General features: G+C 45.2%; 1 long non-coding RNA gene across 1 annotated transcript; it reads left to right on the top strand.

Moving 5' to 3' along the window:
- The first annotated feature begins 51448 nt into the window (after positions 1–51448).
- On the top strand, positions 51449–55122 carry LOC127299545 (uncharacterized). Its single transcript, XR_011744872.1, has 3 exons — positions 51449–51647; positions 53679–53725; positions 53828–55122. It is a non-coding gene; the product is annotated as an uncharacterized lncRNA (long non-coding RNA).
- The last annotated feature ends 16967 nt before the right edge of the window (positions 55123–72089 follow it).

Raw genomic sequence — 72089 nt, 5'->3', positions numbered from 1 at the left:
GATAATTAAAACAAGTTTTATAAAACATGAAAATGAAAAGGGAAGCATGTATCCTTCTTAGGCACTCTAAATTGAAGCTTTTGGGAGGTTTTTGAAATTTCCATGTTTGAAACCCAAAACCACATCTGTTCACATGCTTGACTTCATAAGACAGAGTTTAGGGGTTAGGGGTATAGATACATGATTTGTCTGGTTTGAATATGTCTAGACATTGTTTATCAACTTTAATGCTTACTATATGACATAAGAAAAATAATGTCATGTAAATGAGTTAACTTGGATTTCCTACCCTTGAATCCATAGGAAACTTTGTTCTAATGCACTATAATAATCAACCGAGTTTTTACACCAACAGGTCTGTCACTTACGTGTGGTGCCCACGCGTGAGGTCCCACACTTCAGTGAGCACAAGTCACGTGCAATAGGTACGCAAACTCCCAGCCATCTTCTTTGTCAAGAGAAGACGCATCAGGATGCGTATTGGAAGTCTGTGGGTCCTTCTGGATCCTTCGGTTGTCCCTCTCACAAAAAAACAAATCTCTCTCATTCTCGGCCTCGCTCGACTCGCTCGCTCGCACCTCCTGCTCACTGACAAACCCTGCACAAAAGTCAACATCATCACCCGAAAAAGGGGAGACACCATAATTCTCTCCCTTCTTCTCTCCTTCCTCCGAGTGATCCCTCTTCCTCCGAGTTTCACTCGACGGGCAAACACACTTGTGCTGCATAGTAATAATAAAAAGGTATAGAAAAATCAACCTACGAATCTATAATTAAATAGGTTAGTAATAATAAAAAGGTAGAAAAATCAACCTACGAATCTATAATTAAATAGGTTAAACTAGGGTTTTGCCCACTACTACAGATCAAGGTTCAAACCTTGTTTATCAACTTGAATATGCTTACTATATGACATAAGAAGACTATGTACTTTGGTTTTCATTTTTCTGATTTTTTAAATTTTCTGCGCATTTGAATCTTGGTCAAATCCTAGGTTTGACCAAGATTAGACAAGTTTAACACGTGAAAACGAATAAGTAAGCCTGGATCCTTCTTAGTCACTCTAAAATGAAGCATTTTGGGATGTTCTTGAAATTTCCATGTTTGAAACCCAAAACGACCTCTCTTCATGCTACACTTCATAAGATCGACCGAGTTTAGGGTTAGGGGTAGATACATGATTTGTATGGTTTGAATATGTCCAAACCTTGTTAATTTATCAACTTGAATGCTTACTATATGACATAAGAAGACTATATGCTTTTGTTTTTCATTTTTCTGATTTTTTTTTGAATTTTATGCCCATATATTTGAATCTTGGTCAAATCATAGGTTTGACAAAGATTTAAACAAGTTTAAATTGTGAAAATGAAAAGGTAAGCATGGATCCTTATTAGTCACTCTAAATTAAATCTTTTGGGAGGTTCTTGAAATTTCCATGTTTGAAACCCAAAACCACTTCTCTTCATGATTGACTTCATAAGAAAGAGTTTAGGGTTTTAGGGGTAGATATATACATGATTTTTCTGGTTTGAATATGTCTAGACCTGGTTTATCAACTTGAATGCTTACTATACATATGACATATATAAGAATGCTATGTGCTTTGGTTTTTCATTCTCTTTTGATTTTTTTTCTAAATTTTTATGCCCATTTGAATCTTGGTCAAAATCTTTGGTTTGACAAGGATTTAAACAAGTTTAAAACATGAAAATGAAAAAGGGAAGTCTGTATATCCTTCTTTTAGTAACTCTAAAATGGAAGCTTTTGGGATGTTCTTGAAATTTCCATGTTTGAAACCGAAAACGACTTCCCTTCATGCTAGACTTCATAAGATCGACAGGGGGTAGATACATGATTTGTCTGGTTTGGATATATCTAGACCTTGTTTATCAACTTGAATGCTTACGATATGACATAAGAAGACAATGTGATTTGGTTTTTCAATTTTCTGATTTTTTTGAATATTGTGCCCACCCATTTGTATCTTCATGAAATCCTAGGTTTTACCAAGATAATTTAAACAAGTTTAAAACATGAAAACGAAAAGGGAAACATGTAACCTTCTCAGTCACTCTAAAATGAAGTTTTTGGGAGGTTTTTGAAATTTCCATGTTTGAAACCCAAAACCACTTCTCTTCATGATGCTTGACTTCATAAGACAAAGTTTAGGGTTAGGGGGTATAGATACATGATTTGTATGGTTTGAATATGTCCAAACCTTGTTTATCAACTTGAATATGCTTACTATATGACATAAGAAGACTATGTACTTTGGTTTTTCATTTTTCTGATTTTTTTTAATTTTCTGCACATTTGAATCATATCTTGGTCAAATCCTAGGTTTGACCAAGATTTAGACAAGTTTAACACGTGAAAACGAATAAGTAAGCCTGGATCCTTCTTAGTCACTCTAAAATGAAGCTTTTGGGAGGTTCTTGAAATTTCCATGTTTGAAACCCAAAACCACTTCTCTTCATGATTGACTGAGTTTAATTAGGGTTTTAGGGGTAGATATATACATGATTTTTCTGGTTTGAATATATATGTCTAGACCTTGTTTATCAACTTGAATGCTTACTATACAGATGACATATCTAAGAATGCTATGTGCTTTGGTTTTTCATTCTTTTGATTTTTTTTCTGAATTTTTAGGGCCATTTGAATCTTGGTCAAATCATTGGTTTGGACAAGATTTAAACAAGTTTAAAACATGAAAATGAAAAGGGAAGTCTGTATCCTTCTTAGTCACTCTAAAATGAAGCTTTTGGGATGTTCTTGAAATTTCAATGTTTGAAACCCAAAACGACTTCCCTTCATGCTAGACTTCATAAGATCGAAAGGGGGTAGATACATGATTTGTCTGGTTTGGATATATCTAGACCTTGTTTATCAACTTGATTGCTTACGATATGACATAAGAAGACTATGTGATTTGGTTTTCCATTTTTCTGATTTTTTTGAACATTGTGCCCACCCATTTGTATCTTCATGAAATCCTAGGTTTGACCAAGCTAATTTAAACAAGTTTAAAACATGAAAATGAAAAGGGAAGCATGTAACCTTCTCAGTCACTCTAAAATGAAGTTTTTGGGAGGTTTTTGAAATTTCCATGTTTGAAACCCAAAACCACTTCTCTTCATGCTTGACTTCATAAGACAAAGTTTAGGGTTAGGGGGTATATATAGATACATGATTTGTATGGTTTGAATATGTCCAAACCTTGTTTATCAACTTGAATATGCTTACTATATGACATAAGAAGACTATGTACTTTGGTTTTTCATTTTTCTGATTTTTTTTAATTTTCTGCGCATTTGAATCATATCTTGGTCAAATCCTAGGTTTGACCAAGATTTAGACAAGTTTAACACGTGAAAACGAATAAGTAAGCCTGGATCCTTCTTAGTCACTCTAAAATGAAGCTTTTGGGAGGTTCTTGAAATTTCCATGTTTGAAACCCAAAACCACTTCTCTTCATGATTGACTGAGTTTAATTAGGGTTTTAGGGGTAGATATATACATGATTTTTCTGGTTTGAATATATATGTCTAGACCTTGTTTATCAACTTGAATGCTTACTATACATATGACATAAGAATGCTATGTGCTTTGGTTTTTCATTCTTTCGATTTTTTCTGAATTTTTAGGGCCATTTGAATCTTGGTCAAATCCTTGGTTTGACCAAGATTTAAACAAGTTTAAAACATGAAAATGAAAAGGGAAGTCTGTATCCTTCTTAGTCACTCTAAAATGAAGCTTTTGGGATGTTCTTGAAATTTCAATGTTTGAAACCCAAAACGACTTCCCTTCATGCTAGACTTCATAAGATCGAAAGGGGGTAGATACACGATTTGTCTGGTTTGGATATATCTAGACCTTGTTTATCAACTTGATTGCTTACGATATGACATAAGAAGACTATGTGATTTGGTTTTCCATTTTTCTGATTTTTTTAATTTTTTGCCCACCCATTTGTATCTTCGTCAAATCCTAGGTTTGACCAAGATAATTAAAACAAGTTTTATAAAACATGAAAATGAAAAGGGAAGCATGTATCCTTCTTAGGCACTCTAAAATGAAGCTTTTGGGAGGTTTTTGAAATTTCCATGTTTGAAACCCAAAACCACATCTCTTCACATGCTTGACTTCATAAGACAGAGTTTAGGGGTTAGGGGTATAGATACATGATTTGTCTGGTTTGAATATGTCTAGACATTGTTTATCAACTTTAATGCTTACTATATGACATAAGAAAAATAATGTCATGTAAATGAGTTAACTTGGATTTCCTACCCTTGAATCCATAGGAAACTTTGTTCTAATGCACTATAATAATCAACCGAGTTTTTACACCAACAGGTCTGTCACTTACGTGTGGTGCCCACGCGTGAGGTCCCACACTTCAGTGAGCACAAGTCACGTGCAATAGGTACGCAAACTCCCAGCCATTTTCTTTGTCAAGAGAAGACGCATCAGGATGCGTATTGGAAGTCTGTGGGTCCTTTTGGTTCCTTCGGTCGTCCCTCTCACAAAAAAAACAAATCTCTCTCATTCTCGGCCTCGCTCGACTCGCTCGCTCGCTCGCTCGCACCTCCTGCTCACTGACAAACCCTGCACAAAAGTCAACATCATCACCCGAAAAAGGGGAGACACCATAATTCTCTCCCTTCTTCTCTCCTTCCGAGTGATCCCTCTTCCTCCGAGTTTCACTCGACGGGCAAACACACTTTTTTTAATTTTCTGCCCATTTGAATCTTGGTCAAATCCTAGGTTTGACCAAGATTTAAACAAGTTTAAAACATGAAAATAAAATGGTAAGCATAGATCCTTCTTAGTCTCCCGAAAATGAAGCCTTTTTTTTTTGAAATTTCCATGTTTGAAACCAAAAACCACTTCTCTTCATGCTTGACTTCATAAGACATAGTTTAGGGTTAGGGGTAGATATATACATGATTTTTCTGGTTTGAATATGTCTAGACCTTGTTTATCAACTTGAATGCTAGCTTACTATATATGACATAAGAATGCTATGTGCTTTGGTTTTTCATTCTTTTGATTTTTTTCTGAATTTTTATGCCCATTTGAATCTTGGTCGAATCCTAGGTTTGACCAAGATTTAAACAAGTTTAAAACATGAAAATGAGAAGGGAAGCATGTATCCTTCTTAGTCACTCTAATTAAAATAAAGATTTTGGGAGGTTTTTGAAATTTCCATGTTTGAAACCAAAAACCACGTCTCTTCATGCTTGACTTCATAAGTTATATAGAGTTTAATTAGGGGTTAGGGGTATAGATACATGATTTGTTTGGTTTGAATATGTCTAGACCTTGTTTAACAACTTGAATGCTTACTATATGCCATAAGAAGACTATGTACTTTGGTTTTTAATTTTTTTTGATTTTTTAAAATTTTCTGCCAATTTGAATCTTGGTCAAATCCTAGGTTTGACCAAGATTTAAACAAGTTTAAGACGTGAAAAAAAAATGGTAAGCATGGATCCTTCTTAGTCTCCCTAAAATGAAGCTTTTGGTTTTTTTTTTTTGAAATTTCCAGGTTTGAAACCCAAAACCACTTCTCTTCATGCTTGACTTCATAAGACAGAGTTTAGGGATAGGGGTAGATATATATATACATGATTTTTCTGGTTTGAATATGTCTAGACCCTGTTTATCAACTTGAATGCTTACTATATGACATAAGAATGCTATGTGCTTTGGTTTTTCATTCTTTTGATTTTTTCTGAATTTTTATGCCCATTTGAATCTTGGTAGAATCCTAGGTTTGACCAAGATTTAAACAAGTTTAAAACATGAAAATGAGAAGGGAAGCCTGTATCCTTCTTTGTCACTCTAATTAAAATGAAGCTTTTGGGTGGTTTTTGAAATTTCCATGTTTGAAACCCAAAACCACATCTCTTCGTGCTTGACTTCATAAGACAGAGTTTAGGGGTTAGGGGGTACATAGATACATGATTTGCATAGTTTGAATATGTCTAGCTAGAGACCTTGTTTCTCAATTTTAATGCTTACTATATGACATAAGAAGACTATGTGCTTTGGTTTTTCATTTTTCTGTTTTATTTTAATTTTATGCCCATCTGAATCTTGGTCAAATCCTAGGTTTGACCAAGATTTAAACAAGTTTAAATTATGAAAATGAAGGTAAGCATGGATCCTTATTAGTCACTCTAACATAAATCTTTTGGGAGGTTCTTGAAATTTCCATGTTTCAAACCCAAAACCACTTCTCTTCATGATTGACTTCATAAGACAGAGTTTAGGGTTTTAGGGGTAGATATATACATGATTTTTCTGGTTTGAATATGTCTAGCCCTTGTTTATCAAAACTTGAATGCTTACTATACATATGACATAAGAATGCTATGTGCTTTGGTTTTTCATTTTTCTGATTTTTTTGAATATTGTACGTGCCCACCCATTTGTATCTTCATCAAATCCTAGGTTTGACCAGGATTTAAACAAGTTTAAAACATGAAATGAAAAGATAAGCCTGGATCCTTCTTAGTAACTCTAAAATGGAAGCTTTTGGGATGTTCTTGAAATTTCCATGTTTGAAACCGAAAACGACTTCCCTTCATGCTAGACTTCATAAGATCGACAGGGGGTAGATACATGATTTGTCTGGTTTGGATATATCTAGACCTTGTTTATCAACTTGAATGCTTACGATATGACATAAGAAGACAATGTGATTTGGTTTTTCAATTTTCTGATTTTTTTGAATATTGTGCCCACCCATTTGTATCTTCATGAAATCCTAGGTTTTACCAAGATAATTTAAACAAGTTTAAAACATGAAAACGAAAAGGGAAACATGTAACCTTCTCAGTCACTCTAAAATGAAGTTTTTGGGAGGTTTTTGAAATTTCCATGTTTGAAACCCAAAACCACTTCTCTTCATGCTTGACTTCAAAATACAAAGTTTAGGGTTAGGGGGTATAGATACATGATTTGTATGGTTTGAATATGTCCAAACCTTGTTTATCAACTTGAATATGCTTACTATATGACATAAGAAGAATATGTACTTTGGTTTTTCATTTTTCTGATTTTTTTTTAATTTTCTGCACATTTGAATCATATCTTGGTCAAATCGTAGGTTTGACCAAGATTTAGACAAGTTTAACACGTGAAAACGAATAAGTAAGCCTGGATCCTTCTTAGTCACTCTAAAATGAAGCTTTTGGGAGGTTCTTGAAATTTCCATGTTTGAAACCCAAAACCACTTCTCTTCATGATTGACTGAGTTTAATTAGGGTTTTAGGGGTAGATATATACATGATTTTTCTGGTTTGAATATATATGTCTAGACCTTGTTTATCAACTTGAATGCTTACTATACATATGACATATCTAAGAATGCTATGTGCTTTGGTTTTTCATTCTTTTGATTTTTTTCTGAATTTTTAGGGCCATTTGAATCTTGGTCAAATCCTTGGTTTGACCAAGATTTAAACAAGTTTAAAACATGAAAATGAAAAGGGAAGTCTGTATCCTTCTTAGTCACTCTAAAATGAAGCTTTTGGGATGTTCTTGAAATTTCAATGTTTGAAACCCAAAACGACTTCCCTTCATGCTAGACTTCATAAGATCGAAAGGGGGTAGATACATGATTTGTCTGGTTTGGATATATCTAGACCTTGTTTATCAACTTGATTGCTTACGATATGACATAAGAAGACTATGTGATTTGGTTTTTCATTTTTCTGATTTTTTTGAACATTGTGCCCACCCATTTGTATCTTCATGAAATCCTAGGTTTGACCAAGCTAATTTAAACAAGTTTAAAACATGAAAATGAAAAGGGAAGCATGTAACCTTCTCAGTCACTCTAAAATGAAGTTTTTGGGAGGTTTTTGAAATTTCCATGTTTGAAACCCAAAACCACTTCTCTTCATGCTTGACTTCATAAGACAAAGTTTAGGGTTAGGGGGTATATATAGATACATGATTTGTATGGTTTGAATATGTCCAAACCTTGTTTATCAACTTGAATATGCTTACTATATGACATAAGAAGACTATGTACTTTGGTTTTTCATTTTTCTGATTTTTTTTAATTTTCTGCGCATTTGAATCATATCTTGGTCAAATCCTAGGTTTGACCAAGATTTAGACAAGTTTAACACGTGAAAACGAATAAGTAAGCCTGGATCCTTCTTAGTCACTCTAAAATGAAGCTTTTGGGAGGTTCTTGAAATTTCCATGTTTGAAACCCAAAACCACTTCTCTTCATGATTGAGTGAGTTTAATTAGGGTTTTAGGGGTAGATATATACATGATTTTTCTGGTTTGAATATATATGTCTAGACCTTGTTTATCAACTTGAATGCTTACTATACATATGACATAAGAATGCTATGTGCTTTGGTTTTTCATTCTTTTGATTTTTTTCTGAATTTTTAGGGCCATTTGAATCTTGGTCAAATCCTTGGTTTGACCAAGATTTAAACAAGTTTAAAACATGAAAATGAAAAGGGAAGTCTGTATCCTTCTTAGTCACTCTAAAATGAAGCTTTTGGGATGTTCTTGAAATTTCAATGTTTAAAACCCAAAACGACTTCCCTTCATGCTAGACTTCATAAGATCGAAAGGGGGTAGATACACGATTTGTCTGGTTTGGATATATCTAGACCTTGTTTATCAACTTGATTGCTTACGATATGACATAAGAAGACTATGTGATTTGGTTTTCCATTTTTCTTATTTTTTTAATTTTTTGCCCACCCATTTGTATCTTCGTCAAATCCTAGGTTTGACCAAGATAATTAAAACAAGTTTTATAAAACATGAAAATGAAAAGGGAAGCATGTATCCTTCTTAGGCACTCTAAATTGAAGCTGTTGGGAGGTTTTTGAAATTTCCATGTTTGAAACCCAAAACCACATCTGTTCACATGCTTGACTTCATAAGACAGAGTTTAGGGGTTAGGGGTATAGATACATGATTTGTCTGGTTTGAATATGTCTAGACATTGTTTATCAACTTTAATGCTTACTATATGACATAAGAAAAATAATGTCATGTAAATGAGTTAACTTGGATTTCCTACCCTTGAATCCATAGGAAACTTTGTTCTAATGCACTATAATAATCAACCGAGTTTTTACACCAACAGGTCTGTCACTTACGTGTGGTGCCCACGCGTGAGGTCCCACACTTCAGTGAGCACAAGTCACGTGCAATAGGTACGCAAACTCCCAGCCATATTCTTTGTCAAGAGAAGACGCATCAGGATGCGTATTGGAAGTCTGTGGGTCCTTCTGGATCCTTCGGTTGTCCCTCTCACAAAAAAAAACAAATCTCTCTCATTCTCGGCCTCGCTCGACTCGCTCGCTCGCTCGCTCGCACCTCCTGCTCACTGAAAAACCCTGCACAAAAGTCAACATCATCACCCGAAAAAGGGGAGACACCATAATTATCTCCCTTCTTCTCTCCTTCCTTCGAGTGATCCCTCTTCCTCCGAGTTTCACTCGACGGGCAAACACACTTGTGCTGCATAGTAATAATAAAAAGGTATAGAAAAATCAACCTACGAATCTATAATTAAATAGGTTAGTAATAATAAAAAGGTAGAAAAATCAACCTACGAATCTATAATTAAATAGGTTAAACTAGGGTTTTGCCCACTACTACAGATCAAGGTTCAAACCTTGTTTATCAACTTGAATATGCTTACTATATGACATAAGAAGACTATGTACTTTGGTTTTCATTTTTCTGATTTTTTAAATTTTCTGCGCATTTGAATCTTGGTCAAATCCTAGGTTTGACCAAGATTAGACAAGTTTAACACGTGAAAACGAATAAGTAAGCCTGGATCCTTCTTAGTCACTCTAAAATGAAGCATTTTGGGATGTTCTTGAAATTTCCATGTTTGAAACCCAAAACGACCTCTCTTCATGCTACACTTCATAAGATCGACCGAGTTTAGGGTTAGGGGTAGATACATGATTTGTATGGTTTGAATATGTCCAAACCTTGTTAATTTATCAACTTGAATGCTTACTATATGACATAAGAAGACTATATGCTTTTGTTTTTCATTTTTCTGATTTTTTTTGAATTTTATGCCCATATATTTGAATCTTGGTCAAATCATAGGTTTGACAAAGATTTAAACAAGTTTAAATTGTGAAAATGAAAAGGTAAGCATGGATCCTTATTAGTCACTCTAAATTAAATCTTTTGGGAGGTTCTTGAAATTTCCATGTTTGAAACCCAAAACCACTTCTCTTCATGATTGACTTCATAAGAAAGAGTTTAGGGTTTTAGGGGTAGATATATACATGATTTTTCTGGTTTGAATATGTCTAGACCTGGTTTATCAACTTGAATGCTTACTATACATATGACATATATAAGAATGCTATGTGCTTTGGTTTTTCATTCTCTTTTGATTTTTTTTCTAAATTTTTATGCCCATTTGAATCTTGGTCAAAATCTTTGGTTTGACAAGGATTTAAACAAGTTTAAAACATGAAAATGAAAAAGGGAAGTCTGTATATCCTTCTTTTAGTAACTCTAAAATGGAAGCTTTTGGGATGTTCTTGAAATTTCCATGTTTGAAACCGAAAACGACTTCCCTTCATGCTAGACTTCATAAGATCGACAGGGGGTAGATACATGATTTGTCTGGTTTGGATATATCTAGACCTTGTTTATCAACTTGAATGCTTACGATATGACATAAGAAGACAATGTGATTTGGTTTTTCAATTTTCTGATTTTTTTGAATATTGTGCCCACCCATTTGTATCTTCATGAAATCCTAGGTTTTACCAAGATAATTTAAACAAGTTTAAAACATGAAAACGAAAAGGGAAACATGTAACCTTCTCAGTCACTCTAAAATGAAGTTTTTGGGAGGTTTTTGAAATTTCCATGTTTGAAACCCAAAACCACTTCTCTTCATGATGCTTGACTTCATAAGACAAAGTTTAGGGTTAGGGGGTATAGATACATGATTTGTATGGTTTGAATATGTCCAAACCTTGTTTATCAACTTGAATATGCTTACTATATGACATAAGAAGACTATGTACTTTGGTTTTTCATTTTTCTGATTTTTTTTAATTTTCTGCATATTTGAATCATATCTTGGTCAAATCCTAGGTTTGACCAAGATTTAGACAAGTTTAACATGTGAAAACGAATAAGTAAGCCTGGATCCTTCTTAGTCACTCTAAAATGAAGCTTTTGGGAGGTTCTTGAAATTTCCATGTTTGAAACCCAAAACCACTTCTCTTCATGATTGACTGAGTTTAATTAGGGTTTTAGGGGTAGATATATACATGATTTTTCTGGTTTGAATATATATGTCTAGACCTTGTTTATCAACTTGAATGCTTACTATACATATGACATATCTAAGAATGCTATGTGCTTTGGTTTTTCATTCTTTTGATTTTTTTTCTGAATTTTTAGGGCCATTTGAATCTTGGTCAAATCCTTGGTTTGACCAAGATTTAAACAAGTTTAAAACATGAAAATGAAAAGGGAAGTCTGTATCCTTCTTAGTCACTCTAAAATGAAGCTTTTGGGATGTTCTTGAAATTTCAATGTTTGAAACCCAAAACGACTTCCCTTCATGCTAGACTTCATAAGATCGAAAGGGGGTAGATACATGATTTGTCTGGTTTGGATATATCTAGACCTTGTTTATCAACTTGATTGCTTACGATATGACATAAGAAGACTATGTGACTTGGTTTTTCATTTTTCTGATTTTTTTGAACATTGTGCCCACCCATTTGTATCTTCATGAAATCCTAGGTTTGACCAAGCTAATTTAAACAAGTTTAAAACATGAAAATGAAAAGGGAAGCATGTAACCTTCTCAGTCACTCTAAAATGAAGTTTTTGGGAGGTTTTTGAAATTTCCATGTTTGAAACCCAAAACCACTTCTCTTCATGCTTGACTTCATAAGACAAAGTTTAGGGTTAGGGGGTATATATAGATATATGATTTGTAAGGTTTGAATATGTCCAAACCTTGTTTATCAACTTGAATATGCTTACTATATGACATAAGAAGACTATGTACTTTGGTTTTTCATTTTTTCTGATTTTTTTAATTTTCTGCGCATTTGAATCATATCTTGGTCAAATCCTAGGTTTGACCAAGATTTAGACAAGTTTAATTAACACGTGAAAACGAATAAGTAAGCCTGGATCCTTCTTAGTCACTCTAAAATGAAGCTTTTGGGAGGTTCTTGAAATTTCCATGTTTGAAACCCAAAACCACTTCTCTTCATGATTGACTGAGTTTAATTAGGGTTTTAGGGGTAGATATATACATGATTTTTCTGGTTTGAATATATATGTCTAGACCTTGTTTATCAACTTGAATGCTTACTATACATATGACATATCTAAGAATGCTATGTGCTTTGGTTTTTCATTCTTTTGATTTTTTTTCTGAATTTTTAGGGCCATTTGAATCTTGGTCAAATCATTGGTTTGACCAAGATTTAAACAAGTTTAAAACATGAAAATGAAAAGGGAAGTCTGTATCCTTCTTAGTCACTCTAAAATGAAGCTTTTGGGATGTTCTTGAAATTTCAATGTTTGAAACCCAAAACGACTTCCCTTCATGCTAGACTTCATAAGATCGAAAGGGGGTAGATACATGATTTGTCTGGTTTGGATATATCTAGACCTTGTTTATCAACTTGATTGCTTACGATATGACATAAGAAGACTATGTGATTTGGTTTTCCATTTTTCTGATTTTTTTGAACATTGTGCCCACCCATTTGTATCTTCATGAAATCCTAGGTTTGACCAAGCTAATTTAAACAAGTTTAAAACATGAAAATGAAAAGGGAAGCATGTAACCTTCTCAGTCACTCTAAAATGAAGTTTTTGGGAGGTTTTTGAAATTTCCATGTTTGAAACCCAAAACCACTTCTCTTCATGCTTGACTTCATAAGACAAAGTTTAGGGTTAGGGGGTATATATAGATACATGATTTGTATGGTTTGAATATGTCCAAACCTTGTTTATCAACTTGAATATGCTTACTATATGACATAAGAAGACTATGTACTTTGGTTTTTCATTTTTCTGATTTTTTTTATTTTCTGCGCATTTGAATCATATCTTGGTCAAATCCTAGGTTTGACCAAGATTTAGACAAGTTTAACACGTGAAAACGAATAAGTAAGCCTGGATCCTTCTTAGTCACTCTAAAATGAAGCTTTTGGGAGGTTCTTGAAATTTCCATGTTTGAAACCCAAAACCACTTCACTTCATGATTGACTGAGTTTAATTAGGGTTTTAGGGGTAGATATATACATGATTTTTCTGGATTGAATATATATGTCTAGACCTTGTTTATCAACTTGAATGCTTACTATACATATGACATAAGAATGCTATGTGCTTTGGTTTTTCATTCTTTCGATTTTTTTCTGAATTTTTAGGGCCATTTGAATCTTGGTCAAATCCTTGGTTTGACCAAGATTTAAACAAGTTTAAAACATGAAAATGAAAAGGGAAGTCTGTATCCTTCTTAGTCACTCTAAAATGAAGCTTTTGGGATGTTCTTGAAATTTCAATGTTTGAAACCCAAAACGACTTCCCTTCATGCTAGACTTCATAAGATCGAAAGGGGGTAGATACACGATTTGTCTGGTTTGGATATATCTAGACCTTGTTTATCAACTTGATTGCTTACGATATGACATAAGAAGACTATGTGATTTGGTTTTCCATTTTTCTGATTTTTTTAATTTTTTGCCCACCCATTTGTATCTTCGTCAAATCCTAGGTTTGACCAAGATAATTAAAACAAGTTTTATAAAACATGAAAATGAAAAGGGAAGCATGTATCCTTCTTAGGCACTCTAAAATGAAGCTTTTGGGAGTTTTTTGAAATTTCCATGTTTGAAACCCAAAACCACATCTCTTCAGATGCTTGACTTCATAAGACAGAGTTTAGGGGTTAGGGGTATAGATACATGATTTGTCTGGTTTGAATATGTCTAGACATTGTTTATCAACTTTAATGCTTACTATATGACATAAGAAAAATAATGTCATGTAAATGAGTTAACTTGGATTTCCTACCCTTGAATCCATAGGAAACTTTGTTCTAATGCACTATAATAATCAACCGAGTTTTTACACCAACAGGTCTGTCACTTACGTGTGGTGCCCACGCGTGAGGTCCCACACTTCAGTGAGCACAAGTCACGTGCAATAGGTACGCAAACTCCCAGCCATTTTCTTTGTCAAGAGAAGACGCATCAGGATGCGTATTGGAAGTCTGTGGGTCCTTCTGGTTCCTTCGGTCGTCCCTCTCACAAAAAAAAACAAATCTCTCTCATTCTCGGCCTCGCTCGACTCGCTCGCTCGCTCGCTCGCTCGCACCTCCTGCTCACTGACAAACCCTGCACAAAAGTCAACATCATCACCCGAAAAAGGGGAGACACCATAATTCTCTCCCTTCTTCTCTCCTTCCTCCGACTGATCCCTCTTCCTCCGAGTTTTACTCGACGGGCAAACACACTTTTTTAATTTTCTGCCCATTTGAATCTTGGTCAAATCCTAGGTTTGACCAAGATTTAAACAAGTTTAAAACATGAAAATAAAATGGTAAGCATGGATCCTTCTTAGTCTCCCGAAAATGAAGCTTTTTTTTTGAAATTTCCATGTTTGAAACCAAAAACCACTTCTCTTCATGCTTGACTTCATAAGACATAGTTTAGGGTTAGGGGTAGATATATACATGATTTTTCTGGTTTGAATATGTCTAGACCTTGTTTATCAACTTGAATGCTAGCTTACTATATATGACATAAGAATGCTATGTGCTTTGGTTTTTCATTCTTTTGATTTTTTTCTGAATTTTTATGCCCATTTGAATCTTGGTCGAATCCTAGGTTTGACCAAGATTTAAACAAGTTTAAAACATGAAAATGAGAAGGGAAGCATGTATCCTTCTTAGTCACTCTAATTAAAATGAAGATTTTGGGAGGTTTTTGAAATTTCCATGTTTGAAACCAAAAACCATGTCTCTTCATGCTTGACTTCATAAGATATATAGAGTTTAATTAGGGGTTAGGGGTATAGATACATGATTTGTTTGGTTTGAATATGTCTAGACCTTGTTTAACAACTTGAATGCTTACTATATGCCATAAGAAGACTATGTACTTTGGTTTTTAATTTTTTTAATTTTTTAAAATTTTCTGCCAATTTGTATCTTGGTCAAATCCTAGGGTTGACCAAGATTTAAACAAGTTTAAGACGTGAAAATAAAATGGTAAGCATGGATCCTTCTTAGTCTCCCTAAAATGAAGCTTTTGGTTTTTTTTTAAAATTTCCAGGTTTGAAACCCAAAACCACTTCTCTTCATGCTTGACTTCATAAGACAGAGTTTAGGGATAGGGGTAGATATATATATATACATGATTTTTCTGGTTGAATATGTCTAGACCCTGTTTATCAACTTGAATGCTTACTATATGACATAAGAATGCTATGTGCTTTGGTTTTTCATTCTTTTGATTTTTTCTGAATTTTTATGCCCATTTGACTCTTGGTAGAATCCTAGGTTTGACCAAGATTTAAACAAGTTTAAAACATGAAAATGAGAAGGGAAGCCTGTATCCTTCTTTGTCACTCTAATTAAAATGAAGCTTTTGGGTGGTTTTTGAAATTTCCATGTTTGAAACCCAAAACCACATCTCTTCGTGCTTGACTTCATAAGACAGAGTTTAGGGGTTAGGGGGTACATAGATACATGATTTGCATAGTTTGAATATGTCTAGCTAGAGACCTTGTTTCTCAATTTTAATGCTTACTATATGACATAAGAAGACTATGTGCTTTGGTTTTTCATTTTTCTGTTTTATTTTAATTTTATGCCCATTTGAATCTTGGTCAAATCCTAGGTTTGACCAAGATTTAAACAAGTTTAAATTATGAAAATGAAGGTAAGCATGGATCCTTATTAGTCACTCTAACATAAATCTTTTGGGAGGTTCTTGAAATTTCCATGTTTCAAACCCAAAACCACTTCTCTTCATGATTGACTTCATAAGACAGAGTTTAGGGTTTTAGGGGTAGATATATACATGATTTTTCTGGTTTGAATATGTCTAGCCCTTGTTTATCAACTTGAATGCTTACTATACATATGACATAAGAATGCTATGTGCTTTGGTTTTTCATTCTCTTTTGATTTTTTTCTAAATTTTTAGGCCCATTTGAATCTTGGTCAAATCCTTGGTTTGACCAAGATTTAAACAAGTTTAAAACATGAAAATAAAAAAGGAAGTCTGTATCCTTCTTAGTCACTCTAAAATGGAAGCTTTTGGGATGTTCTTGAAATTACCATGTTTGAAACCGAAAACGACTTCCCTTCATGCTAGACTTCATAAGATCGACAGGGGGTAGATACATGATTTGTCTGGTTTGGATATATCTAGACCTTGTTTATCAACTTGAATGCTTACGATATGACATAAGAAGACAATGTGATTTGGTTTTTCATTTTTCTGATTTTTTTGAATATTGTACGTGCCCACCCATTTGTATCTTCATCAAATCCTAGGTTTGACCAGGATTTAAACAAGTTTAAAACATGAAATGAAAAGATAAGCCTGGATCCTTCTTAGTCACTCTAAAATGAAGCTTTCGGGAGGTTCTTGAAATTTCCATGTTTGAAACCCAAAACCACTTCTCTTCATGATTGACTTCATAAGACAGAGTTTAGGGTTTTAGGGGTAGATATATACATGATTTTTCTGGTTTGAATATATATGTCTAGACCTTGTTTATCAACTTGAATGCTTACTATATATATGACATAAGAATGCTATATATGTGCTTTGGTTGTTCATTCTTTTGATTTTTTCTGATTTTTTAGGCCCATTTGAATCTTGGTCAAATCCTAGGTTTGACCATGATTTAAACAAGTTTAAAACATGAAAATGAAAAGGTAAGCATGGATCTTTCTTAGTCACTCTAAAATGAAGCTTTTGGGATGTTCTTGAAATTTCCATGTTTGAAACCCAAAACGACTTCGATCTCTTTATGCTAGATTTCATAAGACTGAGTTTTAGGGGTTAGGGGGTAGATACATGATTTGTCTAGTTTGAATATGTACATAGTACTCCCTCTATAGGAACTTGGAGAAAGCAACTGTTGTGCCACACAATTTTGTTGTTTTCCTATTTTTCTTTCATGAAGCTTTACGATGTGGTTCGTGTGTGGGGATCAAGCTCGTAATCTCGTTTCAATTACACAACCAACTACTCTGCTCATCCTTGCATGTAATTAACCAATATAGGAATTTGATTCCACGGAACTTTTTCAAGACATAAGTCTCCTCCTTAACTCCTATAGTCTCTACCAAGCCGGCCGCCTCGCTCCTACCCTAGCTTCCTCCCTACAGCACACCTCGCCACCGTACGCGAGCTAGGTCCAGCCGGAGATGCGGCACAGCCGCCCCCGCTGGAAGAATGCTCGTAGGAAGTCCGGCAGGAGGACAAGGGTGACGCCATCCCGGATGAACTTCTCGGGCTGGTGTTCCTGCGCCTCACCTCGCCTCTCGGATCTCGTCCGCGCCGCGTTCGCTGCGGGAGCCGGCGCAAGGTCATCGCGGCGGAGGACTTCCGTGTCCTCTCCGCTCGCCACGGCGCGCCATCCTCCATAGTCGCCGGCCACTACCACATCAGCTTCTCCCATTGTCACTATCGGCCGTCTGGCTTGCTGCCCCACTTCGTTCCCTCTTCCTCGTCATGTTGGGCCGGGGTCGCCGCAAATAATCTCGCGCTCGACTTCCTCCCACGGGCGCCAAACGGCGACCTCAGTTTGGAGCTCGCCGACTCTCGGGGCGGCCTCCTACTCCTTGCGGACTTCGACCACACCGAACACGGAAAGCCTTTCGAGCAGCCTTCACGTCTCGTCGTCTGCGATCCCCTGGCAGGTCAGTACGTGACGGTCCCTCCACCCCCTGCTGTTTCGCACACAACATTCGTAAGCTTGTTCCTGGGCGCCGCCCTCCATGGCGAGGACGCTGCGGCGCGCATCAGTCTGTCAAATTACAGGGTGACGTGCCTGATCTATCATGACGGCATCTGCAAGACCTGCGTGTTCTCGCCTGGCCCTGGTGGCCACGCTTGGACCTCCTCCGGCGCCATCGTGCCTCTCCACGCCACGCACACAGGCCGGTCGGATATCCTCTTTGTGGGGTGCAACGCCCGTTTCTTCCAGTGGTATGTGTTCGGTGGGCTCGGAAACTTCATTCTTGCTCTCGACAGAGAATCCGGCGAGCTCTCACGCTTCGAGAGAGCTCGAGACGAGGACTGGCTTCACACCGTGCCGATTGAGATGCTGGGCGGGCCCTCGCGCGTGCTGAATTGGTACGTGCTAGAGCTTCCGTGGCCACCTACCTTCCGAGCTTGCTTATCCTAGGATTCTGGCTTCCTGGGTTGGATTAGTGTCGGCCATGGTGTCGTCGACATGGTCTGGAGGTTGAAGACGAAGGGCATCTCAAGGATTTTGTTGTAATTTCGTTTTTTTTCAGGTGTTTTGTACTATTTGATGTTTCTCTTAATGCCAGAGGGTTTATTTGCACTAGTCATACTTGACATAGCTGTACGTTTTGAAGATTAACTTGTTCATCATGATCCGAACTTCTCATACTCTTAATGCCAGAGGGTTTATTTGCACTAGTCATACTTGACATAACTTCGAACTTGTTTTGAGTAATACGTAGTATGGTATACTAGAATAGGAGGAGTAACACTTTTCGCATTTGGGCCAAATATAAAGTACTACTGTACCTCCATTTCAAGGAATAAGGCGCACGCGTACTCCAAGACGTATCTTTTGGTCAGATTACCTTGACCATTGAATTGACAAGACAACACACAGAGCATTGGGGCGTGCTCGATGGTGCTAGCTGCGGCTATACAGACATGTGATAGGCATCGCGGAAGCGTCGCAAATAGAAAACAAATCATATTTTTTGGGGGAGGATGTTTTGGCTCCTGGTTGCGTATGCTCCCTTTAGTTTGAACTGCAACATCTATATATTTTGAAATGTAAAAAAAATCCAAACAAAAAATTAATCTTTTCATCTTCACATGCTAAGAGCGCATAAAGTCTTTCCATAAAAAACTAAATTGTCGTTTGGGCTATGTAAAAAAGATAAAATTTATTGCTAAAAATAAAGCTGTTTACATCAACCACAAAAAATATCGGCTTTTCACGAAACTACACGAACACACATAGATTATCGAGAAGTACATGCGGATTTTTTTGTTAGAATTTTTTGAAAATTAAAAATATGTTTTTTTGGGTCGAGGTAGCATATCCGCCCAATAGCCGAATTAAATTTCCGATTTTTTTGGATTGACAATTTCATCGGGAAGACATGGATGCGCGCAGACGGCGTGCAAGGCAAGGCATCGATTTGACCGGACGTACTTAGGGCAGGTCAGGCTGCCAGCGTACTTATTCCGGGCAGGTGAGGTACTAGAACTCAAAGTCCTCCTCAGCGTCTCTCCTCTCTCTCTGTCTTTATTGAGTGTACTAGCGCGCAGGGACTCAAAGTCAGGGAAATGTTTGAGATGCAAAGTAAGAGAATATTTACCAGTATAATTGGTTGATTAGAAGATTAAGTGGTGAAATCACAACAGATTGGAGCAGTACATGGTGGAAACCGCAAAATATCCTTCCAAATGGTGTTTTTGTGCAACATACGAAGTATGAGGTGGTGGAACTTGAGGCCAGTGACTTTACTTACTCCAAAATGCAACTTTACGTACATGAGCCATCGGATCAAGATCCAACGGACACAGTTGATCCAGAATTTGTAGTCACATTTTAAGTTGCTCGAAAAAAATCGAAAACATTACAGTAAGATATATATCTTTCTTAAGTATTCTGGTAAAGTTTTACTTCATTTGAAAATTGAGTTTAATTTTAATTTTAAAATTTGGATCAACCATGTGCGTTGGATCTTGATCGAATGACTCACGTACAAGTCGCCAGTGAAGTTACTGGATCTCGTTCCTTGGTGGAATCTGCAATTCCCTCCCCTATATATACTATACAAGTCGAAGACTACGACCCTCTATCCCTATCTCCTTCACATCCTCTAAATTCATATTCCCATTTAGAATCGTTGGGCATGGAGGTCCCCCCTGGCAGCTTTAGAGCTTTTGTCGACGATGCTAATTTGAGAAGACTGCTCACCTACGGTTTGTGCTCTCAATCCGCACAACCTCCATTTTGGCGGGTTAGTACTTTCTTCACTAGGTTCATCAAGATGTATTTTAATTTGGGCTAACAGTCGTGTTAATTTCCTTGTATTAAGCAGTGCTGTTCGTGCAAGAAGGTTGCATGCGACAATGCGCTAGGAACCTGCCCGGTGGCGCGTGCCCGGGATGCCAGGGCGTCTTCCAAGGTGAAAGTCCTCCATCTGAAAGCATGTACTTTTCCCGTGAATGTGTTATGGAAAACAATGTGGTGAGAAGAACGTTCATCTGCGGTTTGTGCTCTCAAATCGCACGACGTCCACTATAACGGGTTAGTACTTTCTTCACTAGGTTCCACCCAACTGTATTTTTCTTTGGGCCAACAGTCATGTAAATTTCCTTGTATTAAGCAGTGCATTCGCATGGGGGAGGGACATCACATTGCATGCGGAAGCTGCTTAAGAAACCTGCCCAGTCTCGTGTGCCCGAACTGCGACGGCATCTACGAAGAGGATGAGGATTTAAGTAGATTTGCCTCCTTGTTTAAGGTGGATTGCAGCAACGATGGTTGCGACATGAGCGGCGACTTGCTCGAATACTTTCAACATGAGGCGACGTGCCCGCATGCGCCAACGAGACGGTAGGTGGTTGATCTTGCCGGTCTCGATGGAGAAGATGATCGCGCTTTGAGGCTAATCTGAGCTCGGTGGAGAAGGACCGGATGGAGTTTCCTTTTCTAGAACTAGAGTTCTTTTTGTACTTTTGGATGTCTTGTCTGTAGTTTCCTTTTACTTGGAGGGTCCTCCTAGCTTGCAGTCTGTAATCCCACCGTCATCATAATATAAAAGCAGTGTCGCCAGGTCCTTCGGGACATTTCTGTGTTCAAAAAATGTATGATTTTAGACATGTCGTCTATTTATGTGTGCGATGTTGTATCATCTATTACCGTGATTAGTTTGAACGTGTCCATGTCCTAGAACAAAACTTCGGCATGATGTACTTGTATGTTTAATTGAATTCGACCAAGTATAATGTGGAACCGATCATTGCGAGCATATGGAGATTGCGAACCGGTAATTGACAGGTGGTACATGCTCTATCTTAATCTTGTTTATCTAATGGTAATTGCGATTTATGCGGTACTGAAATAATTAGTTTTAGTTATAAACAGGGACTCTTCGGACGGGGGCTCCTTTTCAAACAAGACCGGGGAGATTTATGAAGTGCTAGGAGGGAACAAATTACTACATGAGTGTTTTGCGTGAAATGGTTAAAATTTGTAGTGGCAGATTGCCGCCAATGCAATTTTTTCATGTGGTTGATATGGTAGGATGGACATTTCAAAATTTCACGAATTATTTCGGTTTGTGACCATATATTAAATTAGTTCTGGGCTCATTTCCATATAATTTGAAATTTCAACGCGAAGTACACAAAGTACAATTAAAAAAGGGGAAACTATATATACGTGATGTGCACTAAATGTGTGGTACCCCCCAAAAAATGACCAAACATATGTGTTGCATCCAAGTACGTAACACCCATATGGCAAACGAAAGCATTGAGTAGTTGTTTGTGATGTAAGTAATCTACATATATATCAAAATACCAAACATGGCACACCAAAATATTTTTTAGAAGAACTTACCAGATTTTGGCACCATGCATGTTGGAGTTTTTTTTTTTTTTTTGACAATCCATCTTGGAGTTCGCATGGCTCTCTTCCGAAGTGAGAGGTGAGTTGGTTAATGCTAGAACCATGGCAAACTTCCGAAGGTTAGTAATTTATCATGGATTCATCATTTGTGATGAAATACCTAGGAACAATGCCAAACATGACCTACCTATGTTCTTGAGAATATCCCCTTTCACCGATTTTGGCACCATGTGTGTTTTTAAGTACGTTTGCATGCCTTCTTGATTGGTTATTAAAATACCATGTCAAACTGTCGATACATGGAAAATTCCTTTGCTACAATCAAATAAACTTCGGGCTCCTTTTATTCAAAGGAATATGGAGGGCGTAGGAATATGAAAGGTGCATGATTGGAATGTTATGCCAAGTTGAATCCTATAGGAACATGATGTGTCTTTGATTGTGGCAAAGGAACTTTTCCATGAGGTATTAGCTAATGGTTTTTTTCCTATAAGATTTGCACTACAAGATTCCTATATGAATAGTTCCTATGAATCAAATGACTTGTATAGGAATTTTTCCCATAAGAACCGAATCCAACATAATTCCTATGACAATCATATGAATCAAAGGAGCACGATTCCCATAGGATTGAAGTAGACATGACATCCCAATTCTATGATTTTCCTATTCCTATACTTTCCATTTCCTATGAACCAAAGGAGGCCTAACTAGTTGGCCATACTGAAACAATTGCCAAATAAATGCCGTGCATCCTATGGCCCCCGTGAGTTTGACCTAAATTTGAAATCATGGTAAAAGGTGCTTAAAATAGGCAAATAAAAGCATGTAGTCAATTTTTTTTAGGATGTAGTACTACCTAGGGAAAATACCAAACATGCCATAATGCAAACTGTGTTTTAGAGAGTAGCCCTTCAAAAAAGTTGGCATCCACTTGTTGATTTTGCTATCAACATGACAAAATAACTGATCAGATGACCAAGTGGTAAAAATTGCAACAGATTAGACCACCACATGGTGGAAACTGCTAAAAATCATGAAAACTGCGAAGAAAAAGTTAAAGTGGTGGTTTGTGCAGCATATGGAGGATTGAGTAGTACAAGTTGGATGTGCACTACCGTGTGCCCGTGGTAATGTTCGCCTATTATGATGATGGCAAGAAAAAATGATGTTTTCTCTGCTGAAACTGTCCCGAGCTGATTTGACGAGACAAAATACAGCTACACGGCGTGCAAGGGACGGCTATACAGTACATTAGCTTCTTCTCGGGTCACACGCTCGCACCACAGGTGCGATAAGTGCAGCAGAGACCGAGAGAGAGAGAAGGAACGCCCGTATTATATTTGATTTCAATTCATATTGTTTTTTTCCTTGCCTCTCCGTCTTCTTCACCGCCATCTTCTCGGTGTTTTCAAGAGTGATTATCAAGTGGAGAGACAATTGCATTGGGAAAGTCTCTCCACTTGATAATCTCTGTTGAAAAACTCGCACGTCTTGTGAAATGTGAAGGCTGCACGCGTGGGGAAGGGAGACGCAAACGCCGCACCGCATCATTAGTAGTACAGTAGTATACCTTTCTCTCCTCAGGCACCCCGGCTGCCGCCCGCCGCAATAGTTCCTTGCATAGCGCTTGCCGTCTCCTCCAAAAACCCCCAGCGCACTTGCATCCGCCATCCACCTAAATCCACCGCCGAGTACCTTTCTGTCCTCACCACCGCCGCTGCGCCTATTCCCCTGTCCAGCAGACGACTGCGGCGTTGCGTGTGTTGCCGCCGTGTCAGATGGAGGCGGAGCCGCTCAACTCCCGAAGGCGGGTCGAGCCAGATCGGGAAGAGCCTCCGTCGAGCCTCGACCTCATCAGCCGCCTCCCCGACGAGATGCTGCACATCATCATCTCCCTCCTGCCCATGATATCCACTGTAAGGACAACATTGCTCTCCAAACGGTGGCGCCACCTCTGGCGCTCCGTCCCACTTAACCTCCTCGTCGGCGACAACGACCTCATCAGCCGCCTACCGGACCAGATTCTCCACATCATCATCTCCCACCTGCCCACTGTATCCGCTGTAAGCACAACCTTGGTCTCCAAATGGTGGCGCCACCTCTGGCACTCCGTCCCACTTAACCTCCAGATCGACGACGAACTCGCCAAGCAAAACCACAAACGCATCGCCGCGGTCTCCAGTATCCTCGCCGCTCACCCTGGCCCCGCCAGAAGCGTGTCAATCGACCCCTTCAGAACCACTTGCAAGGTCGACACCACGCTCGACAGCTGGTTCCGGTCCAGCACCCTATCTTGCGTCGAGAACCTCAGATTCGATGCTGGAACTGTGATGCGCTCCTTCCCGCTGTCCGCGTTCCGCTGCGCACCCACGCTGCGCATTGTCAGCATTTCTACTTGCTATTTGCCCGAGATTCATGCCAACTCCATGCTTCTTTTCCCCCAACTCAAAAGGCTCTTGCTCTATGACGTCTACATCTGTAAGGCGACGAACATTGACCGCCTGTTCACCCGCTGTATTGTGCTCGAGGCACTTCACCTTGAGGGGGTCCACGGGTTCACCCAACTCAACATTCAAATGCCAAATCTTCGTACAATTAGTGTGGCTAGCTATTGGAAACGCAACACCACCGAACTTATTCAGTTAGACACGGTGCAAATTATGGATGCATCTTGCCTCGAGAGATTGGTCATATGCGTTGATGATGTTCCACTACTAATCCAGGTTGCCAACGCACCAAAGTTGATGGTGTTGGGCTTTGCGTCGTACCCTGGCTGCCAACTTGTTATTGGACGCATAAACTATTTGGTAGAACAGCCTTCTTCTTGTTGAATTAACTCACATTTTTGTTATTTTTTTTGACATATGTACCATTGTCCTGTAGAGGATGATGCCCATAAGCTTGGAAAATTCTCTGTGCACAGTGAAGAACTTGGTTCTAAAATCCGACGGCCCTCGTCTGGATCAACTACTTGCATTTCTTAGATGCTTTCCCTGCACGGAGAAGCTATATATCCAGGTAAATTCGTTGTTGTTAACTGTTTACCACTATGAGCAAAAACTGTAGAGTTACATGGAGTTAACTTGTTATTACTTATTAGCCTAGATCAGTTGAACAATTGTACTAGAAGAACATCCACAATGGAGTTATATTATGTTGGTTCAAAACTAAACTTCTTGTCATACAATGTGTTGTATCTTGTGCATCTGTGAAGTTTCACATAAACACATGATAATATGTGATCTGTGTAAAAAAGAGAAGACATATGTAAATAGTGTGACTTACTATTTACACATCATTTGTTCTTTTTTTGTGTAGATCACATATTATCATATTTTTGGATGAAACTTCACAGAAGCACATGATAGAACACAATGTATGTCCAGACTTTTAGTTTACATTTTTTTGGAAACTTGGAAGTGTCAAAAGAAAAATGGGGTGCACCCGCAACTAGTTGCGGATTGGAGTTTCCCATGTTGGTAACCTTTCCCCAACTTTACAATGACAATAACAGATGTAAAAAAGTGCATCTATCAAATTGGAACGTGTCAGGGGATTATGTTGTTCCACGGTCCTCAATTAACACATGATTCAACTCACCTGAGATATTCATTAGTTGATAGCTATGAAGTACTTTGTTATTGTACTGACTACTTAATTTGACTTCTTTGCAGTTTTATAGAACCGGCAATAAGGTTCATGTGCTGCATAATGAGCCACTGTCCCATTGAATGCCTTGATCTCCACCTCAAAGAAATTTCGATTTCTGACTACCGAGGAAGGAGAAATGATGTTATTGTCTCCAGGTTCTTTATACAGAACACTAGAATGCTCAAAGTAATGAATTTTGGTGTAAGATATCATCACAAGGAGATCTGGTGGGATACCCAGTTCAAGCAGCTAGACCTGAAGAACACCGCTTATAGAGATGTTGATTTTCAGTTTGGATATTTACCATCCTTAGATAAGTTCAGCTCGGACGGTGTTCTTAGCTGGTTGGTACATGACTTGTCAGTGGCTGATCCCTTTGCTAGAGGGATATATGCAAGAGAAGGGCCAATTTCTGCATAGTGTTAGTTTAACTCCCTATATTTTGTACTGGTCTGAACAATATATTTTATCACTCTGTTAATGTAGTTCAGACTTGATGTTATTCTTGTGAACATGGTCTAATATTCTAATGCTTTCGCGATGTATGTACTACTAGTGATATTTACAGAAGCTAGCAATTGTTTGACAAAATTTACTAAAAAAAGCCTGTAACGCATGTTCACATTCAGTTCGTCAATGCTAGTGTTCACAGAGGAAAGGTTTATTGTTCACAGAGGCTGACATGTGGGGCCCATGAGCCAGCAGAGTCCTCAACGTTTCAAAGGCGGCAGGGAATCAAAAAAAAATGAAGTAGCCACAAATTAGGGTAAAAAATAACTCCAAGAAAGGAAACTTCTTTTGTAAATAGAGGACGACATGCGGGTCCCATTTTGCACGGGATCGAAAGAAAAAAGGCAAGTGACCAAATATCAGGAGCCAAAAATAATCCACGAAAAGAAACTTTTATTGTACATAGAGGATGACATGTGGGTCCCATTTTGCAATAGCGGTCTCATAGTTTCCAGGCGGCACATGATCAAAAGAAAAAGGAAGTAGCCAGAAATCAGGGTGTCAAAAAATCCATGAAAAGAAAGATTTCAATTGGGCTGCATCTGGACATCTGGGCCTTCGAACTATCGTGCTGGAAGCCTTTTGACTCGTACAATTTAAGCCCACTCCAAAACAGGAAAGTCCTATGCTTGGCAAAAATAAAAAACAAGGAGATTCAACATATAAGTTTGTTTATGTAAAAACAAAGATTTAATTTATCCCTTTGAAATAGCTCAGAGCGAAATACACTGTTTATTGTCTGCAAAATAATCAAGATATCACATGTTTCTTGTACGGGGAGGCTGACATCAGGGACCCATGAGCCAGCAGCGTCGTCAACGTTTTAAAGGCGGCAGGGGATCGAAAGAAAAAATAAACCAAAAATCAGTTGGTAAAAATCCAAGAAAATAAACATTTATCGTTCTAAGAGGATGACATGCGGGACCCTTGAGGCAGCAGCATCCTCAACCTTTGCATAAAGAGGATTTGCAGTACGGGGAGGCTGACATTGGGGACCCATGAGCCAGCAGCCTCGTCAACGTTTTCAAGGCGGCAGGAGATCGAAAGAAAAAATAAGCCAAAAATCAGTTGGTAAACAAAACCAAGAAAAGAAACAATTACCTTTCTGAGGGGATGACATGCGGGACCCATGAGGCAGCAGCATCCTCAACTATTCTAAGGCGGCAGGGGATCAAAAGAAAAAGGAAATAGCCGAAAATCAGAGGGTAAAAAATAAATCCAACAAAGGAAACTTTTAGGATTTGCTAAGAAACAGTCGACTTATTCTTTTTTGGCCATCAGTCGAATTTCTGTCCAACCAATTAGGCATCGCGATTGTGGACTTGCACGTGTTTCTCTGAGCCACTGTGTACCGTACTTAGCCATCTGCTATAGCTGCACACGTTTGTGTGGGGAGGTTTGGGATGTAAAACGCGTGCATGACTAAGTCAGCGGATAGATATTTACTGAACTTTTTGTGTAAATTTGTATATGACGAATTACAGTCCATTACACTGGTATTTACATGATTTGGAACATGTAAAATTAGGCAAACAAGTCTGTAATTTTACTTTCAAATCATGTAGACGATTTTCTTTCAGTTTCCCCATCTCACGGTTCTGAGTCCATTACAACTATGTTTACATAATACAAAACATGTAATTTTCGCCAAACAACGTTTTAAGGTCTTTAAATCATGTATTATGGATTTTTTTCTGTTTGCAACTTGTTTGTCTGTTGCTAATTATAGGGATTTAGCCCACATACAAGGCTTGGTAAAATTCTTTTTTTATGGGCTTGACAGATTTTTGCCTATGCCATGTGCCGTCTTATAATTTGAAGAAAAACTGACTTACGCTGAATTGAAAATCAGTCAGCTGACAAATAGACATCCCCAACTTTTATTGTTCATAGAGGATGACATGCGGCACCCATGAGCCAGCAGCCTCAACGTTTCAAAGTCGGCATGAGATCGAAAGAAAAAGGCAAGTGACCAAATATCAGGAGCCAAAGATAATCCAAGAAAAGAAACTTTATTGTACATAGAGGATGACATGTGGGTCCCATTTAGCAAGAATTTGTATCAACGTTTGAGAGGCGGCAAAGCGATCGAAAGAAAAAGGCAAGTGACCAAATATGAGGTGCCAAAAAAATCCAAGAAAAGAAAGTTTTATAGTACATAGAGGATGACATGCGGGTCCCATTTAGCATCAGCGGTATCACCGTTTGAGAAGCGGCAGGGGATCAAAAGAAAAAAAGGAAATAACCAGAAATTAATTAGGGGTCAAAAATAAATCCACCAAAGGAAACTTTTATTGTTCATAGAGGATGACATGTGGGACCGACCTGCCAACAGCGTCCTCATCGTTTCAAAGGGGGCAGGGGATCAAAAGAAAAAGGCAAATATCCAGAAATTAGGGGTAAAAAATAACTCCAAGAAAGGAAACTTTTATTGTTCGTAGAGGATGACATGCGGGACCCATGAGCCAGCAGAATCCTCAACGTTTCAAAGGCGGCAGGTGATCAAAAGAAAAAGGCAAGTGACCAAATATCAGGAGCCAAAAATAATCCAAGATTTATTGTACATAGAGGATGACATGCGGGTCCCATTTTGCAGCAGCGGTCTCAATGTTTCAAATGCGTCTTGAGATCAAAAGAAAAAGAAAGTAGCTAGAAATTAGGGGCTCAAAATAATCCAAGAAAAGAAAGTTGATGGACATAGAGGATGACATGAGGGTCCCACTTAGCAGCAGGTTCCTCAACGTTTCAAACGTGGCATGAGATCGAAAGAAAAAGGCAAGTGACCAAATATCAAGAGCCAAAAATAATCCAAGAAAAGAAACTTGAATGTACATAGAGGATGACATGCGGGTCCCATTTAGCAGCAGCTGTATCAACGTTTGAGAGGCGGCAGGCGATCGAAAGAAAAAGGCAAGTGACCAAATATGAGGTGCCAAAAAAATCCAAGAAAAGAAAGTTTTATAGTACATAGTGGATGACATGCGGGTCCCATTTTGTAGCAGCGCTCTCAACGCTTCCAAGGCGGCACAGGACCAAAAGAAAAATGAAGTAGCCAGAAATCAGGGGTTGAAAAAATCCAAGAAAAGAAAGATTTCAATTGGGCTGCATCTGGACATCTGGCCTTCGAACTATCTTTCTGGGCCTTTTGACTCGTACAATTTCAGCCCACTCCAAAACAGGAAAGTTCGGATTTTTCTAAAAAAAACAGGAAAGTCCTACTATGCTTCGCAAAAACAAAAAACAAGGAGATTCAACATATAAGTTTGTTTATGTAAATATAAAGATTTAATTTATCAGTTTGCAATAGCGCAGAGCGAAATACAATGTTTATTGTCTGCAAAATAAGATATCACATGTTTCTTGTACGGGGAGGCTGACATCGGGGACCCATGAGCCAGCAGCGTCGTCAACGTTTCAAAGGCGGCAGGGGATCGAAAATAAAAAAACCAAAAATAAGTTGGTAAAAAAAATCCAAGAAAAGAAAACATTTATCATTCTGAGAGGATGACCTGCGGGACCCATGAGGCAGCAGCATCCTCAACGTTTATTGTTTATAGAGGCTGACATGTGGGACCCGTGAGCCAGCAGCGTCGTCAACGTTTTAAAGGCGGCAGGAGATCGAAAGAAGAAAAAAAGCCAAAAATCAGTTGGTAAACAAAATCCAAGAAAAGAAACATTAACCTTTCTGAGAGGATGACATGCGGGACCCATGAGGCAGCAGCATCCTCAACGATTCCAAGGCGCCAGGGGATCAAAAGAAAAAAAGGAAATAGCCAGAAATTAATTAGGGGTCAAAAATAAATCCACCAAAGGAAACTTTTATTGTTCATAGAGGATGACATATGGGACCGACCTGCCAACAGCGTCCTCATCGTTTCAAAGGGGGCAGGGGATGAAAAGAAAAAGGCAAATAGCCAGAAATTAGGGGTCAAAAATAAATCCAAGAAAGGAAACTTTTATTGGTCGTAGAGGATGACATGCGGGACCCATGAGCCAGCAGCTTACTCAACGTTTCAAAGGCGGCATGAGATCAAAAGAAAAAGGCAAGTGACAAAATATCAGGAGCCAAAAATAATCCAAGATTTAGTGTACATAGAGGATGTCATGTGGGTCCCATTTTGCAGCAGCGGTCTCAATGTTTGAAATGCGGCTTGAGATCGAAAGAAAAAGAAAGTAGCTAGTAATTAGGGGGTAAAAAAATCCAAGAAAAGAAAGCTGATGGACATAGAGGATGACATGTGGGTCCCATTTTGCAGCAGCAGTCTCAATGTTTGAAATGCGGCTTGAGATCAAAAGAAAAAGAAAGTACCTAGTAATTAGGGGGTCAAAAAAAATCCAAGAAAAGAAAGTTGATGGACATAGAGGATGACATGCGGGTCCCTTGAGCCAGCAGCTTACTCAACGTTTCAAAGAGGGCAGGGGATCAAAAGAAAAAGGCAAGCCAAAAATCAGAGGGTGAAAAAAATCCAACAAAGGAAAGTTTTATAGCACATAGAGGATGACATGCGGGTCCCATGAGCCAGCAGGTTCCTCAACGTTTCAAACGTGGCATGAGATCGAAAGAAAAAGGCAAGTGACCAAATATCAGGAGCCAAAAATAATCCAAGATTTATTGTACATAGAGGATGACATGTGGGTCCCATTTTGCAGCAGCGGTCTCAATGTTTGAAAGCGGCTTGAGATCAAAAGAAAAAGAAAGTACCTAGTAATTAGGGGGTCAAAAAAATCCAAGAAAAGAAAGTTGATGGACATAGAGGATGACATGCGGGTCCCTTGAGCCAGCAGCTTACTCAACGTTTCAAAGGGGGCAGGGGATCAAAAGAAAAAGGCAAGCCAAAAATCAGAGGGTGAAAAAAAATCCAACAAAGGAAAGTTTTATAGCACATAGAGGATGACATGCGGGTCCCATGAGCCAGCAGGTTCCTCAACGTTTCAAACGTGGCATGAGATCGAAAGAAAAAGGCAAGTGACCAAATATCAGGAGCCAAAAATAATCCAAGATTTATTGTACATAGAGGATGACACGTGGGTCCCATTTTGCAGCAGCGGTCTCAATGTTTGAAATGCGGCTTGAGATCAAAAGAAAAAGAAAGTAGCTAGTAATTAGGGGGTCAAAAAATCCAAGAAAAGAAAGTTGATGGACAGATAGTATGACATGCGGGTCCCTTGAGCCAGCTTACTCAACGTTTCAAAGGGGGTGGGATCAAAAGAAAAAGGCAAGCCAAAAATCAGACGCTGAAAAAAAATCCAACCAAGGAAAGTTTTATAGCACATAGATGATAACATGCGGGTCCCATGAGACAGAAGGTTCCTCAACGTTTCAAACGTGGCATGAGATCGAAAGAAAAAGGCAAGTGACCAAATATCAGGAGCCAAAAATAATCCAAGATTTATTGTACATAGAGGATGACACGTGGGTCCCATTTTGCAGCAGCGGTCTCAATGTTTGAAATGCGGCTTGAGATCAAAAGAAAAAGAAAGTAGCTAGTAATTAGGGGGTAAAAAAAATCCAAGAAAAGAAAGTTGATGGACATAGAGGATGACATGCGGGTCCCTTGAGCCAGCAGCTTACTCAACGTTTCAAAGGGGGCGGGGGATCAAAAGAAAAAGGCAAGCCAAAAATCAGAGGGTGAAAAAAAATCCAACAAAGGAAACTTTTATAGCACATAGAGGATGACATGCGGGTCCCATGAGCCAGCAGGTACCTCCACGTTTCAAACGTGGCATGAGATCGAAAGAAAAAGGCAAGTGACCAAATATGAGGTGCCAAAAAAAACTCCAAGAAAAGAAAGTTGATTACTCATAGAGGATTACATGCGGGTCCCATTTAGCTGCAGCGGTCTCACCGTTTGAGAGGCGGCAGGGGATCGAAAGAAAAAGTCAAGTGACCAAATATGAGGTGCCAAAAATAATCCTAAAAAAGAAAGTTTTATAGTACATAGAGGATGACATGCGGGTCCCATTTAGCAGCAGCGGTATCACTGTTTGAGAGGCAGCAGGGGATCGAAAGAAAAAGTCAAGTTACCAAATATGAGGTGCCAAAAAAATCCAAGAAAAGAAAGTTTTATAGTACATAGTGGATGACATGCGGGTCCCATTTAGTAGCAGCGGTATCACTGTTTGAGAGGCAGCAGGGGATCGAAAGAAAAAGTCAAGTGACCAAATATGAGGTGCCAAAAAAAATCCAAGAAAAGAAAGTTTTATAGTACATAGAGGATGACATGCGGGTCCCATTTAGCAGCAGCGGTATCACGGTTTGAGAGGCAGCAGGGGATCGAAAGAAAAAGTCAAGTTACCAAATATGAGGTGCCAAAAAAAATCCAAGAAAAGAAAGTTTTATAGTCCATAGTGGATGACATGCGGGTCCCATTTAGCAGCAGCGGTATCACTGTTTGAGAGGCAGCAGGGGATCGAAAGAAAAAGTCAAGTGACCAAATATGAGGTGCCAAAAAAAATCCAAGAAAAGAAAGTTTTATAGTACATAGAGGATGACATGCGGGTCCCATTTAGCAGCAGCGGTATCACCGTTTGAGAGGTGCAGGTGATCGAAAGAAAAAGTCAAGTGACCAAATATGAGGTGCCAAAAAAAATCCAAGAAAAGAAAGTTTTATAGTACATAGAGGATGACATGCGGGTCCCATTTAGCAGCAGCGGTATCACTGTTTGAGAGGCAGCAGGGGATCGAAAGAAAAAGGTAAGTGACCAAATATGAGGTGCCAAAAATAATTCAAGAAAAGAAAGTTTTATAGTACATAGAGGATGACATGCGGGTCCCAGTTAGCAGCAGCGGTATCACCGTTTGAGAGGCGGCAGGGGATCGAAAGAAAAAGGCAAGTGACCAAATTTGAGGTGCCAAAAAAACTCCAAGAAAAGAAAGTTGATTGCACATAGAGGATGACATGCGGGTCCCATTTAGCAGCAGCGGTCTCAACGTTTCCAAGGCGGCAAGGGATCAAAAGAAAAAGGAAGTAGCCAGAAATAAGGGGGTCAAAAAAAATCCAAGAATAGAAAGAATTTTGGTTCATAGAGGATGACATGCGGGACCCATGATCCTGCATCGTAAACGGCTCGATCGGAGAACGTTGAACGAGATGGCGCGATCTAGAAAAAAACAATGCCAGAGAGGCTGCCATCTGGGCCCTACATCCCTCGGCGGTGCGGATTTGCGTTGACTCGGCCGGCGAACCCGAGATTTCGAGATGCACCACGTCCCGGGCCACCATACGCGACGTTTTGGCCGCTTTCGTCGGGCTAGGTGGCCTCAAAAACGAGAAAAAAAAAAGTTTTGACATGCACCACGGAGGGACCAAAATCGTCGGCCATGGTACACCAGCAACCACGGCGCGACTTCAACTTCGTCGGCCATGGCAACTTTTCTTGTAGTGTGGAGTTGTGCTCTTTGGTTACGTCTCCCATCTTCCTCGGCCGGCCCATATCGATGAAATTCTGCTCGATCATGCTTTTGTGCTGTTGCACGAAAGGTTCGATCAGTTTTAAGTGTTATAGCGCGACCCAGTGAGCCATGTCACCGTCGTCGCGTCGATTGGCAATGCCGACATGGACTGAGCGGTAGCCCTCGCGGTGACCGACTCCAGCGAGCCTGCCGAGGTGCGTCCTGGGGGGTAGACCAACATGATCCTCGTCGTCCTTTGTGCTTAGATAATTCTGGCAGAAGGAGATGCACTCGTAGGTTAGAAACCCCTTGGCCATGCTTGCGTCTGGACGGGCCCTATTGCGAACGTATCCTTTCATGACACCGTTCTGCCTTTCGAAAGGCATCATGTTGTGGAGGAACGTCGGGCCGAGCTGCCTGATGTCATCAACGACATGGAGAAGGAGATGGACGCATATATCACAGAATGCGGGCGGGAAGTAAATCTCGAGCTCACATAGTATCACCACGATCTCATCTTGTAGCATCTTGAGCTGCCTCACGCCGATCGACTTCCTGGTGATAACGTCAAAAAAGTTGCAAAGGCCAAACAGCGTATCACGGACGTGCTCGTCCATTATCACTCGGATCGCAATGGGAAGTATCTGCGTCATGAGCACGTGGCAATCGTGAGACTTCATCCCGGTGAACCTCTTCTTCGCTACGTCCAGATATCTGCTTATATTCCCCGAGTAACCGTGAGGAACTTTCAATCCTAGGAGGCACCTGAAATACTGCTCGAGCTCCTCCGGACTCGTTGTGAAGCAGGCAGCGGGAAGCAGCACCGCGCTCTTCTTAGCCCTTTTGCGGAGACGTTGAGTCCCTTCCGTCTGATCATCATCATCATCATCGTCATCGTCAGGATCGGGGGCTTGAAGATCTTTCCTGATGCCAAAATGTTTCAGATCGTATGTTGCTTTCGGTCCATCCTTACTTTTCTGAGTTGCAAAGAGTGCCAAGCAGACTCTCGGTAACATTCTTTGTAATGTGCATGACATCGAGGCTGTGGGGCATGTGGAGGACCTTCCAGTACTCCAAGTCGTGGAAAGCAAACCTCCCTTTCCATACACCGAGCAGCGGCTCTGGCTTCGGTCGCTTCTTTCCCGGTGCTGGGCACTCCTTCCAATTTTTCAGAAGATCATCGATTTCTGCGCCGCTCCTCGGGCCTGGGGGTCCATCGGGCTCATCTTTACCATTGAACAAATCACCGCGTTTTCTCCACGGGTGATCCAAGCGGCCACCTTCGAGCACCTGGGTACACGGTTTTCGAGGACCCGGGATCCCTTGGTAGCTGTAGATGCGGGGTCTCGTCCATGCACTTCACACAGCCGTTGAATCCGTGTCGGGGGGAAGACCCCGGGTAGGGCAATGGACACGGAGCAGCCGGCTAGAGGATGGCCGGCTGGCGGCAAAGGCCGGCTGAGGAGCAGCCGGCTGGAGCCGTGGACGGCTGCCTCGGGAGCCGGCTGGCTCTAAGTCCTAGTCGGCCTGGCTGCGGCCTTCAACGCTGTAGCTGGGCCGGCTTCTACAAGCCATATCCGACTGGGGTCTATACTCCAGACCGACTCGAGGCTGGCGAGCCTTGCATGAGAAGGAACCGGGTAGGTGGTCCGGGTTCAAAGGTCCACGCTGACCTCACCTCCTGTAAAGCGCGGGGCACTGTGGAGCAACAGTGCCACGCGGCGGACAGGCCATCATGGCGTACGTCGGTCCATACCGGCTACAGGGGATGATGGCGACAGAGACACCTCCTCGCCATACCGCTGACTCAGGCAGGCGGATGGGACGTACCACTACGCCTCAACGGCTCCATGACGTCAACGCCTCGGGAAGGAGCGGAAGCCGGAGCCGGCCAAGCCGACCACTAGACTATAGGGACTTCTATGTAAAGTGCCAGTGCCTATATAAGCTGGCCAACCCCCCTTGTGCGGGGGACGATCGATCATTCTCACTTCATTCTAGTCTTAGCGCTACTCTGGGAGAGAGACCTTCGTCTACCTTAGCCTCCCCGAGTAGCCGGATACAGCTCTAGGAGCACCATTGTATTGTGTGATCATCATATACACTCATAGCAGGAGTAGAGGAGTTACCTCCACAGGAGGGCCTCGAACCTGGGTACGTCGACCATGTCACTCGTCCCCATACCCGCATCCGGATACCGCCGTGAGACCATCTAGGAACCACCTCGATTAGCCACCCTATGGCATATGTCATGACGATACCACGACATTTGGTGCCCACCGTGGGGCCTTCAGCGTCCGCGGCCGGTGTCTTCATCCGGACGGGCCTCACCATCACCACCGGCGAGCGAGTCGCTTCAGGCTTGATCTGGAGATTCGGCTCCCTCGACTGCGTCAGCGACAACGCTGGCTGCTTCACCGACCGACCATTCCCAGCCGGCGGCAACGTCATCAGCTTCGGCGGCTTTCACGTCTACGTCGCCACCGTCGCACCACCGCGCTACCCGCGCGAGATCCTGCGCTGCGCAAGCCCTCCTCCTGGAGCCGGCGCCAGCCTCACCACCGCCAGCCCCTGTGTCATGCAGGAGGTCATGGCAACCGGCGATGACGCCGGCGACAAGTCCACGCGCGTCCGCGGCCCCGAGTTGGAGCGCATCGCGAGGGACGCCGGCGCATCCGGCTCGGGCCCAAAGGCCCCAGCACCACCATCCCGGCTGGATGAAGTCCGGGCAAAGTTGAGCTCCCCGCTCACAGCTGGGGGCGACCCTGCCACCATCGAGAAAGACCTGGAGGCGCACCGCCAGCTACTCCTCAGGCAGGCTGAAGAGCTGGCTGTTGCCAAGCGCCAGCTAGAGATCAACCGGCGCGAGTACGACCGCGCCCACGGCTTCACGCCCGGCGGCGACAACCCAAGCCGAGCCGGCCAGATACGCCGGAGGGGAGGCGGTCTGGGCGCCGAGATCGCCCGGGACGGCGCAGAATCGCCGGCTCCATCCACGGAGCAACCCGTCTACAACACCCCCGACAAGAACATGCGCGCGGCGCAAGCCGCCGCAGAAGAGCTGAACCGCCTTGAGGGCGAAGAGTTGCGCCGCCAGACAAAGCGGGTAACTGAGCTGCTCAGCGCGGCCGCCAAGCAGTCGGCCGACCCCAGGTACGCCACTGCCCCTAGAGCTTCTCACGCTCGCGGCGCTGCAGGCAACGATAGGGACGGCCCAAGGGACACGGCCGAATCCGCCTCCCCTGCACCAAGCCGGCACCGGGATTCCCGGGCCACCCATGCTAGCTCTAGCCGCACAAGCCAGCCGCCCAGTGGCAACAGCGGCCGCAGTCGGCCACCATCGAGCTGGCGTGAGGAGGAAGAATCCGAGAGGCCGGCTCCAAGACGCCAGCACCGCACGGCCCCGGAGGCCAGTGGTCACCGCCAGCCGGCCCACTCCCGGCTGGGCCCGCGCATCGAGCCGGCCGACGCAAGAGATCGCCTCGACCGGCTGGTCGAATCCCGCATTGCGGAGCAAGAAGGGCCAGCCGGCCCTAAGTGCTTCGGGCCGCGGATCCTCAACGAGCCCATGATTGACGGCTTCCAACTCCCCCGCGACACGCCGAAGTACGACGGCACGGCCAAGCCGGAGGACTGGCTGCAAGATTACTCCACCGCAGTCGGCATCACCAAAGGCAACAAGCGCTGGGCTGTGCGCTACTCCCCCCTCATGCTGCTTGGCTCCGCCCGCACATGGCTCAACAACCTGCCAGCTGGCAGCATCAACGGCTGGCTCGACTTCGAGGAGGCCTTCATCAGCAACTTCACCGGCACCTACCGCCGGCCGGGTCGTCCCCAACAGCTCGAGATGTGCAAGCAGGGCCCGGACGAGACGGATCGCGCGTACCTGACGCGTTGGTGCGAAATGCGCAACTCATACGAGGGCGTGCACGAGATCCAGGCCGTCGGCTTCTTCATGGCCTGCTGCCGGCCCAACACCATGATGTGGCACAAACTGCGCCGCAACGAGCCCAAGACGATGGCCGCCTTGATGGCCATCGCGGACAAGTATGCGCTGGCTGAGGGAGCCAGCAGTGCCCCGGCTGAGATTTCGCCGGCTCCGTCCAGACGGGACAACAACAAGCCGGCCGAGCACAAGCCGGCCGAGGGCGGCCATCTTGGCAGCCGGCGGGACAACTACCGTGGCAAGCGGCACAGCGACCAGCCGGACCGCCAGTACGGCTCCGCCCATGTGGCAGCCATGTCGGACCACGCGGCGGCTGGCGGCAGCCAGCGCCAGAAACAAGCAGACCGGCCCTGGAAGCCGAAGTACACCTTCGAGCAGATGCCCGACTCGCCGTGCAAGTACCATAGCGGCAAGAACCCCTCCAACCACACCACCCGCGACTGCCACTTCATGAAGCGGCTGACAAGCGGTGAGCCACTTCCGCCTCCACCCCCGCCTCCACCAGCCGGCGGGCCGGGTGGCCAGGCCGGCGCAGAGAACGCCAACCTCGAGCACCACGAGGCTAACCAAGTGCACCATGGCGGCCGATACCTGGCTGAGGATGCCACCTACATCATCTTCACCACCGAGCCGGAGGACAAAACGAGCCAACAGCGTCGTTCCCTCGAAGTCAACGCGGTCATGCCGCCGGTCCCCCAGTACCTAAACTGGTCAGAGCAGGCCATCACCTTCGATCGCCGCGACACACCGGCTGTCCCGCCGAAGCCGGGCAGCTACGCCATGGTCCTCGACCCCACCATTGGCACAAGCCGGCGCAGCGTGCGTTTCTCGCGCGTCCTCATCGACGGCGGCAGCAGCATCAACATCCTCTACCGCGACACCGCCCGCAAGCTGGGCATCCAGGAGGCCGAGTTGCGCCCCACCCCCACCGTCTTCCACGACATCGTGCCATGCCATTCATGCCAGCCGATCGGCCGGATCACCCTGGAGGTCATGTTCGGCAAGCCGGACCACTTCGCACGGAGAACATTGAGTTCGAGGTGGTGGACCTGGTCAGTCCCTACCACGCACTCCTGGGCAGGCCGACCCTGACCAAATTCATGGCGGTGCCTCACTACGGGTACCTGAAGATGAAGCTGTCGGGCCCAAAGGGGGTCATTACCATAGCCGGCGACTATCGCCGCTCTAAGGAGTGCGCCACCCAGAGCTCGAAGATGGCCCATACGCTGGTCATAGCTGCCGAGAAGCAGCTCATCAACGACGCCGTCGCCATGGCCAAGACCGCGCAGTCGGGCATGCCGGCTGTGGGCAACCCGGCTGGGACGACTCACTTCCAGCCGGCCAACGACACCAAGAAGATCCTGCTCGACCCGGCGCAGCCGGACAAGTTCATCACCATCGGTGCCGGCTTGAGCAGCAAATAGGAAAGCGAGCTCACCAGCTTCCTCCGTGAGAATCGGGACATCTTTGCATGGTCTCCAAGGGACATGCCGGGTGTGCCGAGGGAGTTGGCTGAGCACCACCTCCACGTCAGGCCTGAAGCCAAGCCGGTGAAGCAACCCCTCAGGCGCTTCGCCAAAGAAAGAAGGAAGGCCATCGGTGAAGAGATCGGCCGGCTCCTAGCTGCCGGCTTCATCATGGAAGTGCTGCACCCGGACTGGTTGGCGAACCCGGTCCTGGTTTTGAAGAAGAACGGCTCCTGGCGCATGTGTATCGACTACACCAGCCTCAACAAGGCGTGCCCGAAGGACCCCTTCCCCCTGCCGCGCATAGATCAAGTCATAGATTCGACTGCCGGCTGTGAACTGTTGTCTTTTTTAGATGCCTACTCAGGCTACCACCAGATTCCTTTGAATCCGGCTGATCAAATAAAGACTTCGTTCATTACCCCATATGGGGCTTACTGCTACACGACTATGCCATTCGGCTTGAAAAATGCAGGCGCCACCTACCAAAGGTGCATGCAAAAGTGTTTGCAGGATCAAATCGGCAGAAATGTTCACGCATACGTGGATGATGTCGTTGTAAAAACCAAGGAGATGCCTACCCTCCTTGATGACCTGAGAGAAACCTTCACCAATCTGCAAAGATTCCGGATGAAGTTGAACCCGGCCAAATGCACTTTCGGCGTGCCGTTTGGCCAGCTCCTGGGCTACCTCGTCTCTCAGCGGGGAATCGAAGCCAACCCGGAGAAGATCAGTGCCATTGAGAAGATGGAACTGCCGCAGTGCCTCAAGGACGTCCAGAAGTTCACCGGATGCCTGGCCTCCTTGAGCCGCTTCGTCAGCCGGCTGGGGGAGAAGGCACTGCCCCTGTACCAGTTGCTTAAGAAGACAAACTCCTTCAGCTGGACGCCGCAGGCGGATGAAGCCTTCCGCGACTTAAAGCGCATGCTCTCGACCGCGCCCGTCTTGGCATCGCCGGCTTCAGTAGAGCCGATGTTGTTATACATCGCAGCCACCAATCGAGTGGTTAGCGTTGTCCTAGTGGCGGAGCGCAAAGAGGCCGGCAAGGAGCAACCGGTCCAGCGCCCAGTCTATTACCTGAGTGAAGTGCTTTCCCAGTCGAAGCAAAACTACCCCCACTACCAGAAGGTCACCTCTGGCGTGTACATGGCGGCCAAGAAGCTCAAGCACTACTTCCAAGAGCACCCCATCAAGGTGGTGGCCACAGCACCCTTGGCGGAAATCATTGGCAGCAAGGACGCCAACGGCCGGGTCGCCAAGTGGGCGCTGGAGCTGGCGGCCCATTCTATCCAATACGAGCCAAGAACAGCCATCAAATCGCAGATCCTAGCCGACTTCTTCGTCGACTGGGCCGAGATGCAATACCTGCCGCCTGTGCCGGACTCCACGCACTGGAAGCTGCATTTTGACGGCTCAAAGATGCGCATCGGCTTGGGAGCCGGAGTCGTCATCACCTCTCCCAAGGGGGACAGGCTGGACTACGTCCTGCAGATCCACTTCGCCGCATCCAACAATGTGGCGGAGTATGAAGCGCTCATCCATGGGCTCAAGCTGGCCAAGGAAATAGGCGTCCGTTGCATCCTCTGCTTCGGCGACTCCGACTTGGTCATCCAGCAGGCGTCTGGCGACTGGGACGCGAAGGATGCCAACATGGCATCATACCGCTTCCATGTTCAGCAGCTAGCCGGCTTCTTCGAGGGCTGCGAGTTCCACCACGTGCCAAGGGCCAACAACGAGGCGGCTGACGCCCTGTCCAAGATAGGCTCAACCCGGCAGGCAATTCCGCCGGGTGTGGCCCTGCAGCACCTGCGCAAGCCGTCCATCACACCATCCCCGGACTCGGATTCCATATTCGTGCCGGCTGACCCGGGGGCTCCACAGCCAAACCCGGGGGCTTCGCAGTCAAAGTCGGGGGCTTCTTAGCCGAACCCGCCGGCTCCACAGCCGAACCCGGGGGCTCATCAGCCCAAGTCGGGGGCTTATCAGCCAAACCCGCCGGCTCCACAGCCGAACCCGGCGACCACGCAGTCGAACCCGGAAGCTCAAAAGATGGAGGCCCTGATGGTTAGCGTATTCGAGATAAAATGCGTACCATCATGGGCACAAGAATTCCTCTCCTACCTCACCGATGGTGTGCTGCCCAATGATAGGGTTCAAGCCAAGCAGATTGAGAGAAGGGCCAAGGCCTACACAATCATCAACCACCAGCTGTACAAACGCAGCGTAAGTAGGGTGTTCCAGCGGTGCGTCGAGCCGGCTGAAGGGATTGAACTCCTCCGGGAAATCCATCAGGGAGAGTGCGGCCACCACGCCTCCTCTAGAGCCATAGTAGGCAAAGCCTTCCGGCACGGCTTTTATTGGCCGACTGCGCTAAGAGACGCAGAAGAACTGGTGAAGAAGTGCAACGGCTGCCAGCGCTTCGCAAAGCAAAGGCAAACGCCGGCTTCCGCCTTGAAAACCATCCCCATTACCTGGCCGTTTGCCGTATGGGGCTTGGACATGGTGGGCCCATTCAAAACATCCCGAGGCGGCATGACCCACCTCCTGGTGATGATTGACAAATTCACCAAGTGGATTGAAGCCAAGCCGATCAAGAAGCTGGACGGCTCCACAGCTGTCACTTTCCTCAAGGAAATTATTGTGAGGTACGGTTACCCCCACAGCATCATCACCGACAACGGCAGCAACTTCGCCGAAGGCATATTCAAACGGTACTGTGGGGAGATGGGGATCCGCATGGACCTGTCATCAGTGGCGCACCCGGAAACCAACGGCCAAGTGGAGAAGGCAAACGGCCTGATCCTAGCCGGCATCCGGCCCCGGCTGGTGGAGCCGCTTAAGCGATCAGCCGGCTGCTGGATAGAAGAGCTGCCCTCCGTGCTTTGGAGTCTGCGCACCACGCCAAACCGCTCCGTCGGCTTCACACCATTTTTCCTCGTATACGGGGCCGAAGCCGTCCTGCCGACTGATATCGAGCACGACGCGCCAAGGATTAAGCTCTACACGGAAGCTGAAGCTAAAGAGGCTCGTGAAGATGGAGTCGACCTGGTCGAAGAGGCCCGGCTGCTGGCTCAGTCCAGATCGGCCATATATCAGCAAAGCCTCCGACGCTATCACAGCCGGAAGGTGCAGCCCTTAGCATTCCGAGAAGGAGACCTAGTGCTCCGGCTGATCCAACGGACAGCCGGACAGCATAAACTAGCATCCCCATGGGAGGGTCCCTTCATCGTGAGCAAGGCGGTAGGCAATGATTCCTAATATCTCATAGATGCCCAAGAGGCTAAGAAAAACAAGGCGAACAAAACCGACGAGGAGACAAAACGTCCCTGGAATGTCAGGTTGCTTCGACCATTTTACACTTGAGAGCAGGAATGTATGTATCCCTTGTACCCCCTTTTGTAAGCTATGAAAAGGCAAGCGCTAAGAGCGCCGATTTCGACAAATTTTTCGCATACTCTACTGTTTTCGCCGATTGGCTAACACCCTCTCACGCGGCCGGCTCAGTAACGTGATCCGGTTTCCGACAGCCGGCTTCCGACCAGCTACAGACCGCAACCCGGCTGTCCGGCTGGCGGGAGTAAGAGCCTAGGGAGCCGACACGCAAAGAACAGCTAAGGGAAAGAGTGAAAGAGAATCGATTCTTACACAACTCTTCATAAAAGTGCCGGATTGCCGAACTCGGCTCGTTCGACTGAAATACTGTCGGCCTCACCCAGCGGCACGCTCTTGACCCGGCGACGGACCGCAAGTCGGACGTACGATCGGCAAGGGCAACGCCAAAGAGTGGGGCGGACGGGAAAGAGTGAACAAGCCGGAAGAAAGCAAGCCGGCACACAATTGATTAATAAACACATTAAAGTGTGCCCTCATAAACGGATAATAATATTGTAATTACATATGCGCCTAGCATCCCGGGGATTTAACAACTTGTCTTTGCAAAAGCAAGATTACATAAAACAGGTAAATCTAAGCGCCGGCTGGAGGAGGACCAGCCGGATCAGCACCAGGCGGAGACTCCATCTCGATCTCATCTTCGAACTCCTCCTCGTCGTCAGATGGCGGGTTCGGGTCCTCGATGAAGATGCGCTTGTCGACGAAGTCGGAGATGGCGCAGGCGCGGGCAAGCCGGGCAGTCTTGTTCTCCGCTGGAAGGTTTTCCTCCACGCCGGCTCGCCGACACTCCAGCTGGTCGAGGTTGACCTCGTCGTACCAAGAAAGCACGAAGGAGAGGGCCATATCAGCTCCGGCACGTGCAGCCGACTCCTTCCAGTTGTGGAAGCGGTCAGGCGCCATCTCCAGCCATTTGATGAGGTTGGCAAGGTCCTGCGGCAGCGTCTCAGTCGGCCACAACAGCCGGATCAGCTCCTCCGCCGCCTTCCGGAGCTCCCAGCCAAGCTTCGTGATGGGCTCGACGCGGGCGGCCATGGACGCCAGATAGTCGTCCATGGAGAAGCAGGCCGAGCTCTGCTCCCCAGTAGCCTGCCGGCGCACCTCCCGCGCCTTGCCGGCCGCTGCTAGCGCCGCATCCTGCGCCTCAGGGAAGGCCGCTGCAAGAAAAAAGCAAGTCAGAAGCCTATCGAAGGCAGAAAAATGCAAATTTTCAAAGTAAGACTGGCGGCAGCCGGCAAGAACCGACTGCCCCCAGCCTGAAGATGGAGATTCCGAAGCTAAGTAAGACTGGCGGCAGCCGGCAAGAACCGACTGCCCCCAGCCTAAAGATGGAGATTCCGAAGCTAAGTAAGACTAGCGGCAGCCGGCAAGAACCGACTGCCCCCAGCCTGAAGATGGAGATTCCGAAGCTAGGTAAGACTGGCGGCAGCCGGCAAGAACCGACTGCCCCCAGCCTGAAGATGGAGATTCCGAAGCTAAGTAAGACTGGCGGCAGCCGGCAAGAACCGACTGCCCCCAGCCTGAAGATGGAGACAGCGAAAAGATCAGTTTCTGCCGCCGGCTGCCAACCTAAACTGGCAGCCGACAGCCGAAAGCCGGCAAAGGGGAAGGAAAGAAAAAATACAAGGACTCACCCGCCAAGCCGCGGTCAAGCCTGCCAATCTCCTCCACCCACCGCTTGGCGGTGGCCGACAACTCTTCAGATTTAGCGGTCACCTCTTGGCGAAGTGCAAGCCGATGCCGGTCCACCTCCTCCAGCCGCTTGGACAGGCCCTCCACCTTCTCCTCCTCACCCTTTTTGAGGGCGGCCAGCTCCTTGAGATGGTTGGCCTCAAGCTTGCGCAGCCGCGTCAGCTCGCCCTCGGCCACCCTCAGCTTGGCGGCAGCAGCCCGGCCCGCCTCCTCGCTCTCGGCGCACTGGGCGCGGGCGACCCGAAGATCCGCCTCCAGCTGCGGAACCCGAGCAGCTTCAGCTGCAAGACGACAAGAAAAATCATCAGCCGAATGAAATCAAGGAAAAAGAAGTCAAGTCAAAAGGAAGAAAACCCTACCCTTGACGGCCTCCAGCTCACGAGCCAAGGCGGCCCGCTCGATCTTGGCCTTGTGGTAGCTGGTCACCACCTGGTTGTACAAGACGGTGCGTCGCTCCGCAACCTTCTGAGAGAAAGTCAGTTGTGTAAGCGAAACCCGGACCGGCTCCGAGCAGCCGGTCCATGCCTCGGAGGGCTACCAGGATAACAATAAAATTGCAAAAAAACGAGATAAGACACCTACCTTGTCAGCATCCTCCAGCGTTGCCAGCTGAGCGATGGTCTCAGCGGCCTTGGCCTTAAGGCTGGCGCGGAAACCGAAGAAGAACATGTTTATGGGCGCCACGCCAGGCTGCCCCTCCCGACTGATCACCTCGCAGGCATCCGCCTGATGCCACGCCTTCTCCATAGTGCCGGCCGAGCCAAGGCTGGAGTCGGAGGCAGACGGCACACTCAGCAGCCGGGCGCCCTTCGCCACGTGGAGGCCTTCAGACGGCCCCGACGGACCCTTTGTCCTCACCAGCGCTCGGGAACCGGCATCCCTCGAGCGCGCCGGCTCATCCCTCGCCGGCTCCTCCCTCGGCGGCTCCGAAGCCGGAGGAGGCGCGGTCGACGCAGTCGGACCGGTGGGAACCGTCATCTCCGGCGCCTGAGGCGCTCCCTCCGGGCCTTTCTCCAACACGACGCTGGGCGTGGCGCCGCCGACTCCAGTCGCAGGCGGCACGGCCCCGCCGGCTCCGGCTCCGGTCGCAGCGGCGCACCCCTGCCGGCCCCGGCCGCAGGACCCAACAGTGGAGCGCGGCGCGGAAACAACTCGTCCAGAGTGGGCCGGTGGGCCGACTCACCCTGGGCACCGCGGCCTGGCGCTGAAGGAGGGGCAGCCGAAGAAGACGCCCCCGCGGAAGGCGGCGTAGTCGCAGGCGGCACAATGACGACAGGCGACGCGCGTGCAAGCATCGAAGGCGGCGGCGTCGGTTCCCTCTGCCGCCGGAGCGACGGCACAACGCGGGGAGCCGGCCCAGAACCGCCGCCCTGGGTAAACTTTATGGCAGCCCTAGTCGGACAAACAAAAGAAGATAAATACAAAGAAAGGAAAGAAAAGGAATCAAAACAATGAGGAAAGAAAAGGACTCACCCGGTCGCCTCTGGAACCTTCTTGGGCCCCAGCTGGCGCTGCTTCTTAGCCCTGCTCTCCAGCGCGGCCGTGGACCCGCCGCCGGCCCGCTTCTTCCTCTTGGGCGCAGAAGTCGCCGAGGCGGCAGGCGGCCTCGTGCACAGAGGCACCGCGGGGATCGGCCCCGTAGCGGACGTCGCCGGCTCCTCCTCCTCCTGCTGCTCTGGCGAGGGCGGCGGGTTGTGCTCCCCTTGGCCGCCTTGGTCGGGCGCCCCCGGCAGCTCATCATCGCCGGCTTGGTCGCCGGCTTGGTCAGCCGGATCAGCGTGATCCGGCGTCCAGTTCTTCTGCGCCAGGTCGCTGTCCTCGATGCCCTGGCGGTCGAAAAGCTGAAAACAAAGTAAGGCATTAAAAAGCAAGTCGGCCACGCAGCCGCAAGCCGGGAGTCGGCCAAAGTGCAAAAACTTACCAACTCAGGCGGCGATGCTCGATCGTGAGGCATCAGCCCCCAGTCCCAGTTCTCCGGCATGTTGGCCTTGGTGATGTTGTTCACCCGGCGGGCGACCTGGTCCTTGGTAAGCGCCACCTTGGACGTCCGGGTTGGGTCAAACCGGCCAGACATGTGCCCAATCTTGTGGACACGCATCTGAAGCGGCAGCACCCGGCGCTCGATGTAGGTGCAGAGGAGGTCCTCGGCGCTCAGCCGGCCCTCTGAGACGCTGGCCCCCAGGAAGTCCCACAGAAGATTTACCTCTGCGTACGGGTTCGTCGACTTGGCGTTGTGGCCCTAGTTGAGCCGGCTGGTTGGTGGCGCCGGGTTGTACTCCGGCAGGTTGAGCCGGTCGAAGGCTGGGCTGTCATTCCGCACATAGAAGAATGACATCTGCCAGTTCTTCACCGAATCCACAGTCGGAATCTTCGGGAAGGGCGAGCCCGTGCGTGGATATATCGAGGCGGCGCCGCATGTCCGCAGGTGGCCGTCTGTCGTCTGCGCCTTGATGTAAAACAGCCGGCTCCAAAACTCGACATCCGGCCACAAGCCGGCGTAGCCCTCCATGAAGGCCACGTAGCAGCTGAGGAGGATGCATGCGTTGGCCGGCAGGTGATGAGGCTGCAAGCCGAAGTAGTCCAAGAACTCGCGGAAGAAGGGCGAAGCCGGTAGGCCCAACCCTCGATCGAGGTGCGCCCCGAAGACCACACGTTCGCGGGGTTCCGGCCTGGGCTCGATCTCGTCGCCGGGCACCCTCGTGACCACCCCCGCGGGAATCCGGCGGAGGCGCACCAGACGCGCGATGTCGTCCTCGCGCATGTAAGAGCCCCTCCAGGAACCGCTCGGCTGGGCCATCGACGAGGAGGAAGAAGAAGAAGACCAAGAGAGACGGAATGGCGAAGAAGAGCCGCTCCTCACTGGAGGAGAGCGCGGTGGAGACGAGCGTGCCGTTGACGCGCGTGGCCCCGTGACGCCGAATTGGCGGAGCGGCGGCGACGGCCCGGCGGAAGAACGTCGGGGCAGCTGCCCGCCGGAGTTCGCCAGGGAAACGGTGGAGGAACCGCGCCGGAGTGGTGAAGGGCTCGGGCGAAAAGCAGGGGCGAAGCGGGAGCGCGAGGAGGAAGAAAGGGGCGAGTAGCCGCCTCGGTGCCTCCCCCGCGGCATTTATAGCCGCCTGCCACGGGCGGTTGGCCTCCAAGTGGCAAACGTGGGCCACGTCCCCGGATTTATTGCGCCGTAACTCCGCCGACGACCACAACGGTTACCGGAAACGGCCACACCACGTCCCCCACTACCCCACCGGATCCGGAGGAGACATTGATGTGACCAGACGAAATGGCAGCAGGAGCCGGCCGTCAGACCGGTCAAGTCGGGCGCAGGGCCCGAGGCGGCGGAGATTCCGGCGCGCCCAAGCCGGAGCCGGACATTAAATTCAATCTGGCCCCCAACCCTTTCAGCAAGACGGGGACATCATCAACACTTGTAAAAAAGCAAAAGCTGCAAGAGCGAAAGAAGTGTCCGGCTTGAGGAAGTCGGACAAAGCGAGCCGGATGAGGGCGCAGCCGGCTGAATGAAAATTCTCAGTCGGCCCCTCCAAGAGCCGCCAGATATATACGAGGGATAAAAGCCAGGAAAACCTGCCTAGGTCCTTCTTAACGCAGGACCTTGCCAGCTTCGGGGGCTAATGTCGGGGGGAAGACCCCGGGTAGGGCAATGGACGCGGAGCAGCCGGCTAGAGGATGGCCGGCTGGCGGCAAAGGCCGGCTGAGGAGCAGCCGGCTGGAGCCGTGGCCGGCTGCCTCGGGAGCCGGCTGGCTCTAAGTCCTAGTCGGCCTGGCTGCGGCCTTCAACGCTGTAGCTGGGCCGGCTTCTACAAGCCATATCCGACTGGGGTCTATACTCCAGACCGACTCAAGGCTGGCGAGCCTTGCATGAGAAGGAACCGGGTAGGTGGTTCGGGTTCAAAGGTCCACGCTGACCTCACCTCCCGTAAAGCGCGGGGCACTGTGGAGCAACAGTGCCACGCGGCGGACAGGCCATCATGGCGTACGTCGGTCCGTACCGGCTACAGGGGATGATGGCGACAGAGACACCTCCTCGCCATACCGCTGACTCAGGCAGGCGGATGGGACGTACCACTACGCCTCAACGGCTCCATGACGTCAACGCCTCGGGAAGGAGCGGAAGCCGGAGCCGGCCAAGCCGGCCACTAGACTATAGGGACTTCTATGTAAAGTGCCAGTGCCTATATAAACTGGCCAACCCCCCTCGTGCGGGGGACGATCGATCATTCTCACTTCATTCTAGTCTTAGCGCTACTCTGGGAGAGAGACCTTCGTCTACCTTAGCCTCCCCGAGTAGCCGGATACAGCTCTAGGAGCACCATTGTATTGTGTGATCATCATATACACTCATAGCAGGAGTAGAGGTGTTACCTCCACAGGAGGGCCTCGAACCTGGGTACGTCGACCGTGTCACTCGTCCCCATACCCGCATCCGGATACCGCCGTGAGACCATCTAGGAACCACCTCGATTAGCCACCCTATGGCATATGTCATGGCGATACCACGACAATCCGTGGCCGACCTGGGCAGATACATATGCGTAACCAGGATAGTCTGTGACCGTCGTGATCAACGCGGCTCTCATATCGAAATAAGTTCTAGTGTAGGCCTCCCACGTACGGGGTGGCGTCTTCCACAACGTGTCTAACTCATCTTTCAGCAGCCCGAGATACAAATGCATGTCGACACCTGGTTGTTTCGTCCCCTGAATGAGAATACTCAGGTGTATGTACCTTTGCTTGGTGCACATCCACGGGGGTAGGTTGTAAGGCCATACAAACACAGGCCAGGTGCTATGCGTGCTACTCTGGTTGCCGAACGGATTGAGTCCATCGGTGCTCATACCCAGCCTGATGTTCCTTGCGTCGCCCCCAAACCTAGGGAAGGCGATGTCTAATGCTTCCCACTGTCCAGCGTCTGAAGGGTGTGTCAACATATAGCCCATCTCCGGATCTTCTTCGGGCTTCTGCCTTTCCGCGTGCCATTGCATGAGCTTTGCTTCCTTAGGGTCCACGAAATACCGCTGTAGACGGGGAGTGATAGGAAAGTACCATACCACTTTTCGAGGTACCTTCTTGTTCCCAACCTTGTATCGTCCGTGGCCGCACACCGGACATGTGGTTCTGTCCTTGTACTTGCACCTATAAATCACACAATCATTAATGCAGGCGTGGTATTTTTCGTGCGGTAGGTCAAGGGGGCACACGACTTTCTTTGCCTCCTCGATACTTGGCAATCTGTTCCCCTCCGGGAGACGATCGTGCCAGAATTTCAAGTTCTTGCTGAAGCTGGAATCGGTCCACTTGTTCTGCGTCTTCATGTGCAGGTAATCAAGCGTTACATGCAAGCATGTATCCTGCGGACGGCACCCAGGAAAGATCGGAGTCATCCCGTCTTTCTCCATTTGCGACAGCTTGGCTCTCTCTCTAGCTGCAACTCTATCGTTGCTCGTCTCCTGGAGGAGCAGATCTTGAACATGAGAGTCCCGCAAGGCCGAAATTAGCGGGGTCGCGCCGGAATCTTCTTCTTCATCATGATGATCTTCTCCGCCGGCATCTTCTTCTTCATGATGATCTTCTCCGCCGACTTCTTCTTCATGATGATAGTCCCCGTCGACATGATGATAGCCTTCTTCATGATGATAGTCATCTCGCTCGACATGGTCTTCATGCGCACCATTTGATGGGGTCGGCCGCGCCTGCTTGTCTTGCATGAAACCGCGCCTCAGCAGGTGCTCCTCCAGTTGTCCGGAATCAAGGTTGATCCAGCGCTCGAGTTTGCATGATCGACACGGACATCTTATCTGGCGCCTATTGTCACTGCTGCAAATTTTTATGTAAAGGATCTTGTAGGTCGGGTAGCTTCTGCTATCTTTTTTTCCATTTGGATTTTTTTTGCTCCTAATGTTTTGGGGCATCCCGACAATTATATACCTGCTAATCCGATGCCCACCCCGCCTCATATTGTGCCGGAATGGTATTTCCTACCGATCCATGCCATTCTTCGCAGTATACCTGACAAAGGTTTATAGCCGCCAGATGATTAGTGACAGGCAAAATTATGCCAGTCACTAACAAGTGTAATTACTGACAGGCACGTATAAGCCTGTCACTAGTAGAAAATACTAGTGACAGGCGTATATAAATGGATGTCACTGGACATTATTTAAAGCAATTAAGGCTGTTGTGTACCCAGCATGCTGAGGCCACTTCCGCGCGCGCATTTGCAGCCGTGGGATCCTGGGAAAGAAGCAATCCACGCCGTATGTTTCATCCCAGTTAGGCGGATTGGTAAAAAAAGTTCAGCCCTGGTCGTCCTGACCGGCTCCACGTTCTCCTTGGCCCCCTTCTCCATTCTTCCGTCGCCCCCTCCAAAACCTAGGTCATGGCGGCCGCCTCTGGCGCCCATCTCTCCGGTTTCCTCTCCCTCTGTGGCAACTCCAGCTCCCCCTTCCCTCCCCTTCTCCTGCCCCTCTCGACATGCACTCCATCTCCTTCCCTTTCTTTCTCCGCCTTCTGGATTACCAGCGGCGGCGTCTGCCCGGCGAGCGCCACTGCCACCGACGCATCCTCTCAGCTCCAAAAAAAAGCTCCTTTTTTTGTCCGAATTAGCGAGAAATCGCCGGATCTGCGTGCGGCGGTGCTGAATCCAGTGGTGTTGTGAGCCCAGCCGTCCACCGACACTTACTACCCAGGCTGGGCCTTTCGTTGAGCCGAGGAAGGAGGTGGACGAAGCTGATGAGGCGCAAGCTGCAGGTATGTGTGATATTGCGGTTCCTGTATTTGCATGCTTCAAAGATAACCATCCTATCCTATCTGATATGATGCATAATCCTGGTAACAAATACGGAAGAGAGGAGATGTATCCAGTATTCTTAAGTAATCTGCCACTAATCCATTGGGGTAGATAGAATATTTCAATGATGGTCACCCCAAGTTAGTTTGCATGATCATCCCACTAATTAGTACTAATACAATATAGTCTGAAGAGGCTAAATTGAATTAGCTATCTAGATATTCCATTTCTGTTCTTCCTTTCTTTCTGTGTACATAACTGAATAATTGTATATATTATTGTAGCAGTCAAGAGCCAAAGAACATGGACGTACATCTCAACTACTTGAATCTGCATCATTACGAGGTGTTATGCAACATGCATCTTGCTGCTAGAGATTGGGATTTCAGATACTTGTTTACGAGAGCTGAAACACCATTTTATTTTGTTCGCCAGTAAATGAAAATGAAACATTGCTGCCCCAGCTTGAGTATTTCCTTATCTGAGAATACTTGAGGACAGTCAATCTATGATGATATTCTTAGTATTCTGAATTTGCACTGAAACTCCGAGTAATCGATAATGAATTTTCACTTGACTGAAGATGCCAGTTTGTAAGCATCACACAAACTCTTCAGGCGAGCAGGTGAGAGTTTTATATAAGCAACTTCCCTGTAACTAGCTAGCTCTTCATAGTTTCGCATGCTCTTGGGAAAACTGGAAGCCAGACCCAGCACATCTCAATCTGAAACTTTGAACTGACTAAATAAGAAAATAAAAGATATGTACTGATGATAACTATTTTACCTCTCCAGGTTGAAGGCTAACGGCTAACTAAATTAAGCTGTTCATGGTGATATATTTTGAGCTCATACACCACTCTCTGCTAAGTGCCAATTCCAGCTGTTATCATTTGTGAGTAGTAACTATGACTATCCTCTTTTAATTTATCTCACTTTCTCACTGGAATATCCATGTGCTCTTTTAACTATGACTGCCAATTGACTGCTCTTTTAAATAAAAAAATGTGAAGTATACAATTCTTATTGACAAGTTAACCCTTCCAAGCAGTATGGTTAGGCAAACATGCTGCAGGTGAACAACAGAGAAATGTCCACAACAATATTCAAAACGATTACTGATGCCTACAGGACATAGTATTAGCATGTAGATCTTACTATGTTTACAACATGTAGACCTGAACTCTGCCTATAACATTAGCTTCTCATCGACACATTTTTTAAAAGCATGTTCATTTGATGCTTTAATGCGCTTCAATCATTTATTAGATTATAATGTTTGCATTTCATTAGCCGCAGAAGATTGACACCATTATCACTAATTATTCTTGGCACATGTTAGTGCAACACATGCGCGAAGATAGTTTTGTACTCCTAGATTATCACACTTGTCGTGAATTTTCCCAACCAATGATACTGCTGTCCCCAACCAGTGAGACTCCACAATGGCAAATTAGTCTATAATTGTTTTTGTTGTTATCCTACAGAGATGTGTCATAAAAACAACAAGAACAACATAATGACAATTTTCCTTATCTGCGTTTCTTTTATTTGTTTCTCCGACTGAGATTATTTTCTTTTATGTGAGTGTTTTGAAGCAATTTGGTTGCAGGAATCATGTTGAAAGGAAAGTAACTGTTGTGACGATGCATTAGTTTTGCTCAGATGAAACGCCTATAACAAAATATTTCCATGTAGACGTACATGATAGGCTATGGCATTAACGGTCATAGACATAGAGGTGATTCCTATATGTATGTTTGGTTGTGGTCATACAGGCTTTGTGTTGGTGTTTTGTTATAACTTCATTTTAGAGCCACATTTATTTAGTATTTACTAACTTTATATATATTACGCAGAATACATCCTTGCCGTGTGATATATGTGTTGAACTTTGAGCCAATGCAGACACTGTGAACTGAATGTCAAGCTAATATATTGTGACTCATAATCATTATAACTATTGCCTAGCTCCTTATCTAGGGAAACTTTGTTATAGGCGTTTCCTGTGATATGTATAGAATGGTTGGTTCCATGATTCTATTTCATTGGTGGGTGCCACCTTTGTGATTGTCTTTGCCATGGGTCTTAAGTGCTCTGGGTGGCATATTTGAGAGTCCTATTTACGCTCTGATTTGAGAAAGTTTGTACTTGGCATTTTCCAAAGCACTTGAGGTATCACTGCATGTTAGGATTTAGTAGGCTGCCTCTTTTGCATTTGATGTTGCTGAGAGGGATTTTGCATTATTCACTCCATGTATTCTTATGATTTACTTTTGAATGTCTGATATATTTGAATTAGTTCGGTGAGGTTGTGCGCTTAAAAAATATAGTTATAGGATTTTTCTTTGATATGTATAGCTGGTTAATGGCTTATATGCAATATGAAAAATGTTCATGCCATTTGGGTTCCACGATTCTCATACACTGTTCATTCATTTGCATGTTGAGCTAATACTTATATGTATGTAGTATTTGATTATTTTTTGAAATATGTGAATTACACTATCTAATGCCAGCCTGCATTTTGCACTACAGGAACACTCCTGAATCTGTATATCATTAACTGATTCCCAACCAATCATTGCAGAGTCACTCTGTTCTCTCTTCTTTCTCATTATCCTCAGCACTCAGCATGACTACACTTGGCTGCATAATGGTATCATATCCTGGTATAGCTTATGTTGTTGCCCTTACAACGAAATTGTTGCCATTCGATATGGCTTTAGAGAATTTCTAATGTCATCATCGGTGAAGTCCTTTGCACTATCCTTTGTCTCAAGAGGTTATGTTAGCCTAAAAATATGTGTCAATTAATGATGAATATTGTTTGTTCATTACAACTTCTCCTGCTCCTGAAGATACCAATTTTACCTGATAAGTACGTTGTTTCTTAAAAAAAACTGAACGAGATTAACTATTACAGACTTATAGTATTTCTTCCAGTCAACGCGATGGAGGCGTCCAAGGATGGTAAGTGTTGGCCTCCACCTGAAGCATGGTTGATCAGGGATTTCTGGTTTTTCATTTTGTTTGCGTGTGCTTCCTTTGCTGATATGACGTTGTTGCGTGCAGAAGACCATATCGTGGCACATATTTCGGGCTGTATGAGGCCTTCCACAACGTTGCAATTTATCGGTGCCCAAACCAATTTTGAGGCATCGAGTGCCGGTTCCCTACATTGCTCAGACGGTGCCTCAAAATATTTTCAGGGAATCGGAGCAAGAAGAAGCACCGATGCCTCAACTCATCAGCTAATAAAATATCATATCAATGAACTGGCAAGCAGCAGCATCGCTCCTTTATGAATCATTACCTGGCCATGCAACATCCACGATAGCTACGAAGAGAAAAGGTTGGTCTCAGTCCATTCTTTTATGCTGGCGTGGGTCCTACAACAGTTTTACAGGAATCCACCACGCTGTGCCATCGGTTCCCAAATATTTTTGTCAGGGGATCACTGCTCCATTCAGATTTTGGGCACCGCCTACATTGTGGAGGGCCTGATGCTTAGATAAGCTATGTTGAGAGCTATGGCACAGACGCAAGGTACCGTGCCTACTGGGAGTCTGGTGGCTTTGTGTCAGCGGTGCAGAGTCGTGTTCCTGTGAGGTGCCAGCTGTGTTCCAGGAGCTGGGTGGTTGGGAGTGCATCTCAGGCAGAGGAGGATGTGGCCGTGGGCCTCATTCGTGCTGTACAGTGGTGGTGTGGTGTGGCTGTCGGTGACGCCAAATGGAGACGCGCCATCTGGATGCGCCGACAGGCGGTCCAGCTCTGGTCCGTTGTTCAGACTGCATTGGCAAGAAGCAGCATGCAGTTGAGAAGGCTTGGTTTGCTGGAGCCGGGGCTGGTCTCCATCGATGATTTGATCTCCATCTGTGGCACATGCAGAGGAGCTCTGCTCTGTGGCTTATGCTAACTTGGGTCTTGCGAGTGCTACCACTGAACTTGCCAGATGATTGATAGGTGCATGCTCTTTCGGGGCGCAGACTAGACAGGATAAACGAGGTCACCACCAGGTTGACAGCGGCGTTGGGGCAGGAAGAGCTTGCTGGCACGCTAGGCTTCTTCTGGTAGTCTGCGTGGTAGGCAAATCCTGCGTTCTTTAATGTGCCCTTTCTTCCTGCGCCGTGGTTGTCCTGGTTGGGCAGCTGCTGTAGGCACGTTCAGTAGCCTGATGTTCTGCATACGAAAAAGAAGCTGGTGTTTTGCTGTATGAAAAAGAAGCTGGCTCTGGGTGGGGTGGTCGTGGTGGTTGCCCTTTTGCAGTAGGCTGTGGAGTAGGTGCAAGTGCCGTGGGTATGTGTGACGCTATGTATTTCTGGTGTGGTACTGGTTGAAATGGATACACGAATGGGGTAGTTTTTGTAGCGTGGACATTTGCGATGTCTGGTGCAGTGAAAATCACGAGAGATGCTCTAATTCTGTGCGATTTATATATCTATCTACTTTCGTTCTATAAGTGTGCAAATTTGTATTGCGATGTTTGTGTGAAAATCATGAGAGATGCTCTGATTCTCCGTGATTTATCTATCTATCTCCGTTCTATAAGTTTTGTAAATTTGTATCTAACGTGTTTTAATGGTAGACACATACAAATCTAGATAAATTTGTGAAACTTATTTTAAAACAGAGGAAGTAGTTCTTATGATTATACTCATTCAAATCTGTCAGGTTGACGCATATTCAGCTTGGCATATTCAGCTGCCAAGCGGCAGAAATAACATTTATCTGCATGGGTTGGAACATAATTGCAGCTCTAACATGGTACAGTGGATGTCGTGCAATGACCGCCGCTGCCCCATCAATGTCACTTCACTAACACAATGTCTACACCATCAATGTCACTTCACTAACACAATGTCTACATCATGAAAAAAATAACAAATTGAACCCGTACAGGTGAACCACATAGACCAGACCATGTGACAAGGCTTGTCAGACGGCGCGGCGAAGCGCGCTACCCATCTAGTATTTCTGGACGCTGGTCGGGAGGGAAAATAATAGGACCTGTTTGGTTCCCAGCCACACTTTGCCAAGCCAAAGTTTGGCAATTTGGCATGTGTTTGGTTTTTGCCACACTTTGGAGCTGCCACACTTCACTATCCATATGGCCCACTTGTCATTGACTGAATTTTTGCCAACTTTTGCCACACTTTGTGGCTTCCAAAATCCTAGCCACACTTTTGTGGCTGCCACACTTGCCAAAGTTAGGCTTGGCAAAGTGTGGTTGGGAACCAAACAGGCCCATAATCTAGAAAAGAGCCTGTCACTGATGATGGGCCGGTATTTTCCCGCACGCCTCCTTCCTGGGCTGGCATTTTCCACTAGCTTGCTCCCTGGGCCGGCCCTAGTAGAAAACGCTACTGCAATAACTAACTAGCAGGGACTTGGCCATAATCTTTTAGCCGAGGTCACCTCAGGTCAGTACCCCGAGCACTCCCAAATCCCAATCCCCAACCGCCGCCGCTGTTCTCCCGGTCCCAACTCCCGCGCCGGCCGCCGGCCGCCGGTCCACTCCAGCGCCACCGCGCCGCCAGCCCACTCCAGCGTCGCCGCCCTACGCGAGGACGCACTGCCCATACGCGAGCGACGCCCAAAGCCACGCGTGGCCCTGCATCCCCAACTCCGCTGCCCTAGGACGCCGCCCTGCATCCCCAGACCTCGGCTCCGCCATGCATCTCCAACGCCGCGCCCGTTCACTCGACGCGAGGACGCCGCCACCCAAGGACGCATCTGCCTGAAGCGACGACGCCAGCGCCCTGCACCTTCTGCCTGGCATCGTCCACATCCTCCTCTAACCCAGATTACCTCTGAATATATCGGACGCCGTTCCAACACTTACTCGTCCTGAATTTCCCGTATTGCTATAGATTGGTACAGATATTGTCCGTTCTTCCTTATAATATGCATGCCTATTCAAAGAACTAAAATATCAGAAGGCTTCCAAGGTACTAGCTCGTAATTTCTTGTTGTATAATTGTCGTTGTCATGTACCAGAAAGGCAGAAAGATATAGTCAAAGATGAAAGATATACTAGAGGCTGTTAGAAAGGGAAATGCTCACGTATATCGCCCTGTGTGCTTTGTATTTAGTTTCATACACATCTTGACTAGAGCGATGGTATCTTTTTACATATGTTTTGTTCGCTGCTCGAATCATGCTTAAGGTGGCTGCAAATTGCAGTTATAGTCGTCACTTTCTGATCGAACATGCTTAATATGGCACGCCTGTCTTGACTAATAAAAATAACAATTTCATACTGTAGTAAAATTTCACGTAAGAAATGCCAATAGAAACAAGATGCTCTTGCTATACTATATATATATACAACAGCAGCAGACATATACATGCAGTGGTTTTGAAGTTACGAAACTGTTTCTTTGTCATATTTTATATATAATTTCACTGGATTTGAAATAATAAATAGTAGCATTTCTTCAGTTTGGATATCTATGCCGATAACTTTGGCTGGCCATTGAAGATTTTGACACCCATGTCAAGGTTGCAGCTTGGTTCGTACTTAAGAAGAAGCCAGTTTTTCTCTTGCCACCGAATGCCCTCTATCCTGATCATAAGAATGACTTTGCTTTAGTACAGTTTTTACCTTTTGTTTGACAATGTTGATGTTATCCTGTGCCTTGCAATGAACAGAAACTTCCAACTCACCCATATCATCTATCTTTTGTTGGAAGCCATGATTATGTACATGTCCAAAGCTGCACTTCAACCGTCTACCCAGATCTATCACATGATCAATTTATAAGGTGATTAGCAAATTGGAGTTGCCTAAAGGCATGGTGGTAGATGGCAGTTTGTCAATCATAATGTGATCTGCCATGTGCATTAGTGTGCCAATCTTTCTATTGCTTAAGGTGCTTGCTCTTTGTGTGGGTCGATACATGATCTCTATTTATGGCACACTTTAAGCATTACACAGAGGTTAGTTCCACAATCCATTTGAACGGAAGACAGAGTTTACATGCATCCAAGACATATTCGCAAAAATCATCAACACAGAGGTTGCCTTGGAATCTGGGGTTTTCTATGGGGGTGATGACTCGTCGGAGGTTCATGATTCACGCACAAAGGTTGTTGCAACCCAATTGATTAAGCATGCATAATCATCGGATGAGGTATGGGGCATTTTATTCATCATATATTTGGTCAGCTTGAAATGCATGTCTTTTTCTTCATGATTAATAATAGTGCAAATCATTTAACATATCTTCCAATGTACGACTATGTAGAAATGATCTTTTGCACCTATAAATCAAACATACATTATGCCCTGCAACACATAAATGTTAAACTCGCATGTAAGAAGACATTGTGTTTACATGTGTGGAATACTGACATATGTAAATGCTTGTTTTAGCACAGTTTCATCATGATGTCACAGTGAACATAATTCTTCAAGTTGTTTACAAACAAAAAAGTTTGTGCACATGTACTCCAGAAATCATATATATGTGAGCCAGAGAACATATTATTTATGTAATATATAGTGATAGGTAAACAGGGTAATTACTTATAGATGATTACTGAACAACAACTGCGAACAACAACTGCAGTTAGGAGTGAAGCAGGTAATCTAGATGACCATAGTGAGTAATTAAGTTGAACATTTGCTGGTTCAAAAAGTTGACTAAGATCTAATTATGATATGGCTCAAAAAGATATGTAATTTTGTTTCAGAAACCAGTGAGACCTTCCATTGCGATGTTGAAACAGCTCATCAAATCTGCACATAAAGGAATCATACATTGAATTTGAAAATTTAATTTCCATTAATCCCCTTAAGTACATGTTGATAGTGTAGATTTTCCCATCTGCCATAATATGCTGAAGATTAACAAAAGATGTTAATTTAGCTCAATTAAATTTGCTAAATTGGTCCATGCAGAACATTACTGAAGTATGGATTATTTGCTCATGACACATTGATAATATATACTCCCTCCGTCTATAAATAGATGTCCCAACTTTATTAAAATTTGAATGTATCTAGACCCATTTTAGTATCTAGATACATTCAAATTTGTCATAAGTTGAGACATTCTTTTATAGACGGAGGTTAGTACTTGATTTCCAGGAAAATTCATCTAGGAATTGATGCATACAACTATTCTTTTTAGTAAAACTGCAGTATTACATTACCAAACTAATTATTTCTAGACGTAATGTACATCAAGTAGCCAAGCAATCAGTTGCTAAATTTTTGTAAAAACTGCACATCAAGTTATCAGACAATCATGATACAACGTCTCATTACCTGTATCACTACATCCAATAATTTCCGACTGATGAATGTAGGTATGACTCCAACAATATGATACAATCCTGCAAAAGTAGTTGCACAAAGATGCTAATTCAGCTTCGACAAACAAGTGTGCTAATAATTAAGTATCATTCTGAGTACATCTGCAAAAAACACTTTGAGCCTACACTTGCAGTTTCCTCCTTTACATGCCTGATTCCCTGAAAAAGAATGTCTCATCCATTCCTAGTGCTGCATCCTGTAAGCGTGATGCACCTTATTGCACCCTGCGTGCTGGCCGGCCCTTTCCGCAAACGTGCAACCCGGCAAAGCCACACAGGGTTAGAAATCTGCATATGCAGCTAAATACATGTCTGTCTCGAATTTTTTTGAGTATAATGGATCTTTCCTAGTGCAAAATCTGTAGATGTGATCTACGAATAAAACAGTGTGTCTACCCAGGTAGTTTCCTTCATGCCCGTCAGCTGGATTCTTTCCACACCGTGATGGACTGTACACTGCCAGCCGCCGGTGTTTGCCGGAAACTCACAACACCATCAAGCCAGTTAGGTTAGAAATCTGCATGCAGCTCCAGGTCTACCTATGCTGAAAGTGTACCTAATAACATGCTTAATAGAGATGTCAAAAACCTTCTCAGGAGAACTTCGCGAAAATAGGTGATATATGAACGTGAATGTGTATGCCATTTGAAATATGTCAAACCTTCTACTGTTCTGGCTACCTATGCTCATGTGTCACTATACTCTGTCTAAGCTATTATGGAGCCCCAATTAATTCCTTTTATTTTTCATTATCTATGATGCTTATGTTTCCTTTTGCCATTACAGGACTGGTCAACATCCTCAAGAAGTATGACAAGAGAACAGGGGTCCTTATCCGTCTCTCCTTAATTCAAAATGTGCTGCTTCAGCCTTTCTTCAACACTGACCTCATGTACCAACTTTTGGAGGAGTGCGAGGCCATGCTCGACCAGCTCCTACCATATTGAACAAATGAAGATGGAACGGAAGATATCAACATTGAGACAAGCCTTTGGACCCTATGATGTGGTCTGAGACCCCGATTGTGGCCCGATCTCGCGAATGACCCAAGGAATCAAGGGGGAAAGAGGGGGAGAGGCGGAAGAACACTAAGAACACGAAGAACACACGAAGATCCACACACACCAACCCGATACAATCGATGCTTACCCTCACGGCTCGATGGACCGTGCCAATAGAATCCGCCCGGAAGAGACTCGAGGTAGAATTCCGAGAGGAGAGACCGGTGGGAAGGACGAATCAAAGAGTGGGAGAGAGAGTGTGAAACACTAGAATCTCACATTACCAAATCCATACATCCACAAGGGTTACCTTGATTACAGAGGGATGATACCCAAGGGAGACTAAGCTCAAAGTTAGGTTTGAGTTCTAAACAAGTCTAAGGGGAAAAAGGGGTGTCCAAGGTGCTTATATAGCGGTACAAGGCGACACGGGCTGAAAAGGCACAAAGGAAAACGTTTCGGGCCGAAAAGTAGTCTTCAGTCGTGCAGGCCGGTCAGGAGTCCGGTTGGACCGGACCTGGGACCGGGTCGTCCGGTCGGTGACCGGATCTGGAGCCGGGCGATACCGAGCGAGGTCTGAAGCCCCGGAAGTCGTCCGGATGGCACGGTTGGTGGCCGGTTGGGGACCGGTGGCCAGCCAGCGTCCGGTCGACCGGATTCTCGAGCCGGGTGGCCGGTCGAGCGTCCGGTCGAGCCGGATCTGGACCGGCCGCTCATCGTCTCTTCCTTGCGTTCTTGGGGCGACTTCGGGTCCGGCTCCATGTTCATCTTCTCGATCATTGCTCCTCTCCTTCCCTTGACCATGACGTCTTGTCCTCCGTGGTCTTGATGCTCCACGTACCTAATGACACAAAGGGTTTCGGCATGAGGTAGCATTCCATCCAATGGGGTATCTAGGTCGAGGGAAGTGAGGAGCGAGTTCACCTTGTCGTGTAGAGCTTTAACTCGAGCCCTTGTCATTGGTCCGCTTGGGGGACTTGTTGGTCTTGGTGGGAGGTGTCCGAAGGCCACCCCGCATCATCTCCCCCTTGGGGAGAGAGTCGTCCTCGACTCTTGTTCCTCCTCATCTCCATGATAGGGTGAGAGATCCGAGATGTTGAAAGTGTTGCTCACCAAGTACTTGGATGTTGGTATGTCGATGACGTAGGCGTTGTTGTTGATGCGCTTGAGGACCTTGAAAGGACCATCTCCTCTTGGCTTGAGCTTGGAGTTGCGTTCTTGCGGAAACCTTTCTTTCCTTAGGTGGATCCAAACGAGGTCTCCTTCTTCAAACACGCGTTCCTTTTTCTTGGCGTTTAGGCGGTTAGCTTGGCGAAGTACATGCTCTTGTATGGTTGCTCTTGTCTCTTCATGTAGTTTCTTCATGGCGGTGGTGCGCTCGTCGAAGTCCATGTTCGTTCTTTCATGAAGAGGTAGTGGGAGGATGTCGAGTGCCGTTGGAGGTTCGAATCCGTAGACGACCATGAAGGGACTCCTTGCGGTTGTGGAGTGCTTGGCTCGATTGTAGGCGAACTCCGCGTGGGGTAGGCAATCTTCCCATGACTTCAAATTTGTCTTCACAAGTGTGCGGAGGAGTGTGGAGAGGCTTCGATTGACCACTTCGGTTTGTCCATCGGTTTGCGGGTGCGAGGACGATGAGAACAAGAGCTTCACTCCAAACTTCGCCATGAGCGACTTCCATAGGTAACTCATGAACGTGACGTCTCGATCCGACACAATGCTTGCCGGTATTCCGTGTAGGCGAACCACTTCCCTGAAAAACAACGAAGCAATGTGTGAAGCATCATCGCTCTTATGACATGGTATGAAATGAGCCATTTTAGAGAACCTATCCACTACCACAAATATTGAGTCATGACCATGTTTTGTGCGTGGTAAGCCAAGTACAAAGTCCATGCTTATGTCCGACCAAGGTGCATATGGAATGGGTAAAGGTATGTAAAGACCATGGGGATTGGAAGTAGACTTAGCTTGTAAGCATGTTGTACACCGGCGGCAAAGGCGTTCCACGTCGCGGTACATTCTTGGCCAATAGTAGTGGGTTGAGAGCATGGCATATGTCTTCTCTCGTCCAAAGTGACCCATGAGACCACCTCCATGTGACTCTTGCAAAAGCAACTTACGAAGAGAAGACTCGGGAATGCAAATCTTGTTAGCTTTAAACAAGTAGCCATCATGCAAATAGAAATCATCAAATCCGTGGTCAACGGAACACTTGGCAAAGATTGGACCAAAGAAAGCGTCGGAAGGGTAAAGTTCTTTGATCTCCTCAAGACCCAAAATGTGAAACTCCAAGCGGGTGAGTAGAAGAGTAATCTTGCGGGAAAGTGCATCCGCAACCACATTTTCCTTGCCCTTTTTGTATTTGATTACATAAGGGAAGGACTCTATGAACTCAACCCACTTAGCATGTCTCTTGTTCAAATTGTGTTGACTTTTCAAATACTTCAAGGACTCATGATCCGAGTGGATGACAAACTCTTTTGGCCAAAGGTAATGTTGCCAAACTTCAAGAACACGAACCAAAGCATAAAGCTCCTTGTCATATATAGGATAGTTGAGGCGTGCGCCATCCAACTTCTCGCTATAGTATGCCACGGGTTTTCCATTTTGCATGAGAACACCACCGATTCCAAGGCCACTCGCATCGCATTCTATCTCAAATGTTTTGGCAAAATCGGGAAGAGCAAGTAGTGGTGCCTCGGTGAGTCTCTTTTTCAATTCATCAAACGCTTTTTGTTGTGCTTTGCCCCAAACGAACGGAACATTCTTTTTTGTAAGCTCGTTTAAAGGGCAAGCAATGGTGCTGAAATCTTTCACAAAGCGGCGGTAAAATCCGGCAAGTCCATGGAAGCTTCGAACTTGGCCAACATTTGTGGGAGTGGGCCAATTGTGTATGGCCTCAACTTTGGAAGAATCAACTTCAATCCCGTTGGCGGAAACCACAAAACCAAGAAAAACCAATTTGTTTTGAGCGAAATGGCATTTTGGAAGGTTGGCAAAGAGCTTCTCGTGGCGCAAGATGCATAAGACTTCTCTCACATGTTGTACATGGTCCTCGAGATTTTTGCTATAGATGAGGATATCATCAAAGTAAACAACCACGCTCTTGCCAATGAGAGGTCGCAAAATGTGATTCATAAGACGCATGAAAGTGGAAGGAGCATTGGAAAGACCAAATGGCATGACGAGCCATTCATAGAGACCAAGCTTGGTCTTGAATGCCGTCTTCCATTCATCACCAATTGCCATGCGAATTTGGTGGTAGCCACTACGCAAATCAATCTTAGAGAAAATGGTGGCACCACTTAATTCATCAAGCATGTCATCTAAACGCGGAATGGGATGTCGATAACGGACGGTAATGGCATTGATAGGGCGGCAATCCATACACATCCGTTGCGTCTCATCCGGTTTAGGCACAAGAATGACGGGAACGACACAAGGGCTAAGGCTTTCTCGGACATACCCTTTAGCGAGGAGGTCTTGTATTTGTCATTGTATCTCCTTGGTATCTTCGGGGTTGGTGCGGTAGGCGGCGCGGTTTGGTAGGGGAGCGCCGGGTATGAGGTCGATGCGATGCTCGATGCCCAAGCGGTGGTAGTCCATGAGGTAGCTCGTCGGGGAAGACGTCTTGGAACTCCTTCAAAAGAGACAACAAAGACGAAGGAATGTTGGTTAAGTCGTTAGTCTCCGACGAGAGGCCCTTGCAAATGAGCACGTAGTGTATGGTGGTGGATGGGTTGTCTTTCACTTCTCTCCACTCGCTTTTGGTGGTTAGGAGGACACTCTTTCTCTCACTCATATGTGGGTGGTGGCGCTCACTCTCTTTTTGGTGGGTAGCTCCCTCTCCTCTCAACTCACTATGGTGGATGTGGTGTTGTGCCCTCGCTAAAACCTTCGCATTGTCGGCGATGATTTGGCTAGGAGTCATTGGGCGAAGCTCGAACTTCTTGTCCTTGACCTTGAAGGTGTATGCATTGGAGAAACCATCATGTATGGCCTTCTTGTCAAATTGCCATGGGCGGCCAAGCAACATGTGGCACACGGTCATAGGCACCACGTCACACTCGACGGTGTCTTCATAGGGTCCTATCTTGAAGTTGACGGTGACGGTGTGTTGAATCTTGACATTGCCCTTGTCACTCAACCATTGGACATGGTATGGATGAGGATGTTTGCGAAGCGTGAGGTTGAGCTTCTCACATAGCTCGGTGCTTGCCAAGTTGTGGCAACTCCCACCATCGATGATGACCTTGATTGACTTGCCACCAATGCCGGCACGTGTTTGGAAGATGTTGCATCTTTGGTCTTCCATAGCTTGGGGTTGAGTGGTGAGCACTCGAGTGACCACAAGAGAAGGGCTTGGATCATGTGTGCATAAGAGAGGGTCTTCTCCACTTTCTTCATCATAGTCTTCCTCATTAGCAACGGCGGCTTGCACTAGGGCTTCATATTCACCTTCACTTAGCGTTTCTATGTCACCATTCTCCATAGTGATCATGACTTTGGTGTTCTTGCACTCAAAGGACTTGTGGCCTTGGGTGCCACACTTGAAGCAAGTGACATTGGAGGGTCCCGTAGAGGCCTTAGAGGAGGCGGTGGAGGATACCGTTTGCTTCATGCGACTTTGTATGGAAGGTTGCTTGGAAGGTGTCACTACAAGAAAAGTTCTGATAGACAACGTCTCAAAATCGTCCGCAAAGGGGTATTTTTCGTCGCCTATGGGCCTAACCCGACGATATGGGTTCCGTTGTGGAAACTGCGTCAGGCAAAGTCCAACGACGATTTTTTCGGTCCGTCGCGCTTGGGCGCCCTTCCGCCACGGAAAATCGGACCGTTGCGGAAGTGTTTTCGGGAGCCCGTTGATCGCCGACGTCATGCAACCGACACGTGGCGACGCCGTTAGCTTGCGATTAACGGCGTTAACCGGCTGAAACCCCGTGGTAGATGGTAGGCCCACACGAGGCCTGCCACGTCTTAAGCGGGCCGGGCCAGATGACATAGTTTGACCGGTCAACTATATAGCTGGGCCGGTCCATTAGTTACGTGGGCCGGGCCTAACCTCTAAGGTTGACTGGTCAAAACTTAAATGGGCCGGCCCATTTAACATGTGGGGTCCACCTTACAGCAACTGGGCCGGCCCAAGAAGCAAGTGGGCCGGGCCAAAAACACAGGTGGGTCCCACTTGCCTGTTAAAAGGCCGGCCCATTTAGTGTGTGGGGTCCACCGTATAGCAAGTGGGCCGGCCCAACAAGCTAGTGGGCCGGGCCAAAAACACAGGTGGGTCCCACTTTCCTGTTAAAGGGCCGGCCCATTTAGTGTGTGGGGTCCACCATATATCAAGTGGGCCGGCCCAACAAGATAGTGGGCCGGGCCAAAAACACAGGTGGGACCCATCTTCCTGTTAAAGGGCCGGCCCATTTAGTATGTGGGGTCCACAATATAGCAAGTGGGCTGGCCCACCAAGATAGTGGGCCGGGCCAAAAACACATGTGGGTCCCACATTCCTGTTAATGGGCCGGCCCATTTGGTATGTGGGGTCCACCATGTAGAAAGTGGGCCGGCCCAACGAGATAGTGGGCCGGGCCAAAACACAGGTGGGTCCCACCATCCTATTAAAGGGCCGGCCCATTTGGTGTGTGGGGTCCACCATATAGAAAGTGGGCCGGCCCATTTGGTATGTGGGGTCCACCATCTAGAAAGTGGGCCGGCCCAACAAGATAGTGGGCCGGGTCAAAACACAGGTGGGTCCCACCTTCCTATTAAAGGGCCGGCCCATTTACCATGTGGGACCATCATAGAGCAAGTGGGCCGGCCCAATAAGCATGTGGAGCCCACTATCGTGTAACCGGGCCGGCCTACTAAAGAAGTGGGCCGGCCCAAAATGAAAGTGGGTCCCACACTACTGTAAGTGGGCCGGCCCAATCTGTTGTAGGGCCCTACTTGTTTGACTAGTCAACTTGCATTAAATTTCATGAGCCTAAAATCTGATTTCAATGATACACACAATTACATACACAAATAAAACAAATAGGAAAATTACAAGGCAATTAATGTGCCCAAATAAAAAAATTACATAGAATCATTGAGGACTTCTATTAGCATCATCAATAACAGGTTGACATTTGGCAATCGCCTTGATTGAATCTTGTGTACTCTTTGTCAACATATCAGCTACAGATCTTAAAGCAGCAATACCATGTCTTTTATAAAGTACAGCCTTGAGATATTTACTGTCTGATGAAAGAAATGGTCTAGGTTGACGGCTATGAGAAGATGCATCAGAAGAAAGATCAGAACTTTTTGTGGGCCTCACAGTTAATGAAGATTGCTTCATCACAACTGCATTCTGATAATAATGCAAAAAGAGTTAAACGATGAACTATGCAAACATTTATTATGCAATGTAGATATAAGATAATAACAAGTTGCATAAATAAGACATGTATGGAACTTGTACTAAGCACAAACTTACATCATAATGTTGCAAGTCGCTACGGATCCTTTTTTGGCGACTATCTTCTAATGATGACTGCTTCATTAAAACAGCATTCAGTAACATTGTAAACATAGTTACAACAATTAACTATTCAAACATGTATTACGCAATGTAGAGATCAGATAACGACATGTAGCGAGAAATAAGCACAAGATAAGATAAGATGCATGTACTAAGCACATCTTTGGCTCACTGCAGGTCCTTCTCTTGCGTGCACTAGTCGTGGTCAACATGCCTATCATTTTAGGTTCAGCCATCAAGTGAAATGCTAATCCTCCTGCTCCATTGTCCTTAATCTGTGTTTAGATATCACATTTAAGACCAAGTCAGCTGGTTTCAAATAACAAAAAACTTGAGCTGCCAAATGAATAAGCCAATAGTTACCAGATATCAAATTAAAACCAACTAGATGTTGCTTTGCATGAGATACGAATTTCATACATTCAGATGGAGAGTAGGGTAATGCCAAGGTTTTACACATAAAGTAAGCGGCATTAAGAATGACCAAATGTCAGGTTCAAATCACCCTCGAAGTTTCTCCAAGACAAGCATATCAAATAGGCAGAAACATAGTAAAGCATGAATGGCATTGCTATGGCAGGGTTCCAAGTGTTAATCTCTTGCATAAGGAACAATGCATATAGGTTATAGATAATAACGAAGTAAAGCGCCAAAATTACCAACCACGAACTCAGATTCCAACCTTACCTAGCGTCCCATTTGTTAATGTTGGATGTTCTAATAAGTGGTTCGCATGATCAATCCCAAGGAAAAATAACATTGACAAGTCGATCTACGATAATACAAAGACCAGACATGCACGCAGCAATAACTATATAAGCTAAAGACGAGGTATAAGAGCAAGCAGATTGGAAATGCACATAGCATGATTATAAAAGCAGTGTGAGAATAGCAGACACGAGAAAACAGCTAGCGGTGAGCTAATGACGTGGTATAAGAACAAGCAGATTGGAAATGCCCATAGCACGACTATAAACGGTGCGACAATAGCATGCGGTACAAAAACAGTTGGCAGCAAATGAATGGGTACAAGGCTATAAATATGTGGATGCACACAGTGTCGATAGAATGAACAGGATGGTAGCGACCGGATAATGCTTTTGTCTTGTACAACATTTAAACAAACTTCATGCGAAGCAACACATCAAGAAAGTTAACGGCATATGAGATACGCAAATAACTACACAAAACATGGCTAAAGAAACACCGCGATCTAACGGGCCAGCGTACTAACCAAGCTGCGGCGGGGTGGACGGGGGCGGCAACTTGCATTCCAGCGGCGGCGAACGCGGGAGACGATGAATCGACCATGTTTCAGTAGAAGCGGGCGTTAGTGAAGCAGATCTGGTTGGCTGGCAAGGTATTCGGTGAAGTTGATACAGCCGCTGCGGCGAGGTAGTCGGTGGCGAGGTCGGCGGTGAAGCAGATCCGTCGGTGGCGAGGTCGGCGGTGAAGCAGATCCGTCGGTGGCGAGGTCGGCGGTGAAGCAGATCCGTCGGTGACGAGGGCGGCGGGGAGCGGATCTGGTGGGTGGACAGCCAACACGATCAAGGCTACGCTTGTGGAGGAGTATGCCGGCGGCGAAGCAGATCTAGTCTTGTAGAGAGTCGAGCTTTGGCTTGTGAGAGTTTTTTTGAGCTAATGGGGCGTATGGTTGGTGGGGGGGTGTGGGACTGTGGGGAGGGTTCGGGATCTAGGCAAGATATTTCATTGTTACCGAATGAGCCCTCCATGGTCGGTGGGTTGTAGCTTCCGGACCAGGGTTAAAAGGGTAAAACTGGTCACGGGATTTTCGAATGGATGCGGCGGGATGATTTGGCGCGTGGCCGAAATTTTCAGTTTCAAGCTACAGTACGAGCAGAACGACAAAAATAATGTTCTTCCCCAGGGAGCTCTCATTTCTTCCTCTTCTCTTTCTCTCTCGAGTCTCTCCCACTCCCCCGGCTCCTCTCCCCCTTCTCTCCGGCGGCCTCGCCGGCCGGAGACGAGGCCGACTTCTCTCTGTATATTGTACACCCTCCGAACTAAATTAATTGATTCAACTTTCCTTAGACGTGTATGTATCTAGAGTAAAAACATGTGTGGATACATCCATATTTAGATAAGCAAAGTTGAGTCAGCTAATTTGTTTCGGAGGGAGATAGTGTTGTTGTAAGCTTAGATCCAAGTGTTTCCCATGAGCGTAATGGCGCAATGGAGTCGGGGATCTCGTCATCGGCTTCAGATCTGGCCTATGGTGAATCGGCGGATCTTGCCGGCCAAACCCCGATCTGGTGCCATCAATGTGATGGCGCTAACGGTGAGGCTTGCTTTGGTCAGTGCTTCAGATCTGGCCAATGGGGAAGTCAAGCTGCTAAAGTTCACAAGCTCGGGGCATACGACGGCGTCATCCGTCTTGCCCGTGCACATCTTGGACTTTCAGCGACCCTTCTCGAGCCAATATGCCGTTCTTTGAGGCCCTTCTTCTCCTTCGTCCTGGCGACTACCGGCGACACCGTCCCAAGTGGTGCGTCCCCGGCGACGGAGTTGCTGGAAAGGATGCGGAGCAGAGATCTGATGTGCGGTCCAGAAGGACTCGATTGATTTTCTTCTATATGTTTTGCGGTCCTTTTTGTAAAGTTGCAGGTTCTATTAGTTATTGTCTAGTACTTTTGGTCCTCTATGTAATTTTTTGGACTAGTTTCCATTGGCACTGATAAACTTGAATTTTGACAAGTTCACGAGGAAAAAAATTCCTTTGCACATATGGCCTATCATGTATAAACATTCTTGAGATTTAAACTATATGTAATGTGCCATGCATTAACCCTAAACCATATATATGTAACTAACCCTAGCTGATCAAACCCTACTTAATTAAAACAAATAACCCTAAACTATACGCATGCACTTTATGCGCAAAGGCGCAGTGCCTCTAATAATGTGTGTGCGCACTCGATCGATGATCCCTAAACCTTATACAACCCTGAAACCCTAATCCCTAATCCCTAAACCCTAAACACTAAACCCTAGACCCTAAACCCTAACCCTAACCCTAAACCCTAATTAAACCCTATATATAGGCCAACGACACTTAATTGTGCATCAAGCAGGCCAGGGGTGCCTCGCGGTCCTCTAATTAAATTAAATGTGCCATGCATTAACCCTAAACCATATATATGTAACTAACCATAGCTAATCAACCCTACTTAATGAAAACACATAACCCTAAACTATACTAGCTAGCTGCTATAACCCGATCTAATAAAAACATGCTCTATATATAGCAGCTAGCTAGCAAACCGTAGATTAACACCAATTAATATATACATGGCCTATATCGATCATGTTGTATAACATATCCCTGAGATTCATTAATTAATTATATAATTATCGTGATAAATTAATTAACTTTAATTTTGACAAGTTCTCTCGAATGAAAACACATTTGATTAAGTTGCCTCATAATATATATATATATAATTAGTGTGCATGCATGGCCTACCATGCATTCGTGCATATATTTTAATGTATATTTGAACATATTCTTGGGGATTTCAATCTCTCTCTCTCGATCATCTATATATCGTTGGTGGCCAAAAAACACACATATATATATGCATGCAATTTATGCGTAAAGGCGCGGGTGCCTCTAATAATGTGTGTGCGCACTCGATCGATGATCCCTAAACCTTAAACAACCCTAAAACCCCTAAATCCCTAATCCCTAAACCCTAAACACCCTAAACACTAAACCCTAAACCCTAGACCCTAAACGTACCCTAACCCTAACCCTAAACCCTAGCTAATCCTAAACCCCAATTAAACCCTATGTATATGCCAACGACACTTAATTGTGCATCGATCGAGCGGGTCATGGGTGCCTCGCGATCCTCTAATAAAATTAAATGTGCCATGCATTAACCATAAACCATATATATGTAACTAACCCTAGCTAATCAACCCTACTTAATTAAAACACATAACCCTAAACTATACTAGATATAACCCGATCTAATAAAAACATGCTCTATATATAGCAGCTAGCTAGCAAACCGTAGATTAACACCAATTAAAATATACATGGCCTATATCGATCATGTTGTATAACATATCCATGAGATTCATTAATTAATTATATAATTATCGTGATAAATTAATTAACTTGAACTTTGACAAGTTCTCTCGAATGAAAACACATTTGATTAAGTTGCCTCATAATATATATATATATAATTAGTGTGCATGCATGGCCTACAATGCATTCGTGCATATATTTTAATGTATATTTGAACATATTCTTGGGGATTTCAATCTCTCTCTCTCTCTCTCGATCATCTATATATCGTTGGTGGCCCAAAAAACACACATATATATGCATGCAATTTATGCGTAAAGGCGCGGGTGCCTCTAATAATATAATGTGTGTGCGCACTCGATCGATGATCCCTAAACCTTAAACAACCCTAAAACCTTAAAATCCCTAATCCCTAAACCCTAAACACCCTAAACACTAAACCCTAAACCCTAGACCCTAAACATACCCTAACCCTAACCCTAACCCTAACCCTAAACCCTAGCTAATCCTAAACCCCAATTAAACCCTCTGTATAGGCCAACGACACTTAATTGTGCATCGATCGAGCGGGTCATGGGTGCCTCGTGATCCTCTAATAAAATTAAATGTGTCGTGCATTAACCCTAAACCATATATATGTAACTAACCCTAGCTAATCAACCCTACTTAATTAAAACACATAACCCTAAACTATATATACTAGCTAGCTGCTATAACCCGATCTAATAAAAACATGCTCTATATATAGCAGCTAGCTAGCAAACCGTAGATTAACACCAATTAAAATATACATGGCCTATATCGATCATGTTGCATAACATATCCACTGAGATTCATTAATTAATTATATAATTATCGTCATAAATTAATTAACTTGAACTTTGACAAGTTCTCTCGAATGAAAACACATTTGATTAAGTTGCCTCGTAATATATATATAATTAGTGTGCATGCATGGCCTACAATGCATTCGTGCATATATTTTAATGTATATTTGAACATATTCTTGGGGATTTCAATCGATCTCTCTCTCTCGATCATCTATATATCGTTGGTGGCCCAAAAAACACACATATATATGCATGCAATTTATGCGTAACGGCGCGGGTGCCTCTAATAATGTGTGTGCGCACTCGATCGATGATCCCTAAACCTTAAACAACCCTAAAACCTTAAATCCCTAATCCCTAAACCCTAAACACTAAACCCTAAACCCTAGACCCTAAACGTACCCTAACCCTAACCCTAAACCCTAGCTAATCCTAAACCCCAATTAAACCCTATGTATAGGCCAACGACACTTAATTGTGCATCGATCGAGTGGGTCATGGGTGCCTCGTGATCCTCTAATAAAATTAAATGTGCCATGCATTAACCCTAAACCATATATATGTAACTAACCCTAGCTAATCAACCCTACTTAATTAACACACA

The sequence above is a fragment of the Lolium perenne genome, chromosome 5 (genome assembly GCF_019359855.2).
Source record: "Lolium perenne isolate Kyuss_39 chromosome 5, Kyuss_2.0, whole genome shotgun sequence".
Lineage (NCBI taxonomy): Eukaryota > Viridiplantae > Streptophyta > Magnoliopsida > Poales > Poaceae > Lolium > Lolium perenne.
The sequence above is the reverse complement of the archived record's forward strand: the minus strand, read 5'-3'. Positions and strand labels throughout refer to the sequence as shown.